Source organism: Polyodon spathula, chromosome 38, assembly GCF_017654505.1.
Source record: "Polyodon spathula isolate WHYD16114869_AA chromosome 38, ASM1765450v1, whole genome shotgun sequence".
Lineage (NCBI taxonomy): Eukaryota > Metazoa > Chordata > Actinopteri > Acipenseriformes > Polyodontidae > Polyodon > Polyodon spathula.
Window position 1 is genome coordinate 2,048,315 of NC_054571.1, and position 66,735 is coordinate 2,115,049.

Here is a 66,735-nt window from a genome sequence, read left to right on the forward strand (position 1 = left end):
CTGGTTCTGATGACCACACTGCACACACAGTGATGCTGGTTCTGATGATCTCGCTGCACACACAGTGATGCTGGTTCTGATGACCTCGCTGCACACACAGTGATGCTGGTTCTGATGACCCCGCTGCACACACAGTGATGCTGGTTCTGATGACCTCGCTGCACACACAGTGATGCTGGTTCTGATGATCTCGCTGCACACACAGTGATGCTGGTTCTGATGATCTCGCTGCACACACAGTGATGCTGGTTCTGATGATCTCGCTGCACACACAGTGATGCTGGTTCTGATGACCACGCTGCACACACAGTGATGCTGGTTCTGATGACCACACTGCACACACAGTGATGCTGGTTCTGATGATCTCGCTGCACACACAGTGATGCTGGTTCTGATGACCCCGCTGCACACACAGTGATGCTGGTTCTGATGATCTCGCTGCACACACAGTGATGCTGGTTCTGATGATCTCACTGCACACACAGTGATGCTGGTTCTGATGATCTCGCTGCACACACAGTGATGCTGGTTCTGATGATCCCACTGCACACACAGTGAAGCTGGTTATGATGATTTGCTGCACACACAGTGATCCTGGTTCTGATGAACCCGCTGCACACACACAGCGACACTGGTTCTGCACACACAGTGATGCTGGTTCTGATGACCCCGCTGCACACACAGTGATGCTGGTTCTGATGACCACACTACACACACAGTGATGCTGGTTCTGATGACCACGCTGCACACACAGTGATGCTGGTTCTGATGACCACACTGCACACACAGTGATGCTGGTTCTGATGACCTCGCTGCACACACAGTGATGCTGGTTCTGATGACCACGCTGCACACACAGTGATGCTGGTTCTGATGACCCCGCTGCACACACAGTGATGCTGGTTCTGATGATCTCGCTGCACACACAGTGATGCTGGTTCTGATGACCCCGCTGCACACACAGTGATGCTGGTTCTGATGACCTCGCTGCACACACAGTGATGCTGGTTCTGATGATCTCGCTGCACACACAGTGATGCTGGTTCTGATGACCACACTGCACACAGTGATGCTGGTTCTGATGACCCCGCTGCACACACAGTGATGCTGGTTCTGATGACCACGCTGCACACACAGTGATGCTGGTTCTGATGACCCCGCTGCACACACAGTGATGCTGGTTCTGATGATCTCGCTGCACACACAGTGATGCTGGTTCTGATGACCCTGGTTCTGATGCTGCACACACAGTGATGCTGGTTCTGATGACCCCGCTGCACACACAGTGATGCTGGTTCTGATAATCTTGCTGCACACAGTGATGCTGGTTCTGATGACCCCGCTGCACACACAGTGATGCTGGTTCTGATGACCCCGCTGCACACACAGTGATGCTGGTTCTGATGACCCCGCTGCACACACAGTGATGCTGGTTCTGATGATCTCGCTGCACACACAGTGATGCTGGTTCTGATGACACAGTGATGCTGGTTCGCTGCTGCACACACAGTGATGCTGGTTCTGATGACCCCGCTGCACACACAGTGATGCTGGTTCTGATGACCACACTGCACACACAGTGATGCTGGTTCTGATGACCACACTGCACACACAGTGATGCTGGTTCTGATGACCTCGCTGCACACACAGTGATGCTGGTTCTGATGACCACACTGCACACAGTGATGCTGGTTCTGATGACCCCGCTGCACACACAGTGATGCTGGTTCTGATGATCTCGCTGCACACACAGTGATGCTGGTTCTGATGACCCCGCTGCACACACAGTGATGCTGGTTCTGATGATCTCGCTGCACACACAGTGATGCTGGTTCTGATGATCTCGCTGCACACACAGTGATGCTGGTTCTGATGACCCCGCTGCACACACAGTGATGCTGGTTCTGATGACCCCGCTGCACACACAGTGATGCTGGTTCACACACAGTGATGCTGGTTCTGATGACCTCGCTGCACACACAGTGATGCTGGTTCTGATGACCCCGCTGCACACACAGTGATGCTGGTTCTGATGATCTCTGCTGCACACACAGTGATGCTGGTTCTGATGACCCCGCTGCACACACAGTGATGCTGGTTCTGATGACCACACTGCACACACAGTGATGCTGGTTCTGATGACCCCGCTGCACACACAGTGATGCTGGTTCTGATGACCTCGCTGCACACACAGTGATGCTGGTTCTGATGACCCCGCTGCACACACAGTGATGCTGGTTCTGATGACCTCGCTGCACACACAGTGATGCTGGTTCTGATGACCTCGCTGCACACACAGTGATGCTGGTTCTGATGACCCCGCTGCACACACAGTGATGCTGGTTCTGATGACCACGCTGCACACACAGTGATGCTGGTTCTGATGACCCCGCTGCACACACAGTGATGCTGGTTCTGATGACCTCGCTGCACACACAGTGATGCTGGTTCTGATGACCCCGCTGCACACACAGTGATGCTGGTTCTGATGACCAGTGATGCTGGTTCTGATGACCCCGCTGCACACACAGTGATGCTGGTTCTGATGACCACGCTGCACACACAGTGATGCTGGTTCTGATGACCCCGCTGCACACACAGTGATGCTGGTTCTGATGACCTCGCTGCACACACAGTGATGCTGGTTCTGCACCACACACAGTGATGCTGGTTCTGATGATCTCGCTGCACACACAGTGATGCTGGTTCTGATGACCCCGCTGCACACACAGTGATGCTGGTTCTGATGATCTCGCTGCTGATGCTGGTTCTGATGATCTCGCTGCACACACACACACAGTGATGCTGGTTCTGATGACCCCGCTGCACACACAGTGATGCTGGTTCTGATGACCTCGCTGCACACACAGTGATGCTGGTTCTGATGACCCCGCTGCACACACAGTGATGCTGGTTCTGAGACCTCGCTGCACACACAGTGATGCTGGTTCTGATGACCACGCTGCACACACAGTGATGCTGGTTCTGATGATCTCGCTGCACACACAGTGATGCTGGTTCTGCACACACAGTGATGCTGGTTCTGATGATCTCGCTGCACACACAGTGATGCTGGTTCTGATGACCCCGCTGCACACACAGTGATGCTGGTTCTGATGACCCCGCTGCACACACAGTGATGCTGGTTCTGATGACCTCGCTGCACACACAGTGATGCTGGTTCTGATGAAGGACTACAGGGCTACGTTTTGCTACCACCAAGACTACTGGTTTTGACGTGTGTCACTACCAACCAAGACTCCTGATGCAGCGTGTTGTCACTACAACCAAGACTACCTTAGCGCGACGTTGGTGTCACTACACCCAAGACTACTTGGGGCGACGGGTGGTTCACTACACTAAGACTACTAGCGTATGTTGGTTCACTACGCCAATACCTCCTGGGGCCGACTGGTGTGATACATCGACCAACCACTACTACGGTTGAGTGTGTGTTCCCAGGACCAGACTCTGGTGCTGCACAAACCCGCTGCACACACAGTGATGCTGGTTCTGATGACCTCGCTGCACACACAGTGATGCTGGTTCTGATGACCCACGCTGCACACACAGTGATGCTGGTTCTGATGATCTCGCTGCACACACAGTGATGCTGGTTCTGATGACCCTCGCTGCACACACAGTGATGCTGGTTCTGATGACCCCGCTGCACACACAGTGATGCTGGTTCTGATGACCTCGCTGCACACACAGTGATGCTGGTTCTGATGACCCCGCTGCACACACAGTGATGCTGGTTCTTCTGAGTGATGCTGGTTCACGCTGCACACACAGTGATGCTGGTTCTGATGACCCCGCTGCACACACAGTGATGCTGGTTCTGATGACCTCGCTGCACACACAGTGATGCTGGTTCTGATGACCCCGCTGCACACACAGTGATGCTGGTTCTGATGACCCCGCTGCACACACAGTGATGCTGGTTCTGATGACCTCGCTGCACACACAGTGATGCTGGTTCTGATGACCTCGCTGCACACACAGTGATGCTGGTTCTGATGACCCCGCTGCACACACAGTGATGCTGGTTCTGATGACCTCGCTGCACACACAGTGATGCTGGTTCTGATGACCCCGCTGCACACACAGTGATGCTGGTTCTGATGATCTCGCTGCACACACAGTGATGCTGGTTCTGATGACCCCGCTGCACACACAGTGATGCTGGTTCTGATGATTTCGCTGCACACACAGTGATGCTGGTTCTGATGACCCCGCTGCACACACAGTGATGCTGGTTCTGATGACCCCGCTGCACACACAGTGATGCTGGTTCTGATGACCACGCTGCACACACAGTGATGCTGGTTCTGATGACCCCGCTGCACACACAGTGATGCTGGTTCTGCACACACAGTGATGCTGGTTCTGATGACCCCGCTGCACACACAGTGATGCTGGTTCTGATGACCTCGCTGCACACACAGTGATGCTGGTTCTGATGACCCCGCTGCACACACAGTGATGCTGGTTCTGATGACCCCGCTGCACACACAGTGTGATGACCCCGCTGAACAAACAGTGATGCTGGTTCTGATGACCCCGCTGCACACACAGTGATGCTGGTTCTGATGATCTCGCTGCACACACAGTGATGCTGGTTCTGATGACCCCGCTGCACACACAGTGATGCTGGTTCTGATGACCTCGCTGCACACACAGTGATGCTGGTTCTGATGACCTCGCTGCACACACAGTGATGCTGGTTCTGATGACCCCGCTGCACACACAGTGATGCTGGTTCTGATGACCCCGCTGCACACACAGTGATGCTGGTTCTGATGACCCCGCTGCACACACAGTGATGCTGGTTCTGATGACCACACTGCACACACAGTGATGCTGGTTCTGATGATCTCGCTGCACACACAGTGATGCTGGTTCTGATGACCTCACTGCACACACAGTGATGCTGGTTCTGATGACCCCGCTGCACACACAGTGATGCTGGTTCTGATGATCCCGCTGCACCACAGTGATGCTGGTTCTGATCATCTCGCTGCACACACAGTGATGCTGGTTCTGATGATCTCGCTGCACACACATGCTGGTTCTGAGTGATGCTGATGTTCTGATGACCCCGCTGCACACACAGTGATGCTGGTTCTGATGACCCCGCTGCACACACAGTGATGCTGGTTCTGATGATCTCGCTGCACACACAGTGATGCTGGTTCTGATGATCTCACTGCACACACAGTGATGCTGGTTCTGATGACCCCGCTGCACACACAGTGATGCTGGTTCTGATGACCACGCTGTTCTGATGACCCCGCTGCACACACAGTGATGCTGGTTCTCATGACCACACTGCACACACAGTGATGTTGGTTCTGATGACTCCGCTGCACACACAGTGATGCTGGTTCTGATGATCTCGCTGCACACACAGTGATCGCTGCTGCACACACAGTGATGCTGGTTCTGATGCTGGTTCTGATGACCCCGCTGCTCACACAGTGATGTTGGTTCTGATGACCCCGCTGCTCACACAGTGATGCTGGTTCTGACGGCCCCGCTGCACACACAGTGATCACATGCTGGTTGTCTGTTTGCTCACCCTGGTTAAACACGCTGTCATGAGGGTTCTCCACCAATTCATCTCTAGGTTTGAAAAAGAACAAATAACTGCTTTTCCAGCTCCGTTTCCCAGCATGTGGCCGGGGCTAATTGACAATCAATCAATCAATTAACGCCTGCCAAATTCCACACTTGTTCCAATCTAACCCCGGCCCTGCCATATTCAGCACAAACCTTTTTCAATAAACTATTTACAAAAATAAAAATAAATACAAACAACCCTGTTTACATGTGAGGACCTCAGCCCTGCCACAACAGTGTTTAAACATTCTCTTCTTAATACAATGCACATACTGTGGCAGTCTAACATATATTGTACAACTTTAGGGCATTCTTTTAACGTTTTTAAATTCTGCTTGCTTTTTGTCATAGTAAAATATAAAATACTTACTGGAAATGACAGTAATTTAAGTGATTTCAGAATGTCTTTATTCTTTGTAAGCCTTTGTTGTATAACTTGCATGATGTACTGTATTCCGTGTATTCCGTGATTAAGGCTACCACGGTGTGTGTGTGTGTGTGTGTGTGTGTGTGTGTGTGTGTGTGTGTGTGTGTGTGTATATATATATTGTGGAAGGGTGGTGGGTAATTCACTGACACAGGAGACAGAACATTTGTACTTGGAACACCACCCAGGTGCCCAGTTTTATTTTTGGCACTTTCACTGTTTTTCCCAGCAGAGGGCACTGTTGTCCGTGGGCTGCCTATCAACAACGATAAACAACACCACGGTAATACCAAAGCTGGTAAGTTGAATTAACTGTGGGCGCACTCACAGGCGCTCAAAATAATACAGAGAACAGAAGGCGAAAAGAACAAGGAAAAATAAAACAGTAATAAAACTACAAATAAAAGGTGCTGCACTCGGCAGCGTTATCCCGGTCGCCGCTACCCGCACGACCCGGATCACTGTCCTACTCTAGCGGCTCCCTCCCTGCTCTAAACAATACTTCGGGGTTCTGTCCAAGGGTTCCCCGCTGTCACTCTCTGGCTTGTTTGCTGCTCCCAGCTGGTGTCTCCGTCCTCGACCAGCGCTTCTGCACACACAGCGCATCTACAAAGGCAGACCTGAGGAAACAGCAGAGCATTTTTTTATAGAGCTGGCAATTTCCCAAGACTCGCCTCTCAGCCATTCAGAGAGGGGGGAAGTCCACTCACCCACTTTCCCACCTCCCCGTGTCACTGCCATGACTCACAGGCAGTTGTTGGACGACTGCCGCCCTCTTCCTGCAGTACTGTGAACACACCATCAGAGTCAGCACAGATCTCCCCCTGCTATTAATATATATATATATATATAATATACTATATATATATATATATTATATTATATTTATTTATTTATTTATGGCAATCATCCTGTGCAAATGTTATGCTGGCCCATCCCTAGTCTGGGATACAGAGGCTAATGCAGTGCTGCTCACACAGACACTCTGCACACTGTGCAACTGTACAATCTGTTATATCTGTTACTTTGATTATCAGTGGCTCTGAATTCCTTTTACTGAAGAATCAAACACCTACTTCTTATTAAAAGAAAAGAGAATCATCAGCATCCCAAGTCATTTATCTGGTGCGCTGTGTGTGTGTGTGTGTGTGTGTGTGTGTGTGTGTGAGTGTCTATGTGTGTGTCTGTAGCTATGTGTGCATGTCTGTTTGTGTAGTCTGTTGCATGCCTGTCTGTATGTTCTACAATGTGTGTGTGTGTGCGTGCGTGTGTGTCTGTCTACGTCTCAGTGTGTGTGAGTGTCTGTGTGTGTGCGTGTGTCTGTGTTCCAGTGTGTGTTTCTCTGTGTGCGTGTCAGTGTGTTTTTCTGTGTCTGTGTCGCTGTGTGTGCATCTGACTGTGTCTGTGTCGCTGTGTGTGTAGTCTGTTGCGTGTCTGTCTGTATGTATGTTGCAGTGTGTGTTTCTTTGTGTGCGTGTGTCAGTGTATGTGTCTGTGTATGACTCAGCTTGTGTGTGACTGTTTGTGTGTATCTGTGTGTGTTTCTGTGTCAGTGTGTGTGTGTGAATGTCTGTGTGTGTCTGTGTTAGTGTGTTTCTGTGTGTGCGTGTCTGTATGTGCCTGTGTTGCAGTGTGTGTTTGTGTGTGTGTGTCAGTATGTGTCTGTGTTGCACAGTGAGTGTTTCTATGTCTGTGTTGCAGTGTGTGTTTCTGTGTGTGAGTGTCAGTGTACGTGTCTGTATATCTCAATGTGTGTGTGAGTTTGTGTCAGTGTGCGTCTGTTGCAGTGTGTTTCTGTGTTTGCTTGTGTCAGTGTTGCAGTGTGTTTCTGTGTGAATAGTGTAGTGCGTATGTCTCAGAGTGTGTGTGTCAGTGTTGTACAGTGTGTTTCTGTTTGTGCGTGTCAGTGTTGCTGTGTGTGTTTCTGTGTGTGCGTGTCAGTGTTGCATAATGTTTGTTTCTATGAGTGCGTGTGTGTGAGCGTCTGTGTTGCAGTGTGTGTTTCTGTGTGTGCGTGTCTATATTGCAGTGTGTTTCTGTGTGTGTGTGAGTAGTGTAATTCGTGTTTGCTCTGTGTATGTCTCAGTGTGTGAGTGTATGTGTATGTGTCTGTGTTGGAGTGCGTGTTTCTGTGAGTGCATGTGTCAGTGTTGCAGTGTGTTTCTGAGTGTGCGTGAGTCAGTGTTGCAGTGTATGTTTCTGTGGGTGTGTGAGTAGTGTAGAGTGTGTGTGCTCTGTGTATGTCTCAGTGTGTGTGAGTGTATGTGTGTGTGTGTGTTTGTGTTGGAGTGCGTGTTTCTGTGAGTGCGTGTGTCAGTGTTGCAGTGTGTGTTTCTGTGGGTGTGTCAGTAGTGTAGAGTGTGTGTGCTCTGTGTATGTCTCAGTGTGTGTGAGTGTATGTGTGTGTGTCTATGTTGGAGTGCGTGTTTCTGTGAGTGCGTGTGTCAGTGTTGCAGTGTGTGTTTCTGTGGGTGTGTGAGTCAGTGTTGCAGTGTGTTTCTCTGGGTGTGTGAGTAGTGAAGTGCGTGTGTGGTGCTCTGTTGCCGGTCTATGTGTGTGTCTGTCTGTGTGTGTCTGTAGCTATGTATGCATGTCTGTCTGTGTAGTCTGTTGCATGCCTGTCTGTATGAATGTTCTACAATGTGTGTGTGTGTGTGCGTGTGTGTGTCTATGTCTCAGTGTGTGTGAGTGTCTGTGTGTGCGTCAGTGTGTGTCTGTGTTCCAGTGTGTGTTTCTCTGTGTGCGTGTCAGTGTGTTTTTCTGTGTCTGTGTCGCTGTGTGTGTAGTCTGTTGCGTGTAGTGTAGTACGTGTGTGCTCTGGGTATGTCTCAGTGTGTGAGTGTATGTGTGTGTGTGTGTGTGTCTGTGTTGGAGTGCGTGTTTCTGTGAGTGCGCGTGTCAGTGTTGCACAGTGTGTTTCTGTCAGTGTTGCAGTGTTTCTGTGTGTGCATGAGTCAGTGTTGCAGTGTGTGTTTCTGTGGGTGTGTGAGTAGTGTAGTGTGTGTGTGAGTGTATGTGTGTGTTTGTGTTGGAGTGCGTGTTTCTGTAAGTGCGTGTGTCGGTGTTGCAGTGTGTGTTTCTCTGTGTGTGTGAGTCAGTGTTGCAGTGTGTGTTTCTGTGGGTGTGTGAGTCAGTGTTGCAGTGTGTTTCTCTGGGTGTGTGAGTAGTGAACTGCGTGTGTGGTGCTCTGTTGGCGGTCTGTGTGGCAAGCGGAAGTGAGTGCTGGAATCCCAGTTGCCGTGGAGACGGAGTGTTTGTTAGCAGCAGCGAGGGCCATGGCGTGCAAGTGTGAGTCAGAGTCAGGGGGAAACGAGCAGGGCTGGCACATAGCCATGCAGAGAGAGAATACTGTAGAATACACACTGCACTGTACAGTACACACAGCCAGACACAGTATCTATATCTCTATATAGCTACACACGAGGCATAGGCTTTTGCTATTGATTCCAGTCCACTCTGCTGCAAAATAAACTACACATTTGTACAGCTGAAAAGATAAGACAACAACAAATGCAAAGTTTCATTCATTTAGTTTCTAATACAAATGAGTGCGTGAAGTGCAGACAGAGCCATTGTGTGAGAGAGATTGTCTGAGTGGAAGGGTTTTTGTTTTTAAAGAGTTTGTTTTATTTCCGTACTTTCACAAAAAACTAAACAAAACAAACAAAAAAAAGCCAGCAGGAAGTGTGTGTTGCTAGGAGACCCAGATGTGGAAGGGAGGGGCAGCTGTTCTGGGAAAGGGATAATGCGGTGACTGAAATAACCAGAGATCCGCGCAAAATAACACATGCCGTCATGACTGGGAATGGGGGGGGGGGGGGGGGGGGGGGGGGGTGGAGAGAGAGAGTCTCTTAAGAGCAGGGTAAAGGGTAGAGGGGGAGACATTGCAACACCCCCATCTCGCCCCCTCAAACATTCGGTCAAGTGAACAGTTTGTAAAGTTCGGGTGTGACACATACCATTTAGTACATACTGTTTCGTATAAATAAGGTACCAATTTATTCCCATTTAAGGGTAAATGCACAGTACAGTGCCTAAAGAAAGTCTACACCCCCTTGAACTTTTTTGCACATTTTGTTGTGCTGCCACCGCCATGCTTCACAGTAGGGATGGTGTTCTTTGGGTGCTGCGCTGTGTTGGGTTTGCGCCAAACATAATGCTTGGAAGTTGTGGGGTACGATGTGTAAATAAATGAAAAAAAACTATTTTAATACATTTTAATTCCATGCTATAAGGCAACAAAGGTGAACATTTTGAAAGGGGGTTTAGACTTTCTATAGGCACTGTATAATCATGATGTGAAAAGCATGGGGGAGAACTGCTAAACTGCATTGGAAATTTACCAGGCTGAACTGCTGCATGTCTACAGTCTGAAACTGACCAGCAGTAATTAACATCTACACCAGCAGTGCACCCAGACACTCCCAGTACACTCCACTGCACAGATATAGAAACCCTAACACACAGAAACAGAGGAGCCCTCTGTCGATGCAATTTCAGACAGCAATACACAATTGTAAAAGGTTGCTCCAGTAGCTGTATTATTCCACTGAATTGTTGCTTTCCTGCTGGACAACCTGCCTCCATGCTGTGAGCTGGCTTTGCTTTTAGCGTGATTATGAACCAAGAAACTTTATATGAAAACGCCAATCCAACAGGGACAACCTTGTATCTTTTTTCTTGTTTTAGTTTCCCCCCAAAACAAAGTACTTGTTGTCCAGCCACACAGGAACACACACACACACACACACAAGCACACACACACACACACACACACACACACACACACACACACACACACACACACACACACACACACACACACACACACTCACATCTTTTTTAAATGCACTTTTGAAAGACAGGGATCTAAACATAACAACTTAACAATACGCTGCAGCATGTAATAATCATCCCAGCTCGTCTCCCCCTCTCTCCGTCTCCTCTCACGACAGCACAACCCTGCCCCGAGGCTGACAACCCAACATTACAGCCAAGGTGTTCACTCTGCTAAAGAAAAGCTGCAGTTTGTTTTTGAAACACGTCACAATTATCAGGGTCTGCGGCACAAAGAAAACAAATCCACATTTCCTGTTCTTAGAAGTTATTCAAAGAATGTCTGTATGAACAGACCCTGAAACTGTTCTCCACCACTCTTAGGACTGTTACAACAAAGAAAACAATTTTTCTAAAAAATAAATAAAAATGAAGATACCCCCCCCAAAAAAAACAAAGCTAAGTAATGGAAGTGTGGAGGTAGCACGCTAGCGCTCTTCTCAGGACACTGTGACTTTAAACAGCACAGCAACTCAACAGAAGAAAGCAGGGCAGCATGACCAGCACACCCTGACCACTTCCGGATATGGGAACGCCATTTAAACAGTTTCACAGCAATTAATATTATTATTATTATTATTATTATTATTAATATTAGCAGAAAACAGATTAGCAGAAACAGCTGCTCAATATTAGGGCTGTGCTGCTACTTGCTAAGTGCCTTTAAGAAGTATTAAATAAATCAATTCATTAATGTGTTGATTTCAAAACAAGAAAAACTCTCCTTCCTTCACCTTTACAACCGAGTACCAAATCAATGGTAATTAACTCCCGTGTTTAAAAGCCGACCGGAAGTGATTTCTCTCTCATCTGCTGCTCTGACACTTTTACTGCTGTCCTGCAGTTACTCAATTTTATATAAAGAGAGAGAGAGAGACCCTTATAAAAGTTTCCCATAGTAAAAGCAAAGTGTAATAAAGCAGAGTGAAAGCATGATAAAGCATAGGCAAGCATTATAAAGACCAGAGAGGTATGGTAAAGCATATTTTAAAACATGGCAATCCAGGGTAAACTATGGTAAATGCACAGTATAACCATGTGAAAAGCATGGGGGGAAACTGCAAAAATCCCGTGGTAAACTTTTCTAAGAACAGAGAGACGTGGGTTTTGCCTCAGGGAGTCTGTGCTCACTTAAGTCTTTCTTCCCACATTCGGGGAAGCCGCAGTGACGTGACGAGTCTCTCCTCACACCCTCACAGGGAGTGGGCGGGAGGACAGCGCGCTCGCTGCTTTAATCTGTTTGTATTCTCCGTCGCCCTGGCGACGATATCTCTGTGAAATAGAAAACGGAAGCAGAAGAGAGAAGAGGAGAGGAGAGGCGCGGCTGTGCTGTAATGAGGTGAAGCAGTGCATTGTGTAGTATTGCAAAAACAGGGCTGGGCAAACTGACTGAATGAGCAGGCGACATGGAGCCAGGATTAAGCCTCTCACGCCATCGAGATGAGATTAGCACCAGGCATGAACTGGACTGACTTCACACTCCTTTTCATTCACTCATTTTCAGTGCTTTAATAAAGAGACTGGACAGCTGTACTAGCCAGGCACACAGCACACAGACCTAAACATACCCCTTATAAGAGTGTCCCATAATAAAAGCACAGCAAAGTGTAATCAAGCACAGTGGAAGCATGGTAAAGCATAGGGAAGCATTGTAAAGCACAGAGAGGTCTGGTAAAGCATAGGGAAGCATTGTAAAGCACAGAGAGGTCTGGTAAAGCATCGGCAAGCATTGTAAAGCACAGAGAGGTCTGGTAAAGCATAGGAAAGCATTGTAAAGCACAGAGAGCTATGGTATAGGGAAGCATTGTAAAGCACAGAGAGGTCTGGTAAAGCATAGGGAAGCATTGTAAAGCACAGAGAGCTATGGTATAGGGAAGCATTGTAATGCATAGGGAAGCATTGTAAAGCACAGAGAGGTCTGGTAAAGCATAGGGAAGCATTGTAAAGCACAGAGAGGTCTGGTAAAGCATAGGGAAGCATTGTAAAGCACAGAGAGGTCTGGTAAAGCATAGGGAAGCATTGTAAAGCACAGAGAGGTCTGGTAAAGCATAGGGAAGCATTGTAAAGCACAGAGAGGTCTGGTAAAGCATAGGGAAGCATTGTAAAGCACAGAGAGGTCTGGTAAAGCATAGGGAAGCTTGTAAAGCACAGAGAGGTCTGGTAAAGCATAGGGAAGCATTGTAAAGCACAGAGATGGTAAAGCATAGGGAAGCATTGTAAAGCACAGAGAGGTCTGGTAAAGCATAGGGAAGCATTGTAAAGCACAGAGAGGTCTGGTAAAGCATAGGGAAGCATTGTAAAGCACAGAGAGGTCTGGTAAAGCATAGGGAAGCATTGTAAAGCACAGAGAAGCATGGTAAAGCATAGCACAGGGAAGCATTGTAAAGCACAGAGAAGCATGGTAAAGCATAGCATTGTAAAGTAAGAGAGAGTATGGTAAAGCATAGGGAAGCATTGTAAAGCATAGAGAAGCATGGTAAAGCACAGAGAGGTCTGGTAAAGCATAGGGAAGCATTGTAAAGCACAGAGAGGTCTGGTAAAGCATAGGGAAGCATTGTAAAGCACAGAGAGGTCTGGTAAAGCATAGGGAAGCATTGTAAAGCACAGAGAGGTCTGGTAAAGCATAGGGAAGCATTGTAAAGCACAGAGAGGTATGGTAAAGCATAGGGAAGCATTGTAAAGCACAGAGAGGTCTGGTAAAGCATAGGGAAGCATTGTAAAGCACAGAGAGCTATGGTATAGGGAAGCATTGTAATGCATAGAGAAGCATTGTAAAGCACAGAGAGGTCTGGTAAAGCATAGGGAAGCATTGTAAAGAACAGAGAGGTATGGTATAGGGAAGCATTGTAAAGCACAGAGAGGTCTGGTAAAGTATAGGGAAGCATTGTAAAGCACAGAGAGGTCTGGTAAAGCATAGGCATTGTAAAGCATTGAAGCATTGTAAAGCACAGAGAGGTCTGGTAAAGCATAGGGAAGCATTGAAGCACAGAGAGGTCTGGTAAAGCATAGGGAAGCATTGTAAAGAACAGAGAGCTATGGTATAGGGAAGCATTGTAAAGCACAGAGAGGTCTGGTAAAGCATAGGGAAGCATTGTGAAGCATTGTAAAAAAAAAAAAAAAAAGCAATTAAACAACAATTTTTAAAAAAAAGTTTAAATTCTTTAGTGAAAATGAGAATAGTGCACAATCATTAAGTTGTACTTTGTTTTTTTGGTTTATTTACATTTTTTAAATCTTTGCTGCACTTTGCAAATTCTTTTATGTAGAGCTGCTTCAGGGAAAACACGAGGCAGCATGGCTGGAGAGCACGTGGAGCGAGCAGAGAGGGAGAGGGGGGGGAGAGAGAGAGAGGGAGAGAGGGAGAGAGAGAGAGAGAGAGAGAGAGAGAGAGAGAGAGAGAGAGAGAAAGAGAGAGGGAGAGAGAGATGAGAGAGAGAGAGAGAGAGGAGAGAGAGGAGAGAGAGAGAGAGAGAGAGAGAGAGAGAGAGAGAGAGAGAGAGAGAGAGAGAGAGAGAGAGAGAGAGAGAGAGATGAGGAGGGAGAGAGAGAGAGGAAGGGAGCGTGAGGGGTCCCTCTCCCCCGCACTTCCACTGGGGGGAGGGGGGGGAGAGAGAGAGAGAGGGGGGGGGGGTGCGGGGAGGTGGAGGGGGGGATTCCCTGGGTTTCCCTGGGTTTCCCTCCTAATCATCTGCTCAAAAAGTTCTCTGTAGAAAAAAAACTCTCCCACACACAGCCAGACACAGAGAGAGGGGGGGCATCCTGTTATCCCTCCTCAGAGAGAAGACACCAAGCCAGGGCCATTCCCATTTCCTGTTTGGATTGGTTGTATAATTAGGTCTCAGCTGCCATGACAACCAAACCGTCTACATTTGTTTTCATATTGCAGCCTCATGCTTCCCCACATGTGAGCTCACATTACTAAAATAAGGTCTTCTTTGTTCTCTTAAATACGTCAATTCCTTTAAAAGAAAAAAGGAGCTCAACAGCAAGACAACTCAAAGCATCGGGTACAGGGGGACCACATTTCCAAAACTCACACCGGGACACATAGATTTAAAATAGTTTGAAAACTATACAATGCTTTTTTAAGAATGTTTCTTATATCGAAACTGTTTTCACATCTGACTACATTTTCAAACCGTATGTACTTCTATTTTACTCTTAATTTCTATTGTTTTGCATATTTTTGTATTAGTACAGTAAGCTAAATGAAAAATATGACTCTGGAACCACACCTGAATCTGATTGCTGATTGTTTAAGGTCGGGGACAGTTAATGGGTAAAGGGGACTGTCTCGGTCAAGCCGGGACGCTTGGTCCCCTACGTGGACACAGCAGGGGAGAACAACTACTGACTTGACAAATCGTCAAGGGGAAAACCGTCAGTCAGCCAGTCGCCACTGTGAACATACTGTGAGGATGGGGGAGAGGTTAGAGCCAAGGGGAATTCTGTTAAAAAAAAAAAATCTATATATATTTAGAAAATGATCAAGTGCGAATAGCCAATCAGCTCCAGCTTCTCTTTTGTATAGATGCCCGTTGGAACGTTGAAGTGCTTAACTATGAATTTTAAATCAATCCGTGCATAAGACAGTCTAATCGACAACTAATCTGATAACATAAAAAGCTATTTAAACATACTTTCTGACACTGGTCTAGAGACAAGGGAAATCATGTCTGTGACATGACACCGGAATGAAGGGTCAATTTGCAGCTACTGGACAGCAAATCAACAGGGAAGACACGACTGGTCCACAATTCTGTCATCGGATCGATCCAAACAACACCCTCCATCCAAACCAGCCAGTCAAACTGCCAATCCTGTTTCAGTTCCTTACGCACTAGCCAATCCGCTCCCTGCCTGCTTGAATGATGCCCCGCCTCCAACAACAAGTTTCGAGTTAGTCTCAATACTACACGGACTATTCAACTATTGTACATGTCCAGATAAATTATAATAAGAAAGAGTAAATAAATATGTTAGCAATAATAATAATAATTTTAATAATAATAATAATGTTTTCTCATACAAGATGAGACTTTTTGAGTAATGGCTTCTTTCTAGCCACCCGTCCATACAGGCCAGCTTTCTGTAGGGACCGGCTTATTGCTGATCTGTGAACACTGACTCCCATCTCAGACACAGAACTTTGCAGATCTCTCAAGGTCATTGTTGGCTTCAGAGTGACATCCCGAACCAGTTTCTCAGTTTGGGAGGGCAACTTGATCTTCCATTTCTCAATGATGGACTTCACTGTGCTGAGAGGGATAATCAGTGCCTTTGAAATGTTCTTATATCCTTCTCCTGCTCTGTGCCTCTTCATCCCTGACTTGTTTTGAAAGGTCCTTGGTCTTCATGGTTGCTCTGTTGGATCTCTATGTGAGTTGCAGCTTGAAAGTCTTTATATACCTGAGGCAAATTATCTACACGTTAAACCACTTTGAGTACACACAGGCTGAAACCATTTCACTAATTTTGATTGAAGTGATTGAAGGTGATGGAAGAACATCATATGTTGACCTGATGAGGAAACTGATCCTGCTCTGTTCCACTGTCCATAGGTCTTGCCAGCCGATGTTGCATTGCTCCACACTTTCCTGTCTCATCCAGTCTTCCTGCTTGGCCTGGGAAACTGCCTTTATGCCCCTCATCCTCTCCTCCTGCTTTTGCACCTCGTTGCAACTTTGGCAGCAATTACAGCTGTGAGTCTGTTGGGATAGGTCTCTACCAACTTTGCACACCAAGATTTGACAATATTTGACCATTCTTCTTTACAAAACTGTTCAAGCTCTGTCAAGTTCCTTGGGGAGCGTTGATGGACAGCAAGCTTCAAGTCATGCCACACATTTCCTAAAACTGGATTTAGGTCGGGTCTCTGACTGGGCTACTCAAGGACATTTACCTTTTTGTTCCTTAGCCACTCCAGTGTAGCTTTGACTGTGTGCTTTGGGTCATTGTAATGCTGAAAGCTGAGTTTCAGCTTTCTTCCACATGGTCTCAGAGTCACCTACATGCCTTCTGGCAAACTCTAGCCAAGATTTGACGTGAGTTTTTTTCAACAATGGCTTTCTTTTTGCCACTCTCCCATAAAGCACAGTTTTGTGAAGCACCCGGGCTATTGTTGCCATATGCGCAGTGTCTTCCAGCTCAGCTCAGGAAGACTAACTCCTTTAGAGTTGCCATAGGCCTCTTGGTGGCCTCCCTGACTAGTGCCCTTCTACCCGGATACTCAGTTTTTGAGGACGGCCTGTTCTAGACAGATTCACAGTTGTAGAAACAGGTTCTCTCTGAATGCTCAGGCAGTGCTGTGGTTACTTCACACATGAAGACAGATATTCACAACCACTTCATGGAATGACTTCAGTGCTCTATGAAGGTTCATGCTGTATCCTCTATTTATAATACCATATAATACTGCTGTCTTCTCTCCACCCCCGTTTGAATTCACTTGCTGGGAAAGCATTTTGTTCATTAGTGTAATTACATGTTGCTGCAGGCAGACTGCCATAAAGATATTCCAAGGCAAGTTCAGGAGGTGTTCTTTACATGTGCCTGTCTGCAGCAGAAATGTTGGGTTGTGTGCTGATGCAGAGGTTTGTGTCTAATTGCTGTGTTGTGTTTATTGCAGACCTGTGTCTAGTTGCTGAGCTGTGTGTCTAGTTGTTGAGCTGTGTGTCTAGTTGTTGAGCTGTGTGTCTAGTTGCTGAGCTGTGTGTAGTTGTTGAGCTGTGTGTAGTTGTTGAGCTGTGTGTCTAGTTGCTGAGCTGTGTCTAGTTGCTGTGTGTAGTTGTTGAGCTGTGTGTCTAGTTGCTGAGCTGTGTGTAGTTGTTGAGCTGTGTGTCTAGTTGTTGAGCTGTGTGTAGTTGTTGAGCTGTGTGTCTAGTTGTTGAGCTGTGTGTAGTTGTTGAGCTGTGTGTAGTTGTTGAGCTGTGTGTCTAGTTGTTGAGCTGTGTTGTTGAGCTGTGTGTAGTGAGCTGTTAGTTGTTGAGCTGTGTGTAGTTGTTGAGCTGTGTCTAGTTGTTGAGCTGTGTGTAGTTGTTGAGCTGTGTGTCTAGTTGTTGAGCTGTGTGTCTAGTTGCTGAGCTGTGTTGAGCTGTGTGTAGTTGTTGAGCTGTGTGTAGTTGTTGAGCTGTGTGTCTAGTTGTTGAGCTGTGTGTAGTTGCTGAGCTGTGTCTAGTTGTTGAGCTGTGTGTAGTTGTTTGTGTTGTTGAGTTGTTGTTGTTGAGCTGTGTGTCTAGTTGTTGAGCTGTGTGTCTGAGCTGTGTTGTTGTTGAGCTGTGTGTAGTTGTTGAGCTGTGTGTCTAGTTTGTTGAGCTGTGTGTAGTTGTTGTCTAGTTGTTGAGCTGTGTGTGTGTAGTTGTTGTTGAGCTGAGCTGTGTGTAGTTTGTTGAGCTGTGTGTGTAGTTGTTGAGCTGTGTGTAGTTGTTGAGCTGTGTGTAGTTGTTGAGCTGTGTGTCTAGTTGTTGAGCTGTGTGTGTGTTAGTAGTTGTTGAGCTGTGTGTAGTTGTTGAGCTTGTGTGTGTAGTTTTTGAGCTGTGTCTAGTTGTTGAGCTGTGTGTCTAGTTGTTGAGCTGTGTGTTCTAGTTGTTGAGCTGTGCTAGTGTGCTGTGTGTAGTTTTTGAGCTGTGCTAGTTGTTGAGCTGTGTGTAGTTTGTTGAGCTGTGTGTAGTTGTTGAGCTGTGTAGTTGTTAGTTGTTGAGCTGTGTGTAGTTGTTGAGCTGTGTGTCTAGTTGTTGAGCTGTCTAGTTGTTGAGCTGTGTCTAGTTGTTGAGCTGTGTGTGTTGTTTGTTGAGCTGTGTGTCTAGTTGTTGAGCTGTGTGTAGTTGTTGAGCTGTGTCTAGTTGTTGAGCTGTGTGTAGTTGTTGAGCTGTGTGTCTAGTTGTTGAGCTGTGTGTTGCTGAGCTGTGTGTGTTCTTGTTGAGCTGTGTGTCTAGTTGTTGAGCTGTGTGTCTAGTTGTTGAGCTGTGTGTAGTTGTTGAGCTGTGTGTAGTTGTTGAGCTGTGCTAGTTGTTGAGCTGTGTGTAGTTGTTGAGCTGTGTGTCTAGTTGTTGAGCTGTGTGTAGTTGTTGAGCTGTGTGTGTAGTTGTTGAGCTGTGTGTAGTTGTTGAGCTGTGTGTCTAGTTGTTGAGCTGTGTGTGTGCTAGTTGTTGAGTTGTTTGAGTGTCTTTTGTGTGTCTAGTTGTTGAGCTGTGTGTCTAGTTGTTGAGCTGTGTGTGTAGTTGTTGAGCTGTGTGTCTAGTTGTTGAGCTGTGTGTAGTAGTTGTTGAGCTGTGTGTAGTAGTTGTTGAGCTGTGTGTGTAGTTGTTGAGCTGTGTGTGTCTAGTTGTTGAGCTGTGGTAGTTGTTGAGCTGTGTGTCTAGTTGTTGAGCTGTGTGTAGTTGTTGAGCTGTGTGTAGTTGTTGAGCTGTGTCTAGTTGTTGAGCTGTGTGTAGTTGTTGAGCTGTGTGTCTAGTTGTTGAGCTGTGTGTAGTTGTTGAGCTGTGTGTAGTTGTTGAGCTGTGTGTGTTGTTAGTTGTCTGTTGCTGAGCTGTGTGTAGTTGTTGAGCTGTGTGTCTAGTTGTTGAGCTGTGTGTAGTTGTTGAGCTGTGTGTCTAGTTGTTGAGCTGTGTGTAGTTGTTGTAGCTGTGTGTCTAGTTGTTGAGCTGCTGTGTCTAGTTGTTGAGCTGTGTGTAGTTGTTGAGCTGTGTGAGCTGTGTGTAGTTGTTGAGCTGTGTGTCTAGTTGCTGAGCTGTGTGTAGTTGTTGAGCTGTGTGTTGAGCTAGTTGCTGAGCTGTGTGTGTGCTAGTTGTTGAGCTGTGTGTCTAGTTGTTGAGCTGTGTGTAGTTGTTGAGCTGTGTGTAGTTGTTGTGTGAGCTGTGTGTCTAGTTGTTGAGCTGTGTGTAGTTGTTGAGCTGTGTTCTAGTTGCTGAGCTGTGTGTAGTTGTTGAGCTGTGTGTAGTTGTTGAGCTGTGTGTCTAGTTGTTGAGCTGTGTGTAGTTTTTGAGCTGTGTAGTTGTTGAGCTGTGTGTCTAGTTGTTGAGCTGTGTGTAGTTGCTGAGCTGTGTGTCTAGTTGTTGAGCTGTGTGTAGTTGTTGAGCTGTGTGTAGTTGTTGAGCTGTGTGTGAGCTGTGTAGTTGTGAGCTGTGTCTAGTTGTTGAGCTGTGTGTGTAGTTGCTGAGCTGTGTGTAGTTGTTGAGCTGTGTGTAGTTGTTGAGCTGTGTCTAGTTGTTGAGCTGTGTGTGTAGTTGCTGAGCTGTGTGTAGTTGTTGTTGAGCTGTGTGTAGTTGTTGAGCTGTGCTAGTTGTTGAGCTGTGTGTAGTTGTTGAGCTGTGTGTAGTTGTTGAGTGTGTCTAGTTGTTGAGCTGTGTGTAGTTGTTGAGCTGTGTGTAGTTTTTGAGCTGTGTGTAGTTGTTGAGCTGTGTGTCTAGTTGCTGAGCTGTGTGTAGTTGTTGAGCTGTGCTAGTTGTTGAGCTGTGTGTAGTTGTTGAGCTGTGTGTAGTTGTTGAGCTGTGTAGTTGTTGAGCTGTGTGTAGTTGTTGCTGTGTCTAGTTGTTGAGCTGTGTGTAGTTGTTGAGCTGTGTGTAGTTGTTGAGCTGTGTGTAGTTGTTGAGCTGTGTGTTGTTGAGTTGTTGAGCTGTGTTGTTTGAGCTGTGTGTCTAGTTGTTGAGCTATGTGTGTGTGAGCTAGTTGTTGAGCTGTGTGTAGTTGTTGAGCTGTGTGTAGTTGTTGAGCTGTGTGTGTAGTTGTTGAGCTGTGTGTCTAGTTGTTGAGCTGTGTGTAGTTGTTGAGCTGTGTGTCTAGTTGTTGAGCTGTGTTAGTTGTTGAGCTGTGTGTAGTTGTTGAGCTGTGTGTAGTTGTTGAGCTGTGTGTAGTTGTTGAGCTGTGTGTCTAGTTGTTGAGCTGTGTGTCTAGTTGTGTGAGCTGTGTGTAGTTTGTTGAGCTGTGTGTAGATGCTGAGCTGTGTGTAGTTTTTGAGCTGTCTAGTTGTTGAGCTGTGTGTGAGCTAGTTGTTGAGCTGTGTGTAGTTGTTGAGCTGTGTGCTGTTGTTGAGCTGTGTGTAGTTGTTGAGCTGTGTGTCTAGTTGTTGAGCTGTGTGTGTTGTTGAGCTGTGTGTAGTTGTTGAGCTGTGTGTAGCTGTGTGTAGTTGTTGAGCTGTGTGTGTCTAGTTGTTGAGCTGTGTGTAGTTGTTGAGCTGTGTGTGTAGTTGTTGAGCTGTGTGTCTAGTTGTTGAGCTGTGTGTAGTTGTTGAGCTGTGTGTCTAGTTGTTGAGCTGTGTGTCTAGTTGTTGAGCTGTGTGTAGTTGTTGAGCTGTGTGTCTAGTTGTTGAGCTGTGTGTAGTTGTTGAGCTGTGTGTCTAGTTGTTGAGCTGTGTGTCTAGTTGTTGAGCTGTGTGTAGTTGATTGTGTCCAGTTGTTGAGCTGTGTGTAGTTTTTGTGGACTGTGTGAACTAGTTGTTGAGCTGTGTGCTAGTTGACAGCTGTGTGTGTCACTGTAGTCTTTGTTGAGCTGTGTGTCTAGTTCTGAGCTGTTTGTTTTGCTGAGCTGTGTGGGAGTAGTTTGAGCTGTGTCTAGTTTTTTTGAGACTGTGTGTACACAGTTCAACAACTGACGCATCGTAGTTGTGGAGCTGTGTTGTTGTGTAAGTTGTTGAGCTGTGTGTAGTTGTTGAGCTGTGTGTCTAGTTGTTGAGCTGTGTGTAGTTGTTGAGCTGTGTGTCTAGTTGCTGAGCTGTGTGTAGTTGTTGAGCTGTGTGTCTAGTTGTTGAGCTGTGTGTCTAGTTGTTGAGCTGTGTGTAGTTGTTGAGTGTGTGTAGTTGCTGAGCTGTGTCTAGTTGTTGAGCTGTGTGTAGTTTTTGAGCTGTGTGTTGTTGAGCTGTGTGTCTAGTTGTTGAGCTGTGTGTCTAGTTGGTGAGCTGTGTGTAGTTGTTGAGCTGTGTGTCTAGTTGTTGAGCTGTGTGTAGTAGTTGAGCTGTTGAGTTGAGTGTGTCTAGTTGTTGAGCTGTGTGTCTAGTTGTTGAGCTGTGTGTAGTTGTTGAGCTGTGTGTAGTAGTTGTGTGAGCTGTGTGTCTAGTTGTTGAGCTGTGTGTCTAGTTGTTGAGCTGTGTGTAGTTGTTGAGCTGTGTGTAGTTGTTTGAGCTGTGTGTGTTGTCTAGTTGTGTGAGCTGTGTGTCTAGTTGTTGAGCTGTGTGTAGTTGTTGAGCTGTGTGTCTAGTTGTTGAGCTGTGTGTGTGTTGAGCTGTGTGTAGTTGCTGAGCTGTGTGTAGTTGTTGAGCTGTGCTAGTTGTTGAGCTGTGTGTAGTTGTTGAGCTGTGTGTCTAGTTGTTGAGCTGTGTGTAGTTGTTGAGCTGTGTGTAGTTGTTGAGCTGTGTGTCTAGTTTTTGAGCTGTGTGTAGTTGTTGAGCTGTGTGTCTAGTTGTTGAGCTGTCTAGTTGTTGAGCTGTGTGTAGTTGTTGAGCTGTGTGTAGTTGTTGAGCTTGTAGTTGTTGTGCTGTGTGTAGTTGTTGAGCTGTGTGTAGTTGTTGAGCTGTGTGTAGTTGTTGAGCTGTGTGTAGTTGTTGAGCTGTGTGTCTAGTTGTTGAGCTGTGTGTCTAGTTGTTGAGCTGTGTGTAGTTGTTGAGCTGTTGTGAGCTGTGTGTAGTTGTTGAGCTGTGTGTCTAGTTGTTGAGTGTGTCTAGTTGCTGAGCTGCTGTGTAGTTGTTGAGCTGTGTGTGTAGTTGCTGAGCTGTGTGTAGTTGTTGAGCTGTGTGCTAGTTGTTGAGCTGTGTGTAGTTGTTGAGCTGTGTGTAGTTGTTGAGCTGTGTGTCTAGTTGTTGAGCTGTGTGTGTTGTTGAGCTGTGTGTGCTAGTTGCTGAGCTGTGTGTAGTTGTTGAGCTGTGTGTAGTTGTTGAGCTGTGTGTAGTTGTTGAGCTGTGTGTGTTGTTGAGCTGTGTGTAGTTTTTGAGCTGTGTGTAGTTGTTGAGCTGTGTGTGTAGTTGTTGAGCTGTGTGTCTAGTTGCTGAGCTGTGTGTCTAGTTGTTGAGCTGTGTGTCTAGTTGTTGAGCTGTGTGTAGTTGTTGAGCTGTGTGTGAGCTAGTTGTTGAGCTGTGTAGTTGTTGAGCTGTGTGTAGTTGTTGAGCTGTGTATAGTTGTTGAGCTGTGTGTCTAGTTGTTGAGCTGTGTGTCTAGTTGTTGAGCTGTGTGTCTAGTTGTTGAGCTGTGTGTCTAGTTGTTGAGCTGTGTGTCTAGTTGCTGAGCTGTGTGTAGTTGTTGAGCTGTGTGTCTAGTTGTTGAGTGTGTGTGTAGTTGTTGAGCTGTGTGTAGTTGTTGAGCTGTGTGTGTAGTTGTTGAGCTGTGTGCTAGTTGTTGAGCTGTGTGTAGTTGTTGAGCTGTGTCTAGTTGTTGAGCTGTGTGTAGTTGTTGAGCTGTGTGTCTAGTTGTTGAGCTGTGTGTAGTTGTTGAGCTGTGTGTAGTTGTTGAGCTGTGTGTCTAGTTGTTGAGCTGTGCTAGTTGTTGAGCTGTGTGTCTAGTTGTTGAGCTGTGTGTAGTTGTTGAGCTGTGTGTAGTTGTTGAGCTGTGTGTCTAGTTGTTGAGCTGTGTGTCTAGTTGTTGAGCTGTGTGTAGTTGTTGAGCTGTGTGTGTAGTTGTTGAGCTGTGTGTAGTTGTTGAGCTGTGTGTGTTGTTGAGCTGTGTGTCTAGTTGTTGAGCTGTGTCTAGTTGTTGAGCTGTGTGTGTAGTTGTTGAGCTGTGTGTAGTTGTTGAGCTGTGTGTAGTTGTTGAGCTGTGTGTGTGTCTAGTTGTTGAGCTGTGTAGTTGTTGAGCTGTGTCTAGTTGTTGAGCTGTGTCTAGTTGTTGAGCTGTGTGTAGTTGTTGAGCTGTGTGTCTAGTTGTTGAGCTGTGAGCTAGTTGTTGAGCTGTGTGTCTAGTGTGTCTAGTTGTTGAGCTGTGTGTGTAGTTGCTGAGCTGTGTGTACTAGTTGTTGAGCTGTGTGTAGTTGTTGAGCTGTGTGTAGTTGTTGAGCTGTGTCTAGTTGTTGAGCTGTGTGTAGTTGTTGAGCTGTGTGTGTAGTTGTTGAGCTGTGTGTAGTTGTTGAGCTGTGTGTAGTTGTTGAGCTGTGTGTCTAGTTGTTGAGCTGTGTGTAGTTGTTGAGCTGTTGTTGTTGCTGTGTGTCTAGTTGTTGAGCTGTGTGTAGTTGTTGAGCTGTGTCTAGTTGTTGAGCTGTGTCTAGTTGTTGAGCTGTGTGTCTAGTTGAGCTGTGAGCTGTGTGTAGTTGTTGAGCTGTGTGTCTAGTTGTTGAGCTGTGTCTAGTTGTTGAGCTGAGCTGTGTGTAGTTGTTGAGCTGTGTGTAGTTTTTGAGCTGTGTCTAGTTGTTGAGCTGTGTGTCTAGTTGCTGAGCTGTGTCTAGTTGTTGAGCTGTGTGTGTGTAGTTGTTGAGCTGTGTGTAGTTGTTGAGCTGTGTGTAGTTGTTGAGCTGTGTGTAGTAGTTGTTGAGCTGTGTGTAGTTGTTGAGCTGTGTGTCTAGTTGTTGAGCTGTGTGTTCTAGTTGTTGAGCTGAGTGTGTCTAGTTGTTGAGCTGTGTGTAGTTGTTGAGCTGTGTGTCTAGTTGTTGAGCTGTTGTGTAGTTGTTGAGCTGTGTGTCTAGTTGGTGAGCTGTGCTTAGTTGTTGAGCTGTGTGTAGTTGTTGAGCTGTGTGTAGTTGTTGAGTGTGTGTGTTGAGCTGTGTGTAGTTGTTGAGCTGTGTGTAGTTGTTGAGCTGTGTGTAGTTGCTGAGCTGTGTAGTTGCTGAGCTGTGTGTCTAGTTGTTGAGCTGTGTGTGTAGTTGTTGAGCTGTGTCTAGTTGTTGAGCTGTGTGTCTAGTTGTTGAGCTGTGTGTAGTTGTTGAGCTGTGTGTGTAGTTGTTGAGCTGTGTGTGTAGTTGTTGAGCTGTGTGTAGTTGTTGAGCTGTGTCTAGTTGTTGAGCTCTGTGTCTAGTTGTTGAGCTGTGTGTCTAGTTGCTGAGTGTAGTTGTGTGTGTGTAGTTGTTGAGCTGTGTGTAGTTGTTGAGCTGTGTGTAGTTGCTGAGCTGTGTCTAGTTGTTGAGCTGTGTGTAGTTGCTGAGCTGTGTCTAGTTGTTGAGCTGTGTGTAGTTTTTGAGCTGTGTCTAGTTGTTGAGCTGTGTGTCTAGTTGTTGAGCTGTGTGTAGTTGTTGAGCTGTGTGTAGTTGTTGAGCTGTGTGTCTAGTTGTTGAGCTGTGTCTAGTTGTTGAGCTGTGTGTAGTTGTTGAGCTGTGTGTAGTTGTTGAGCTGTGTGTAGTTGTTGAGCTGTGTGTCTAGTTGTTGAGCTGTGTCTAGTTGTTGAGCTGTGTGTGTAGTTGTTGAGCTGTGTGTGTGTAGTTGTTGAGCTGTGTGTGTAGTTGTTGAGCTGTGTGTAGTTGTTGAGCTGTGTGTAGTTGTTGAGCTGTGTAGTTGTTGAGTAGTTGTTGAGCTGTGTGTAGTTGTTGAGCTGTGTGTAGTTGTTGAGCTGTGTGTAGTTGTTGAGCTGTGTGTAGTTGTTGAGCTGTGTGTAGTTGTTGAGCTGTGTGTGTAGTTGTTGAGCTGTGTGTAGTTGTTGAGCTGTGTGTGTAGTTGCTGAGCTGTGTGTAGTTGTTGAGCTGTGTGTAGTTGTTGAGCTGTGTGTGTAGTTGTTGAGCTGTGTGTCTAGTTGCTGAGCTGTGTGTAGTTGTTGAGCTGTGTTGTAGTTGTTGAGTAGTTGTTGTGTGTCTAGTTGTTGAGCTGTGTGTAGTTGTTGAGCTGTGTGTCTAGTTGTTGAGCTGTGTGTCTAGTTGTTGAGCTGTGTGTCTAGTTGCTGAGCTGTGTGTCTAGTTGTTGAGCTGTGTGTCTAGTTGTTGAGCTGTGTGTAGTTGCTGAGCTGTGTGTCTAGTTGTTGAGCTGTGTGTCTAGTTGTTGAGCTGTGTGTGTAGTTGCTGAGCTGTGTGTAGTTGTTGAGCTGTGTGTGTAGTTGCTGAGCTGTGTGTCTAGTTGTTGAGCTGTGTGTCTAGTTGTTGAGCTGTGTGTAGTTGCTGAGCTGTGTGTCTAGTTGTTGAGCTGTGTGTCTAGTTGCTGAGCTGTGTGTCTAGTTGCTGAGCTGTGTGTGTAGTTGCTGAGCTGTGTGCCGTCACTGTACAGCTCACAGCAGTGAAAGGGTTAGCTGTTGGAGTGTGTGTTTCCCCGTTGCCAGGCAACACTCCCGCTCTCAGTTCTTTGATGACTGTGAAGAATGCTGTGACGTTGGCTAGGCTGCCGTTGCAGTGGGGAGTGCCAGTCTGACTGCTGTGTTATAAGCTACTGTTTTGGTCTGGTTGTCTGTACACACTACCACGTCAGGACAAGCCACAAGGGGCCGGGGGGGAAGCCGAGCTGTCACGAAATTACCGTAAACCACCTGGAGCGAGGCACAACGGGTTTTGGTGTTTCTTAATTTTAACCTAAGTCTCTTTCAAACTGTTTTTTCAAGTACTTTATCAGATTGTCCTTAATATGAATTCATGTATTTCTTTATTTCACTCTGTGGTTAACTCTGACCATTGTGGTATTATAATGATCATTAAACGGCTTTCCGAGCTCATAACTCAAGTGCCTGTCAGTGAGTCGCACACCTCCAGCAGGCTTTCACTGACGAGCAGGGAATTACCTTCTGAGTTTAACCACAAATCCACAGGGACGTGACCGAGCACAGGTTTACAAGCAGAATTAGAAAGCGATGTTAATATAAGGTCAAAACTGCCAAAAAAAGGTAAGACCTGTATGTGTGTAGGTGTGTTCATTAGATAAAGAGCGATATAAAACTGCTGGCATTCAGGACCTCCAGTCTCTCTTCATCAGGTGAGTAAGCAAAAACATGAAGCCCTTTCAAAAATATTACACATACCAGAGTGTAATGGAATTGTTTGTGGAGCTAACATTTCCTCCAGTTCTTTCTTTCACTTGCCCTGTCCACAGTGTGTAAAGCAGCAGAATTAAGTTTATTTGTTCTGTCCATCAAATAAAGCGTAACAAGCGAACATGCAGCTCTACTCGGAGCTGTGTGGTTCCAGCCCCTCCGTCCCTCCCTGTCAGTAATTGCAGGGGCGGTGCCAGACGGCTCTGTAATTTCAAAGGGGGCGGTGGCCTTTGTTTTAAAAGGATATCCCTAGGCAGGGTGAGGGGATCTGCAGCATGCCACTGACACTGCGCTGCGTGCCAGCATCTCTGCTGAGAACAGGACAACTTGAGTCTCTCGGACTGTAATAACTCTAGGCAGCCTGGAGACAGGGGGTGAGGGGCAGCAAACTTATTTAACAAGCATGTTTAAAAAAAAAAACTAAAAAAGAGAGAAACCACAGCAAGTGGGAAAGAAAACTACTTCCCCACCAACATGCAACAGTTCCGGTAAGTTCAAACTAAATAACCTTATTTTATTTACCTAGAACTCTGCATTAAAACACACTAGAATCGGAATATTTCTTTTGTTGTTGTTTCAATGCGGTTGCTGGATTATCACCGCAGTGCTATCTGGTGCAGCTCTGCAACGTAACAGTGTTTCAAACTTTCCTCAGATTTGCTGCTTCATCACCTTCTCATTGTGTGCAAGAATAAGAAGAGCTCTCTTTGTGCTGATAAACTTGAAAAAATGAATCTCAGTTAATCTTGGAGTTACTCGCATACTGAATTGATACAATCACTGCATCCATCTCATTCAAGTTTGTTTTATTACTGATATTATTATTATTATTATTATTATTATTATTATTATTATTATTATTATTATTATTATTATTATTATTATTATTATTATTATTATCCAAAAAACAACCCACCATAAAAACCTTATTTTCCTATTTCTGGATTCTCTTTATAGTTTTAGATTTTTTTTTTAAAATCACGCATTTGTTGCTAAATTGTTTGAACCAACTGCTAAATCCCAGTTGAGTCAGTTTATTACTCCCCTTAATGCATTTACAATGATCACTTTCCTTTACTCATAAATTCAAAAACTCATTTTTCATTGCCGTTTAAATAATCATTTTAAATTCTCGTTTATTAATAACTTGAAATTGCCTAAATATAACAAAACATTCACTGAGTAATGATTATATCCTCCATAACTGTAAATGATATTATTTTAAATAAACGTGGTTATTGAAATAAAACAAAGCTGCAGTGTTAATGGCTGTGCAGTCAGTAGCTATGCACTTTGAAACAGCACGGGTTACAGGATCGTTCTGAGCTGGGTTCATGGGTTTGCAGAGATCCCGAATTTACGCTATAGAAACTGATGGGTTCCATGTGTTGTTGTGTTGCTGTGTCTGTAGCAGAAGAACTATTGGAAAGTGTATTTTGAGCTTGTTTCGCACGCAGGTGTTACAGCAGACTAATTGCACTTCTGTGATACTGGAACTCACTTTGACAGCAGATACAGGAGACCCTCTTTCTATCCAATGAACCATCAGAAAGTTTAAAAACAATAAACTTCCCATTCACAAGTCCTTCAGTTTGAGTGCTTTGCTGCATAATGTGGTTCCGTGACTAGTTTTATATTTAAAACGATGACTTCACTCATTCAGTTCTCGAGTGTATTAAAATGGTGGCGTGGGAAAAGAACCACGGTATGCTAAGAGGGACAAAACAGAGGAGTGTGTTTGACAGCCCTATTATATATATATATATATATATATATATATATATATATATATATATATATATATATATATACGCACACACACACACACACGCACGCACACACACACACACACACACACACACACACGCACGCACACAATGAATAAGAAAAGAAATTGATAAACTCAAGTAGCAACAATGCTTTGGCTTCTGCCTTCTTCAGATAGCATGGTAGAGATCGCCAGTCTGATGATCTTTAAACATTGCATTATGTCTTTCCCAGTGCACTCTGGGCCACCCTCGCCATGACACATACACACACACACACACGTAAATGCACAAGTACACCCACACACATGCGTGTGACTACACTTGATTTTAACAAGCTATCTAACTCAAACTGCCTTACACTAATTCTACCTGAGGCTGTGTTTACTTCTAGCTTTGTTACTTTACCATGAAGATTTTTTCTCTTTTGAGAAAAAGGTTTTGGAAAGCAGCAAACTCAGTAGACCTGTACTCTAGATTACAGCAGCGTGCAGTCATGGGCATGTCACTTCTTCAAAAAACAAACAAACAAACAAGGTGCAAGACCCCTATTCTCAGTGACAGCAGCGGTACCGTTCTCAGACTCGTCGCTACTCTGGGTACATCAATCCAGGCTCTTTGGCTGATTCTCACATTCCCTGAATAAAGTGTTCCACAGTAACAAGACAGCAAAGTGTAATAAAGCACAGTGAAAGCATGATAAAGCAGTGAGGTATGGTTACCCATATACAAAATAAAGAAAAACATGGTAACCCACAGAAAAAGCATTGCACAACCATGGGAAAAGCACAGTGAAAAACTGCAAGTGACTGTGCAGATTAACTTTTAAAGGGTTGCATTACAGTACAAAAAAAAAAAAGCTATAACCTGCACTTTTAAACACAATTATTTTGCTCTCAGTTTAAATCAGTCGAGACAAGAAGGGAAGGGAGACTCCATTTAATTACACTTCAATTTCAATTCATTTTAAATTCAGAAAGCATTTCAAGTCCAAGGCACTAGGTAGCTAACATTACATTCCCCATAATTACACTGGGCCTTATTTCAGGCTGTATCAAGCTCCTGCAGAGCGCTGCTTTGTCATTAACGAGCGAGATCACCCATGACTAAAACTAACCAGGAGCTACAATGGGACGTCCTGAAACTTTAATTTAGGGGCCGGGTAAAATGTATTAACGAGGCCCTGGGACGATCACGCCTTTGAGCAGAAAGAAAAAACATTTAAAAAAAGAAAACAAATGAAAAGATATTCCTGTAGTGGATCCAAGGAGTGGAACAATGGGATTAATTATGATATTCAAACTAAGACCATTTAATTTACAATTGCAGTAAAAACTAAAAACAGGCACACAGTGAAGTAACTCTTACTGTAAGAATCTCAGATAAAGAACATTTCTAACTTAACAACTTCTGATTGCTATTTTTCTTACTGGTTTTGAGATTTATATATATATATACTGTGTGTGTGTGTGTTGTTGTTTTATTAAAATAAAATGGGGGCATGCTTTGCTTTGGTTTTTTTTACATACATTAAAATGAAGCTTAAACTTTTCATATTTAACCAGGATTGTGAGTGATGGAGAGATGCAAGATTGCTTACAAACAGGCTGCTCACATTGTAAAAGACTTGATCAGTTTGGTAAATATCTTGCGTCTCTATAATCACATGAGCTTAATCCAGGATATCACAAGCCTGCAGTGTGTTACTCTTTACTGGTTATTACTGTACACTCACTTCTGATCACATGTGCTACATTTTGAAAGATTTCTTGTAAAGCACAAAACGTTTAAATTGTAGGGGCTTTAAACTTTTGCAAAACAAAAAATACTAAGTGGCCAATTTTACTCAGGAGAAGAATGCTTTGGTAATCGGCCTTTATGAATCATAATTAGGAAAACTATGAGTCAATTAAGAGAGCCGTTTTTGTGTGTTTCATGCATTTAAAACTAGGAGTCAGGTACAGAGCTGTATCTGTGTGTTTCATGCATTGAAAACTAGGAGTCAGGTACAGAGCTGTATCTGTGTGTTTCATGCATTGAAAACTAGGAGTCAGGTACAGAGCTGTATCTGTGTGTTTCATGCATTGAAAACTAGGAGTCAGGTACAGAGCTGTATCTGTGTGTTTCATGCATTGAAAACTAGGAGTCAGGTACAGAGCTGTATCTGTGTGTTTCATGCATTGAAAACTAGGAGTCAGGTACAGAGCTGTATCTGTGTGTTTCATGCATTGAAAACTAGGAGTCAGGTACAGAGCTGTATCTGTGTGTTTCATGCATTGAAAACTAGGAGTCAGGTACAGAGCTGTATCTGTGTGTTTCATGCATTGAAAACTAGGAGTCAGGTACAGAGCTGTATCTGTGTGTTTCATGCATTGAAAACTAGGAGTCAGGTACAGAGCTGTATCTGTGTGTTTCATGCAGTAGCACGCTTGAGGACTGATATATTTTAAACAATTTAAACAGTTTTCAATTACCTGACTGGGTCTCTTTTTACTACCCAGGTTCTGACTATTAATTTGAGAATTCAATGAAAATGTAGAAAATATGACAATGCAGTTGTAAGCGCGGGTCTCCGGCCTGGTGTAATAAAGACGACGTTGAGACAAGTTTTGAAAATTCGTTTGAACTCTGTCAGAGCCGGGCATTTAGTTATAATGCCCTTGTCTTTGAAACTTGCTCCCGATTCCTATCAGGGATGCAACACAACTGAATCTTTGAAATCCTGTTTGAAAGCGTATTTGTTTGGGTCTGTTTATTTGTAGCTGGCTTATATATTAGACACAGGATTTTATATATTTTTTTTTGTAAAGCACCCTGGAAGGCTTGCATGAAGGGCCCTATATAAGTGCAATTTGTATTATTATTATTATTATTATTATTATTATTATTATTATTATTATTATTATTATTATTATTATTATTATTATTATTATTATCATTTTATAAAAAATTGTAGTAGTCAATAGACAGATCATAGGCATTGCTCTGTTTCATTTTGTTGTGCTGGCTTGCTGGCATATTGTAGAACCCTTTCTTTGACAAATCCATAAATGTTTTATTTCAATCTGTAATCAATCTGTAGGTACGAGCATTCAGTGTTTTAATGTAATTTAAACCACGTTAAAAACTGTAAATATAAACACACCCACACGTGTGCATTTTGTTATTTCTTTTGTTGACACAGTATTTGTCAGCATTAGTATACCAAAAACGTTTTTATTCACAGACTTTTTGTATTTATATTTTAATTTCTTTTCTGCACACACTCCCCTTTGTTAGCAGGGAAAGTCAGGCAGCAATCGGAGAGGCGCGCACACATCCCAGATAAAAGCAAGAGTATTAATACAAAAACAAGGTTCAAAAAAGGAAACGTCAAGAAACAATGCAAATACTTCAATACAGGCTTCTGCAGTGTATTTCTATTGAAGCAGCGCGACGAGTTACGCGAGACGGCTGGTTTGATTATCTGCTGTCTGAAGCGCAGTAAGGGCAGGTCCAAAATAAGCTGTTTAGCATCTAAACTGGCAATTAGTCAGCTTGGCAACAGACAGAAATGGAATCTAGACACATTAAGGAACAAAATGATACCCAAAAACCTTGGTCTGATGGGGGTGCAGCCACTCAGAAACGAGGGCTTTCTGAGTCCGGGCTCCGGGACTAGAGCTTTCTATACTGTATATTAAATTAGTGCCATAGGGAATGAATGACGGAATGCTAAGACGGTCAAGACAGAGGAGTGCGATCAACGTGTGTTAAAAAATGAATCTCCAAGGAAATGAACGCATTAATCACAGAAGAAAACTGCAATTAATTGACAGCCCTAATAGATATATATATATATATATATATATATATATATATATATATATATATATATATATATATATATATATATACATATATACATACATACATATATATATATATATATATATATATATATATATATATATATATATATATATATATATATATATATATAAAAAGGGAAACAAAACTGAACCAGGTAACTACAGACCAGTAAGCCTGACTTCTATTATATGGAAACTTATGGAAACTATAATAAGATCCAAAATGGAAAATTATCTATATGGTAACAGGGTCCTGGGAGACAGTCAACATGATTTTAGGAAAGGGAGATCGTGCCTAACTAACTTGCTTGATTTTTTTGAGGATGCAACATCCATAATGGATAATTGCAAAGCATATGACATGGTTTATTTACATTTCCAGAAAGCTTTTGACAAAGTCCCGCACAAAAGATTAATTCTCAAACTGAACGCAGTAGGAATTCAAGGAAATGCATGCACATGGATTAGGGAGTGGTTAACATGTAGAAAACAGAAAGTACTGATTAGAGGAGAAACTTCAGAATGGAGTGTGGTAACCAGCGGTGTACCACAGGGATCAGTATTAGGTCCTCTGCTATTCCTAATCTACATTAATGATTTAGATTCTGGTATAGTAAGCAAACTTGTTAAATTGTCAGGCGACAATTGAATTTAAATCAAGGGAAGTAATATTAAAATTGTACAATGCATTAGTAAGACCTCATCTTGAATACTGTATTCAGTTCTGGTCACCTCGATACAAAAAGGATATTGCTGCTCTAGAAAGAGTGCAAAGAAGAGTGACCAGAATTATTCCGGTTTTAAAAGGCATGTCATATGCAGACAGGCTAAAATAATTGAATCTATTCAGTCTTGAACAAAGAAGACGACGCAGCGATCTGATTCAAGCATTCAAAATTCTAAAAGGTATTGACAATGTCAACCTAAGGGACCTTTTCTAACTGAAAAAAGAAACAAGGACCAAGGGTCACAAATGGAAATTAGACAAAGGGGCATTCAGAACAGAAAATAGGAGGCACTTTTTTACACAGAGAATTGTGGGAGTCCAGAACCAACTCCCCAGTAATGTTGTTGAAGCTGACACCCTAGGATCCTTCAAGAAGCTGCTTGATGAGATTCTGGGATCAATAAGCTACTAACAACCAAACGAACAAGATGGGCCGAATGGCCTCCTCTCGTTTGTAACCTTTCATATATTCTTATGTCCCAGCGCTATTTTAAAAGAACGGACCAAATCATATTGGCGTGCAGTGTTGCAGGTTACAAAGTGTTTGAAGGCTGACAGGAATTCCTCTGATCTGTAAGAAGTTTCACTGGCAGTGTTATTGTATTTGGCGCAGTGTGATCACTTTGGTAATTTAGCACAATGTTGTGCATTTCCCCCATGCTTCTCCTTGCAGTTTCCTATATTTTACCCTGGTTTTCCATGTTGTTAACATGCTTTACCACACCTATCTGTGCTTTGCAGTGCTTGTCTGTGTTGTACCATGCTGTCACTGTGCTTTATTACACTTTGCTGTGCTTTTATTACACGCGTTTTATTTATGGATTTTTTTTCCCCATAAATGAACTCCAGTTTGGTGTTTAGGAAACAGTTTCTATACCCGCTGGAATTTAATTCTCGTGTTGAAAACAATCCCCAATAACCCTTAAGGCCACACAGCTTGTTGCAATGTTATCTGGCAGCTTTGGGAAGAATTTATCGGAGATTATCCTTTTTTTGCACGTTCAAACACAGCAAAGATATCTGTCACCCAGATCGAGTTGCCATGAGGGAGAGGGAGAGGGAGAAAGGGGGGAAAAAGAGGTGGCATAAATCTGTGCAAAATATGTATCAGCTGCAGCCCCCTCATTTCAACACATATCTGTTCTTACTTGTATGTTTGATATCTATATAAATACACAAATATTTCTGTACATTTTCTGCATTAACTCTGGCAGGGCTTGTCATGAGACTTTTCACTCCCCCTCATCACAGTGCTGCAGGGACCTGTCCAGCACTCCCCCTCATCACAATGCTGCAGGGACCAGCCCAGCACTCCCCCTCATCACAGTGCTGCAGGGACCAGCCCAGCACTCCCCCTCATCACAGTGCTGCAGGGACCAGCCCAGCACTCCCCCTCATCACAGTGCTGCAGGGACCAGCCCAGCACTCCCCCTCATCACAGTGCTGCAGGGACCTGCCCAGCACTCCCCCTCATCACAGTGCTGCAGGGACCTGCCCAGCACTCCCCCTCATCACAGTGCTGCAGGGACCAGCCCAGCACTCCCCCTCATCACAGTGCTGCAGGGACCAGCCCAGCACTCCCCCTCATCACAGTGCTGCAGGGACCAGCCCAGCACTCCCCCTCATCACAGTGCTGCAGGGACCAGCCCAGCACTCCCCCTCATCACAGTGCTGCAGGGACCAGCCCAGCACTCCCCCTCATCACAGTGCTGCAGGGACCAGCCCAGCACTCCCCCTCATCACAGTGCTGCAGGGACCAGCCCAGCACTCCCCCTCATCACAGTGCTGCAGGGACCAGCCCAGCACTCCCCCTCATCACAGTGCTGCAGGGACCAGCCCAGCACTCCCCCTCATCACAGTGCTGCAGGGACCAGCCCAGCACTCCCCCTCATCACAGTGCTGCAGGGACCAGCCCAGCACTCCCCCTCATCACAGTGCTGCAGGGACCAGCCCAGCACTCCCCCTCATCACAGTGCTGCAGGGACCAGCCCAGCGCTCCCCCTCATCACAGTGCTGCAGGGACCAGCCCAGCGCTCCCCCTCATCACAGTGCTGCAGGGACCAGCCCAGCACTCCCCCTCATCACAGTGCTGCAGGGACCAGCCCAGCGCTCCCCCTCATCACAGTGCTGCAGGGACCAGCCCAGCGCTCCCCCTCATCACAGTGCTGCAGGGACCAGCCCAGCGCTCCCCCTCATCACAGTGCTGCAGGGACCAGCCCAGCACTCCCCCTCATCACAGTGCTGCAGGGACCAGCCCAGCACTCCCCCTCATCACAGTGCTGCAGGGACCAGCCCAGCACTCCCCCTCATCACAGTGCTGCAGGGACCAGCCCAGCACACCCCCTCATCACAGTGCTGCAGGGACCAGCCCAGCACTCCCCCTCATCACAGTGCTGCAGGGACCAGCCCAGCACTCCCCCTCATCACAGTGCTGCAGGGACCAGCCCAGCACTCCCCCTCATCACAGTGCTGCAGGGACCAGCCCAGCACTCCCCCTCATCACAGTGCTGCAGGGACCAGCCCAGCACTCCCCCTCATCACAGTGCTGCAGGGACCAGCCCAGCACTCCCCCTCATCACAGTGCTGCAGGGACCAGCCCAGCACTCCCCCTCATCACAGTGCTGCAGGGACCAGCCCAGCACTCCCCCTCATCACAGTGCTGCAGGGACCAGCCCAGCACTCCCCCTCATCACAGTGCTGCAGGGACCTGCCCAGCACTCCCCCTCATCACAGTGCTGCAGGGACCAGCCCAGCACTCCCCCTCATCACAGTGCTGCAGGGACCAGCCCAGCACTCCCCCTCATCACAGTGCTGCAGGGACCAGCCCAGCACTCCCCCTCATCACAGTGCTGCAGGGACCAGCCCAGCACTCCCCCTCATCACAGTGCTGCAGGGACCAGCCCAGCACTCCCCCTCATCACAGTGCTGCAGGGACCAGCCCAGCACTCCCCCTCATCACAGTGCTGCAGGGACCTGCCCAGCACTCCCCCTCATCACAGTGCTGCAGGGACCAGCCCAGCACTCCCCCTCATCACAGTGCTGCAGGGACCAGCCCAGCACTCCCCCTCATCACAGTGCTGCAGGGACCAGCCCAGCACACCCCCTCATCACAGTGCTGCAGGGACCAGCCCAGCACACCCCCTCATCACAGTGCTGCAGGGACCAGCCCAGCACTCCCCCTCATCACAGTGCTGCAGGGACCAGCCCAGCACTCCCCCCTCATGCTGCACAGTGCTGCAGGGACCAGCCCAGCACTCCCCCTCATCACAGTGCTGCAGGGACCAGCCCAGCACTCCCCCTCATCACAGTGCTGCAGGGACCAGCCCAGCACTCCCCCTCATCACAGTGCTGCAGGGACCAGCCCAGCACTCCCCCTCATCACAGTGCTGCAGGGACCAGCCCAGCGCTCCCCCTCATCACAGTGCTGCAGGGACCAGCCCAGCACTCCCCCTCATCACAGTGCTGCAGGGACCAGCCCAGCACTCCCCCTCATCACAGTGCTGCAGGGACCAGCCCAGCACTCCCCCTCATCACAGTGCTGCAGGGACCAGCCCAGCACTCCCCCTCATCACAGTGCTGCAGGGACCTGCCCAGCACTGCCCCTCACAGCCCTGCATTGTTCCAATGTTTTTGCATTACGTCTGCCCCTGTCTTCAAAGTCTTACAGCGTCTACAGAATCTGTCAACATGCCTTTCTATTAAACCCTTTAGGTTCAGACAGTAAATACTTGAAGGGAGCCGGGCGGTTTCAAACTAAACCAGTGTTTCTCAATCCTACGAGGGCTTGAAACTCACACTAGCCCTGCTGCACCCAGTCCTGGCATTCAGCAGCAACCCTCAATTAAGTCTATTACTGAAATCGTCAGGAGTTTAATAATGTTAAATACACGGTTCCTCCCTCACAGTAACCCTACAGACCACTCATGCGGTGATGACAAGTGTGCTCAGCTGAGAGCTTGTTTACTGTCAATGCTGGGGTACACACCTTCCGATAAAAGGAGGGGGCACTATTTATTTTAAAAACAACCCCCGCTGGACCACACAGTTTATTTGATTCCCTGTTTCCATTCACACCCAGTGATTTATATTGCTCCAAACTTCAGGGAATTCTAATTTATGTTAAGAAAATAAAAAAATAAATAAAAAACAACAATAATAATAATAATAACAATACCAGGGTCTAAATTGGTAAGAAAAAGGGAAAGGCCAAAATGGCCTTCAGTTCAATGCATTTGAGGAACCAAGCCACTAAACTTCAGTCAAGGCCAAAGTTATGAGGATTCATATATAAAGCTAATTATTGGCCACAGAAAAGAAAAACAGTTTAACATAATGATAATAAATATTTATTTATTCATAAAATGCGGGGGGCGGGGGGGGCGGTTTGTTAACCAGCAGTCTAGACAGGGCTCCAGACTCATTTAACTAGGAGCCAGTGGCTCCGGTCGCCAAATCCAGTTGCTGGAGCCTTCAGGAGCAAGCGGGTTTCTATCATATTCAACTGCTTAAAATACAACAACCTGCTCAGACAATGAAGTGATGCTAAAATGTCTGGTGGTCTGAGAGCATGCAACACATCTACATTTGTACTGTTCATGTACAGTAATTACTGACAGTTTCAGTGAGTTTCGTTGTGTTCTTTACAGTATTAAACACACTATCATATATCTGACATATTTCCAGACCATTCCTCTTCATTGCCAATCTGAAAGCTCACTTGAACGGCAGTGTTTCTACTGGAATAAGCTGCAGTGCATTTCATTCTGAATTCCCTAAATGGTTTGTTTTTTTCAGCACACTTCCTAATTACAGTCCCAAGTGTTTATGTGTTCTGCTGTCACATTTCTTAAAATGGTCACTGAGAAAAAAACTCAGTTTTTCCCTGACCCTTTTAGTATAAAACCCATTATGGTAACGCCTTAAATTAACCGTGCCTGCTTCCTTGGCTGAAGAGATATCGGGTGCAGACTCTGACCAATTTAGCCAATGGCCTTCTAAGAATGATCTCTGTGAAAGGACCCATTGGCTAAATTGGTCAGATTCTGATCTCCGTGAACGCACCCATTGTGATGAGCTCGTCGTGGAGAAAGACAATAGTTCATTGGACTTGATACAGTAACCTTTTCACTTCCGTTATTCATTTATTTTTAACAGTTGATCTTTTGCTGCGTTTCAGCCCTGAAGTTCATTATCACTATTTTCTTCATTTTAAGTTTTCAGGGCATTTTGTTAATGGCAACATAAAGATCTTAAGTATATTTGTAGTGATGTTTTTCGCTGTTATTGTTCTAAATTGCATGAATGCAGCATTTCATTGTAAGCAACACTTTTCTAAAAGTACTCAAACGTGTTTGTGACACACCTGCTGCAGGAGCCTGGAGCTGTCGTACTGTGCTGGTGTTAATACAGCTCCTTGCAGGCATTTGTGTTTGATCACACTGTTCACACACCTGACTTTAAAACATGTGATTTGACAGGTGTCACAGGAAATTTGGAGACCGAGGGTAAAAAAAATAGATATGGACTGTACTGAACATTGTCAAATTGTTTGTTTTTTTCAGCACACTTCCTAAGTTTATGTGGAATTATGTATTTGTTAAAATGTGTAATAACTTTATAAATATTGAACAGGAATTTGTAAGACCCCTTCTCAATACAGCTGAGAGGAAATGATCTCTATTATCTGTATTCATTTTTAATACAGTCCAGTGGCGATGAAAGCATTTTACGATTGGGGGGGTGGGTTCCCTCTGTGCTATTTTTAGCGTTCCCATCGAAACACAATTTGTCAGTTAATATTGAAAAATAATGAATGCCCTCCCTAAATCACAGTGAGATCTTAAACAAACGCAACTGAATTGCGACCAAAGCATGAAAATCACAGAAATGTAGCTCTGGTGCCTGAATTATGAAGCAATTAAAGCCACACAAGCAGCGTTTCGTTTTTTATTTCATAAAAATACCTGCCTGATGATGCAGACTGGTGAAATAACCAACATTATTTAATGGCAACTGTATGCATGTTGCATGTGTATGCAGACATGTTTTACAGTAACTCGCTTACAAAATAATCAAGCCCAGCAAAGTTTCTAGACTGACTGGGTACTTCACATAAAGCTGGAACACAAAAGCGAGTCTAGACGTACCTGTGTATTTACAGTTCACAGGCATAACATGTCAAACAAAAATGCGCTCGCCACGTTTCAGACACTGCCAAGCACGGCCAATAGCACTGCCAAACCTTTTTAACTGTTGCGTCTTTCTCTTTGCTTGAATTGCTGCTGTACTGTCTGTACAGCAGCAGGTGTGAGTCAGTGCTCTTCACTCCAGGTAGGTATCTCCCCTCTTAAAACAAATGTGAAACAGAATAAAAGTACCCGGAACTTTTTATTTTTGAATTAGGAGTTGAGTGAGCGTTTGTGTGTTTGTGTGAGTATTAAAAGCTGCCGACAGGTGCTAAAATGTATCAGCTAAAGTAAAATTAAAAAAAATAATAGTTTTAGCGATTATAAACATGCAGTGCCCTCCATGTGTTAGTGCTGATGGTGCTGTTTGTTCAGGAACTTGTATTCAGAGTAATCGCTCTGCACCCAGCTGTTTGATTGCTAGCTTGTCATTCAAGCCGGAGACGAGCTGCTCTTCCTGTTGTGCTGACAGCTCCTCCACGTATTTTTCAGGTTAAAGGGAATTTCCGATCAATTATTTTAATATACAGATATTAAATCTTACATGCCTTAGAGACTCAGAGTTGGCGAGGGCGGGGGGAGGCAAAAACATTTCTGTTGTGGCTGTTCTGCCACCTATTATTTAGACTATATATCAATATTGAAATAGTGTATTTATTATTATAAATATTATTATTGTTATGTGTACTACACGTGCACGACAACCAAATTAGCTTATTTGTTAACATGGCTTTAAAACAAACATGCACGCAAAAGAATACAGGTGTAGCGCTGCCTGCTGAATTCCTGTTTACTGATCACTAATCACAATAACAGCCCTTAGATACGCTCACCACAGACAAACACAAACGTGACTCTGCATACTGAAGCAGTGAGGTATGGCAGGAACGACATTTCTCAATCAAAAAGTATGGGTTTGTCAAAGAGTAATTTCAACCACACACACGTACACGTATAACTAAAAAAATGTTTTTTTTTTAATTCTATTTATTTTTTTGCTAAAAACATTTCAGTAAATATTCAAATACAGCCATTTGTTAAAGAATGAAAAAAAAAAAATCGCACATTACAATCGATCTCCTGAAGATAAAAATAAATTAAACATTTATTTACTTTACACCTAGATAGACAAGATGTAACATTAAAAAAACAGTAACTTGTACCTTTTAAATAACTAATGTTGTGCTTTGGTTCTGTACATTTATTCAATTTCTAACGAACCCTGCCTTAAGATCAGAAATTCGCGCATGAGCAGTATAAGCGAGATCTACTTTTTTTTCACAGTCTGCCAATTTCCTACGTCACCGGCTTTTTTTCCCCCTTTACAGAGTGACATCACAGCGTATTTGCAAACCCTGCAATCCTGTTATTGTTTGGACCCAAGCAACTCCTAATACAGGCATCCCGAGCTGCTGTAGTGAAAGGGCACCAGTCTGCGTGAACAGACAAACATTGTGAGGAGCATTGTAGCAATACGGGCACCCACACACACACACACACTGACACAAACACACCTATACTGTATAATAAAGATAATACACATTTCAACAACAACAACAACAAGAAGAATAAAATTAAATCAAAATATTCCGGTCTGGAAAAATGTAGTGAGTGGGAGGGAATCTGCAATGGAAATGTTTAACTAGTCTCAGTCTGGACTGAACTGTCTCATGTGCCTATTTGTGTGTGAGTACTGTAGGTCTGATGGTCTAAGGAAACTATGCGACAGATTTGCCATGGAAAAAGAGCCTGGGTAACATACTTCTATAGTTAACTCACTCCCCAAGCACTGTCTGCTGCACTGAACTTCCTGAACATTACAGCCTCACATATTGCTGGCGAGGCGGGACTCTGCTAATGCTATACTTGCACTGCTGCTTTTAACAAGGAACAAATGAACATCCATTATCAATCTAAGTGATGCATCCAATTCCCAACATCGCTTATTAGAATAGCACCTTAAATTCCCTTTAAGAGTGAAGGAAACGAACAGGATAGCAGTATCAACCAACGATCATTTGGGTGCGGTTTTGCAATGTTTAGTAAGGAATTTGTGAAAGAAGGGGGGAAGGGTGGAATGTTTCAGTGCACGATTAGGTTGGGTCAGATGTCCAGGGGCAGTGGGGGGGTGGTAGAAGAAGGGCAATGCCTGCTTGCTTGCTAGGTCATAAATTCCAGGTTAAAGTGAACATAACAACCGCAACAGGGGGGGCAATCATGCCCCACAGCTATCCTCTAGTATATGAGTTTAGGGGGTAGGGATGGATGAATTGTCTGCTGCGTGCCAAATCCTGATAGGAGCAGGGGATGTTATGTGGAAACTATATAACCCATGTATGTGCTTTACCCCGGTAGAATACACTAGTTACTGATGAAGTGACTGTTATTCTCCGGAGCGCTCTGTATTTTGATGACCACTGCAATAAACCTTTGATGCAACGATCGGTGTGATGGATTGTCTCTGATCATCTCTGCACTTCATTACTAGGAGTGTAATTCACTACAGGAGTGTCCCCTAGTAGAAGCACAGCAATGTGTAATAAAGCAATGGTAAGCATTGTAAGGCCCTGGGAGGTATGGTAAAGCACAGTAAGAAACATGGTTAATTATGGTAAAGAGTTAAAAAAATACAAATGACAGTATTAGACTTGGGAAATGTAATGTAAACAAACTGGACTGTCAGCGGGGCCCGGAGGGATATGTGGCTGGAGGGATGTTGCTGTGAACACACACCAAGGAAGTGAAGCTGAAGCTGACTGAGACACTGACTGCCTGCAGCTTTTAATGAAACTAGAACTATGGCAGAGTGCAGCAAACCGACACCAAGTAATCATACTGGAGAGTTCATTGAAAGCTGATCCTGCAGCCCTGCAACCCTGAAGAAGCTTGTCATGTTTACACACAGTGCTTGCCTCGGGTCGAATGAGAAAGAAAAATAAATACATAAAACACAGCAATAATAAGGGAGAACAAAAGACGTGATGGCTTCACTGAGCATTATTGAACTGGACTGCGTTGCTTCTGAGTCACTGCATCATGTGATGCCCCCACCCTCCCTCTCTCTCTCGTCTCTCTCTCTTAAATACAAAGACTGAAAGATAAAAAAAAAAAAAAAAAAAAAACCCTCAACCAAAAATAGCTGCCTGCTCTGAATGTGCTTCTCACGCACGGCGTACAGGCTCTGCCAGCTGGGAGGCAGGGAGGGAGGGAGAGTCTGTACAATGAAGGAAAAAGCAACAAACATGCCGTCAACATTTCATTAAACTATTCTGCTGTATACGTCTGTGTGTCGTGTTCTTGTTTACTTGAGCCAAACGTTAACTGTTTTGGCAAAACTCTGGAATAAAACTCTTGGCATGCCAAGAAACAGATTAAGCGAGAGAGCGCGAGAGAGCGAGAGAGAGAGAGAGAGAGAGAGAGAGAGAGAGAGAGAGAGAGAGAGAGAGAGAGAGAGCGAGAGAATGACAATGTCCCAGGGTTGTCTTTCACAATGGTTTTGGTTTTATATATATATATATATGTGTGTGTGTGTGTATTTCAAGTTTTACACAGAGAGTTTATTATTAATTTTACAAATGCAAATTATGTTTTAGTTATTTTTTGTTTTTAATTTCAGAGAGAAAATGCAATAAATGACAATTTGGAGTAAATAGCTTTCAGAATTTAGCCCACTGTTGAGACAACTTTATATAGTATCTCCACAGTCTCTTCATAATCCTACAATAATAACAAGAACAATGACGGCTGTCCTACTCTCTCTGTTTCTTTGCAGGCACCAAGCTGCACGGTTGCAGGGGTGGCCAGTCCTACTGGTTTTGAGCTGTACATACTGAGACAGCAAGGCAGGTAAAACCTGTAGCTTATCTGCAGTAAAGACAGCGCGTCTCTTTTAATTCAGTATTGTATCACAATGATATGTTGCAATAGCAGCCATCAGCAAAGGGCTTCAGAAGTCCTGCTTTTCATCACTCTTTTATTTGTACTTTTTGGTTTCTGTCTTTGTAACAGAGATTTTTCTGCTCTGACTAGTCCATAAACATTAGAGCTGCAGTCAGCAGGCAGCTTCCTGACAATAGCAATCAGTAATCAATGCATCGAGAACGGTCAGCACTCAAAAGCAAGGAGCACAACAATGAACACATGGGACTCAACTAAATACAACTAAAACATGCCTGTGCATATTATTATACACATGAATAAAACAAATACGCATTGACACAACTTTACTATTAAACAGCATGAAGCAATAACACAAAGAAAGCCTTCTAATTCAACTAAAAACACACGTGTGCTAGTAATATAATCCAAAGAGAGCCCCGGGGCATAAACCATCATTGAATATTCACCGATTAGCTGTGTTGATCAATAAGCCACTAGATCAATGAGTTGTTATGTCTCTACTAAACAATGCTACTCTGAGGGGTACAACACCTTGATAACATGGAACTGCAATTCTGCACAGACCACGGCCTTGGCATACTGTATTAACCAAAGCTAACGTAAAGGGTGGATCATCTGGCTTCACTAATGATCTGTACATTAACAGCTCGTGGGAGGGGGCGTCCCTTATAAAAGTGTCCCTGTAGTTAAAGTACAGCAAAGTGTAATAAAGCACAGCGGAAGCCTGGTAAAGCATCGGCAAGCTTTGTAAAGCACAGATGGTAAAGCGTATTAAAGTAACATGGTAAACTATGGTCAATTATAATTTGATCTTATTTTGTGTATGCATACTGTGACTTTAGTGTACCGTCACACGCCTAGATATCACACCTTTAAAATGTCAAGTTTGCACAGGTTTACGAAGGCAGGCATGCTTCAGAGTAGTGTCAGTGACAGAAACAATGCAAAGTGGTGCTGTGGAGCTCAGGTACAGTCACTGTGAAACTGGGCCAGGCGTTCTGCGGTTCACATCAGAGAGTGGAGAGCTGCGATGTACAGCGACTTCTAGGAAAACGGTTTGGGTTATTTCCTGGATAAGGCAACATCAAGGCAGACAAGATAGGCGGCTTAGAAAACTGCGGTCCTGTCACATTTGTTCTTAATATATAAAGATTATAATATTATACACAGTTTTAATATATGTAGCAACAGTAAGAGAACATTTTTGGTGAACATTCTGACTGGAAGTCTTTGTCAATGTTAGGTCAAATCAATTGAAGACATTGTGAAAGAATTCTAGTCGTTCTCAGACTTGTACAAGTTTATCTGGGGATTCAGCATAACAAGATGTTTAACGCAGAATTACAGTTTTTGTATTTTTATTTTAAAGTAGCAAACACAAAAATAGTTTTTGAACAAAATACCGAACTCCCTGGCAGCTCTCTCTAGCTCTCATTCTTTATCATCCAAAACTGTAAACACTCAGTGTTACATTTACTAATAAAAAACTAAACAAAATCAATTCAATGACAAACATTTCAACTAGGGGTCTTTCTTAAAAAGTAGCGGGGTTCCAAAAAATATAGCGTTACCCATCCCTGCGTGCTGCTACAACTGTTTAAATATAGCGTTACCCATCCCTGCATGCTGCTACAACTGTTTAAATATAGCGTTACCCATCCCTGCGTGCTGCTACAACTGTTTAAATATAGCGTTACCCATCCCTGCGTGCTGCTACAACTGTTTAAATATAGCGTTACCCATCCCTGCGTGCTGCTACAACTGTTTAAATATAGCGTTACCCATCCCTGCGTGCTGCTACAACTGTTTAAATATAGCGTTACCCATCCCTGCGTGCTGCTACAACTGTTTAAATATAGCGTTACCCATCCCTGCGTGCTGCTACAACTGTTTAAATATAGCGTTACCCATCCCTGCGTGCTGCTACAACTGTTTAAATATAGCGTTACCCATCCCTGCGTGCTGCTACAACTGTTTAAATATAGCGTTACACATCCCTGCGTGCTGCTACAACTGTTTAAATATAGCGTTACCCATCCCTGCGTGCTGCTACAACTGTTTAAATATAGCGTTACACATCCCTGCGTGCTGCTACAACTGTTTAAATATAGCGTTACACATCCCTGCGTGCTGCTACAACTGTTTAAATATAGCGTTACCCATCCCTGCGTGCTGCTACAACTGTTTAAATATAGCGTTACCCATCCCTGCGTGCTGCTACAACTGTTTAAATATAGCGTTACCCATCCCTGCGTGCTGCTACAACTGTTTAAATATAGCGTTACACATCCCCACGTGCTGCTACAACTGTTTAAATATAGCGTTACCCATCCCTGTGCTGCTACAACTGTTTAAATATAGCGTTACCCATCCCTGCGTGCTGCTACAACTGTTTAAATAATACAGCGTGCTGCTACAACTGTTTAAATATAGCGTTACCCATCCCTGCGTGCTGCTACAACTGTTTAAATATAGCGTTACCCATCCCTGCGTGCTGCTACAACTGTTTAAATATAGCGTTACCCATCCCTGCGTGCTGCTACAACTGTTTAAATATAGCGTTACAACTGTTTAAATATAGCGTTACCCATCCCTGCGTGCTGCTACAACTGTTTAAATATAGCGTTACCCATCCCTGCGTGCTGCTACAACTGTTTAAATATAGCGTTACACATCCCTGCGTGCTGCTACAACTGTTTAAATATAGCGTTACCCATCCCTGCGTGCTGCTACAACTGTTTAAATCCCTGCGTGCTGCTACAACTGTTTAAATATAGCGTTACCCATCCCTGCGTGCTGCTACAACTGTTTAAATATAGCGTTACCCATCCCTGCGTGCTGCTACAACTGTTTAAATATAGCGTTAGCGTTCCACATGCGTGCTGCTACAACATCCCTGCGTGCTGCTACAACTGTTTAAATATAGCGTTACCCATCCCTGCGTGCTGCTACAACTGTTTAAATATAGCGTTACACATCCCCGCGTGCTGCTACAACTGTTTAAATATAGCGTTACCCATCCCTGCGTGCTGCTACAACTGTTTAAATATAGCGTTACCCATCCCTGCGTGCTGCTACAACTGTTTAAATATAGCGTTACCCATCCCTGCGTGCTGCTACAACTGTTTAAATATAGCGTTACCCATCCCTGCGTGCTGCTACAACTGTTTAAATATAGCGTTACCCATCCCTGCGTGCTGCTACAACGTTACACATCCCTGCGTGCTGCTATTTAAATATAGCGTTACCCATCCCTGCGTGCTGCTACAACTGTTTAAATATAGCGTTACCCATCCCTGCGTGCTGCTACAACTGTTTAAATATCCCTGCGTGCTGCTAGCGTTACCCATCCCTGCGTGCTGCTACAACTGTTTAAATATAGCGTTACCCATCCCTGCGTGCTGCTACAACTGTTTAAATATAGCGTTACCCATCCCTGCGTGCTGCTACAACTGTTTAAATATAGCGTTACCCATCCCTGCGTGCTGCTACAACTGTTTAAATATAGCGTTACCCATCCCTGCGTGCTGCTACAACTGTTTAAATATAGCGTTACCCATCCCTGCGTGCTGCTACAACTGTTTAAATATAGCGTTACCACATCCCCTGCGTGCTGCTACAACTGTTTAAATATAGCGTTACCCATCCCCTGCGTGCTGCTACAACTGTTTAAATAGCGTTACACATCCCTGCGCTGCTACAACTGTTTAAATATAGCGTTACCCATCCCTGCGTGCTGCTACAACTGTTTAAATATAGCGTTACCCATCCCTGCGCTGCTGCTACAACTGTTTAAATATAGCGTTACCCATCCCTGCGTGCTGCTACAACTGTTTAAATATAGCGTTACCCATCCCTGCGTGCTGCTACAACTGTTTAAATATAGCGTTACCCATCCCTGCGTGCTGCTACAACTGTTTAAATAACATACCTGTAATTTTTTTTATTTAATTGTTAACATCCTGACAACTTTTTACACTTATAACTTTAAATTCTGTTTTAAGTTATTTTCAGAATGTCCGCTCTAGTGCTCTGATAGTGTCAGGTTTATTGCCCACACTGTCAAACAGGACACAGAACAGAAAAACCAGAGCACTTGTTATGGGTTTTTATTTTTTAAATCTGTCTTCCTGCAGTGATTTAGAGGACAGATCTCAAACCCCAGTGCACTAGAGCGGACATTTTGAAAAAAGCTTTGAAACAGACTTGTTGCAGTACGTGGGGTGTATGATGCTATATTTAAACAGCTGTAACAGTACGTGGGGTGTATGACGCTATATTTAAACAGTTGTAGCAGCACGTGGGGGTGTATGACACTGTTTTGGAACCTTGCTACTTACTCTTTAATTGGCTTTAATAGAAATACTAAAAGAAAGTTAATAAAGTAAATGAAAGTAATGCACGTCTCAATGCTGTCCTGTGCTTGATGCAGCTCAGCCCCCGTTCTTTGGCTTTTCGTTTTGTTTGCTTTTTCTCTGCCGTTTCTTCACTGAACAGCTGTTGTCGATGGGGATTCCCGGCAGCGTGATTTCAGAATAAACGGCAGAATCACATTGCCAGGGATTTCCAATCGCTGACAAGCAATAGATGATAGAGGCAGCAGACCTGCTAGCAGAGAGGCAGAGGGTGGAGGGGTTGAAAAGAAATAGCAAAGCTCCTGTTAAGGACGTGGTCTCTTTGATAAAAAGGTGAGGTAATAAGAGCATGGAGCACCGTGGTGCAGTGCTAATGTTCAAAATATAAATCACACAACTGTAACATCAAAATATTTATATTTATATATTTACATAACAGACTTAAACAGATATTTACATATGAGAAGCAATAACTGATTTTAACGTAGTGGTGCTTTGCTTCATAATATCCATGGAGAAAGACAGGGTCTTGTTATCTTGTACGATTCCATCCTCGAACTATTAAGTAGAGTGTCATGCCAAATTTTGCATTATTGTGAGATGTGTTTTGATGCAAACAAAGTACATCTTGTTTGTTATACCAGAAGTCCACATTTAAACCAGGGCGATGAATAGATGAGTAATAGTGTAAGCAATCACAGAGAAAAATGTCATGAAATGCTGACGCCTGCGCATGTCTCCAAATAATGCAAAATTCACAGGGTGCAAAATTCAACAATACACCGGCAACACTCTACTGACAGCCAACAGTGCCAGAGTTAACGCAGCCTGCAATGGAGTACGATGATTGAGTAACACTTGTGTGAGTGCTGTTTCTTTACCTAAGAGACTGACAGTGATTGGCATGAATAGTGTTTATTGTATCTTCATATAAAATAAACTTGTTATGTGTTTGTATTTTAGCAGTATTAGCAATAAAAGTATGTCTCGGCAAGCTTTCTGTACAAGAAAAGCATTTTAAATCCCACGATATTTCAATATGGAAATTATTGATAGAATTTCAAAATATGGATACTGGTGCCCAACACTAATATATTATATTATACACACAAACACTGTAAAGGGAGAGTTAAAGACAATATAAAACCCTCATTGATCAGAGCAGTGCTCTGTTATTTCGCAGTTGATAACAACACCTGTAAAATCTCCAGTGAGGATGTAAAGAGGTACAGGAGAATGGGGAGAGACTGGGAGGGAGGCTCTTGAGAGGCAGGGCTTAGTTCGCTGGTGAACAGAGTTATAAATCTCCCTGTGTTCACAGTGGCTAAGTTCCGCTGCTCTGAGCACTGGCACCTCTCCACACAGGCACTGCTGCACATTTAAACTGAAACTTTAACACACTGGGAATGTATACTGTACTAATGCAAAGGCAAAATATTACATAAGCATATCTATCTAGTTATCTATATATTTAGACTTTTGTTTTGTTTTTGTAATCTGTATGTTTTGGGTCTGCATGTGTGAGTGTGTCAGTCTGTGTGTCAGTCTGTATCTGCCTGTGTCAGTCTTTGTCTGTCTGTGTCAGTCTGTGTCTCTGCCTGTGTCAGTCTGTGTCTCTGCCTGTGTCAGTCCGTGTCTCTGCCTGTGTCAGTCCGTGTCTCTGCCTGTGTCAGTCCGTGTCTCTGTCTGTGTCAGTCTGTGTCTCTGCCTGTGTCAGTCTGTGTCTCTGCCTGTGTCAGTCCGTGTCTCTGCCTGTGTCAGTCCGTGTCTCTGTCTGTGTCAGTCCGTGTCTCTGTCTGTGTCAGTCCGTGTCTCTGCCTGTGTCAGTCCGTGTCTCATGTCTGTGTCAGTCCGTGTCTCTGTCTCTCTGTGTCAGTCCGTGTCTCTGCCTGTGTCAGTCCGTGTCTGTGTCAGTCCGTGTCTCTGTCTGTGTCAGTCCGTGTCTCTGCCTGTGTCAGTCCGTGTCTCTGCCTGTGTCTCTGTCTGTGTCTCTGTCTGTGTCAGTCTGTGTCTCTGTCTGTGTCAGTCCGTGTCTCTGCCTGTGTCTCTGTCTGTGTCAGTCTGTGTCTCTGCCTGTGTCTCTGTCTGTGTCAGTCTGTGTCTCTGCCTGTGTCAGTCTGTGTCTCTCCCTCTGCACGGGGCTCAATGATTTTAGCGCATTTTCTTTTTTTCACTGTAGCCTACTTGGCATACACTTTACAGAAATAATATATTTTTAAATTTACATAAAACAATTTGAGTGTACTTAATGCAGTTTTTTACTTTTGTGGTTGTCTTTTCCTGTCATTTTTGACATGCAGATTTGTGTTTCCTTTCATGATGGTTTAAAATCGTATAACTATAACAGGAGTTGAGGTGTAATGATAATTACAGATTATAATGCTAGTGAGGCTCAACAAAACGCTTGTCAAATGAAACTCTTGATTGTTGGAAAGTAAATGTGCCAATTATAGGATGTCTTTAATTGGCACATTTGTATAATGCAAGAAGAATGTCAAGATCAGCCAATATCATTAGCTTTACAAATACCAGGGGAGAACAGAAGCCAATAGGGAGTGAGAAGAGGCGGGACTAAGAACAGGACGCAAGCAGGAAAAGGAAAAAGGTGTGATCTGAAAAGTTTCACTGTGCTGCACACATACAGTTTAGTTTAGTGAAAATTAAACGGTTCTTGTCCTAAAGGCTGCTTGAGTAGGATAGCTGGCACAGTAATAGTACATTTGCTAGTATTTGAAATTGTATTTCTGCACGTGTGTGGGCCCCCCTGTGGCGTCTGTGTGTGTGACAGGTTCCAGGCTCCCCAGATCTTGCCTCCTGTGCCTACTGAGCTGATAATCAGTGCTTACAGTCTCACTGGCTCAGTTCAGCAGGAACAGGAGTCCTGCTCACACCAACCACTGCCTCCAAACTCCAGGGGCTGGTTGCACCAACTGTATTGAAAACAAGGAATAAACCAGATGGAAAATGTATGCCTGTTGCACCACCAGGACGGAAGTGTGTCTTTAAGATACACCTGTGCTTAAAAACTATGTCTTACAGGCGTATAAAATGAGTCTGAGGTGTATCTCCATGGACACGTCAGTTTAGAGTAAAGTGAAAAGTAGCAGAATGAGATGTGTTGTGGTACTCTGAAAGCAGCGGCGCTGCGGCGTGACCGTGTTGAGGGACAGGAGGAACGCCTCGGACATTTTCAACATGTCAAACAGAAACAGAGCCCTCTCACCAGCCAAACAGACACGCACCGCCTTGAGGTTTTTCATACAACTCACACTTTTAAAGTTAATACATTTAGAAAGTTTTTGATACAATTGCAAATATTTAAATATTTTTTCTTACAATTAACGCTACATTACCCATAAAATAATGTCATTATTAACTACCTGAAAATGAATGATCATTTTAGATAGCAATATATGACAGCTGACACAGAAATGTTTATTATTATTATTATTATTATTATTATTATTATTATTATTATTATTAAAAGCAAATAAACTTCTATTAGAAACATGTTAGAACATCAGAACAAACTGAACATTAGCTTCTAGCAGCCAGGAGCGGCTCTATAAATATGAGACCAGTATTTTGTTTTCTATGGACCGAATGGCCTCCTCGTTTATAAATTTTCCTATGTTCTTATGCAGTGCGCAGTCTCTTACAGGGAACCCATTCGTGACTGCCAGCGGCAGGTTACACACTGCAGTGCGCAGTCTCTTACAGGGAACCCATTCGTGACTGCCAGCGGCAGGTTACACACTGCGGTGCGCAGTCTCTTACAGGGAACCCATTCGTGACTGCCAGCGGCAGGTTACACACTGCGGTGCGCAGTCTCTTACAGGGAACCCATTCGTGACTGCCAGCGGCAGGTTACACACTGCGGTGCGCAGTCTCTTACAGGGAACTCATTCGTGACTGCCAGCGGCAGGTTACACACTGCGGTGCGCAGTCTCTTACAGGGAACTCATTCGTGACTGCCAGAGGCAGGTTACACACTGCGGTGCGCAGTCTCTTACAGGGAACTCATTCGTGACTGCCAGCGGCAGGTTACACACTGCGGTGCGCAGTCTCTTACAGGGAACCCATTCGTGACTGCCAGAGGCAGGTTACACACTGCAGTGCGCAGTCTCTTACAGGGAACTCATTCGTGACTGCCAGAGGCAGGTTACACACTGCGGTGCGCAGTCTCTTACAGGGAACCCATTCGTGACTGCCAGCGGCAGGTTACACACTGCGGTGCGCAGTCTCTTACAGGGAACTCATTCGTGACTGCCAGAGGCAGGTTACACACTGCGGTGCGCAGTCTCTTACAGGGAACTCATTCGTGACTGCCAGAGGCAGGTTACACACTGCGGTGCGCAGTCTCTTACAGGGAACTCATTCGTGACTGCCAGCGGCAGGTTACACACTGCGGTGCGCAGTCTCTTACAGGGAACTCATTCGTGACTGCCAGCGGCAGGTTACACACTGCAGTGCGCAGTCTCTTACAGGGAACTCATTCGTGACTGCCAGCGGCAGGTTACACACTGCGGTGCGCAGTCTCTTACAGGGAACTCATTCGTGACTGCCAGCGGCAGGTTACACACTGCGGTGCGCAGTCTCTTACAGGGAACTCATTCGTGACTGCCAGCGGCAGGTTACACACTGCAGTGCGCAGTCTCTTACAGGGAACTCATTCGTGACTGCCAGCGGCAGGTTACACACTGCGGTGCGCAGTCTCTTACAGGGAACTCATTCGTGACTGCCAGCGGCAGGTTACACACTGCAGTGCGCAGTCTCTTACAGGGAACTCATTCGTGACTGCCAGCGGCAGGTTACACACTGCAGTGCGCAGTCTCTTACAGGGAACTCATTCGTGACTGCCAGCGGCAGGTTACACACTGCAGTGCGCAGTCTCTTACAGGGAACTCATTCGTGACTGCCAGCGGCAGGTTACACACTGCAGTGCGCAGTCTCTTATTGTACAGGGAACTCACACAGGGATTTGCCAATATTTGCTTGAAAACAAGGCAAAAAGATTACAAACAACAAAACACGTTTAGAGTACGTATGCATTTTGCTGCTACAAGCACTGTACGATTAATTAGGGTTTTTCCATTTCATATGCAATCCTGTTCACATGAACGCGCATTCCTTATGCCAGGCGCAGATTATTAATGGTGGACGTATTTAAGCAGGTCTGTAGGCTGGTACAACCGGCACCATTACAATACTTAAGACCGACTTTTAAGACTTGGATTTACATCTGGCTGGTGCAACCCACCCAGGACTCCAACATCCAGTCACTCCACTCCCTGTAGAAAAGATCCCCACAATAAAATCAAAGCAGTGTGATTAAGACACAGTGCAGCATGGCAAAGCATAGGTCAAGATCTGGTGGTACTGTGTTAAACTATTACAGACTACTACAGTTTTGATAGACCAACGCTAACTGAAAAATACATCCAGGTTTGGTCTGTGGAAAAGGTGGCAATCCTAGTCAGTCCAGAGCACTCGGTAACGGTTACAGCGAACCGAAAAAAGAGTGGTAACTAAACAGGAAGTATGAGTAATCACCATGGCAACAGGGCAAACAAGGCAAAAACAAACCAATAGTGATCTCAGCTTCCTGGTATTAGCTGAAATCAATTTTACAGCAAACCACATTTTCCACATTTGAATCATATTTGAAATAAATCCTGTTTAAGCATCTTGGTTACAAACACACGCTAGACCTGCTGCTGCACCCAGTCCTGGGGTTCAGAACTCCCCTCAATGAAGTCTTATTATTGAAACAGATCAGGAGACAGGAGTTGGAGCAGGATTAGAAACTCACACTAGCCCTGCTGCTGCTGCTGCTGCACCCAGTCCTGGAGTTCAGTAAAGTCTTAGTGGAATTATCAGCACCCACAATACAGTGCTTTCTTAGAATTTTGCATTTATTTTTATTTAATGCACCCAACTTTATAACGTACTTCACAAACCTCAGCTTCCACAAAGAGCAGTTGCCATGGCAGCGCAGCAAAACAACACAGCAACACAGCAGGCAGCGGACAGGAAGTGGAACGTTCACCACCGCTTGAAAGTAACAGTGAAAGTACCAGAAACGCACACGCAGAGCGGGGAAATGATGTCACGCAGCCGTCAGCGTTTTCAGGTCTCTGTCTGACAGCTCTGCGGTAAAAGTCACACAGTAGCTAATCATGCTGGGTCAAATCACTCACTCACAGACATTCCTAATTTGTTAAAGCTTAAAATTTTCAATGTGTTTAAATCATGAAATTTAAACACTTCTGGACTGAAATTGAATATAACATCATTAGCAGACATTGTAGAAGACATTGTGCCATGTTCCCCACTGTGCTATAAGGCATGCCTTAAATCACTTACTAAACGAGGCTATAATCAAACGTTCTGTATTTCTGAATTACACCCGTTTCATATTGTTCTTTCAGTCTTAAGTAGCACTGATATTTTATATTGCATCTCTCTTAATGGGACACAACTTAAAATAAAGGGGGCATTTTCAACACAACTTGATAAAAAAAAAAAAAAAAAAAAAAAGTGTAAATTCTAGGCCATTATATTTAGGGTGCTGCGATATTGGGAGGTTGGGACCCCGGATCTACACGGTGCACCTCGAATATGTGGCAGGAGAGCGTACTCTAGCACTGCCCTCTGTGTTACTGGTCTGTGTTTATAAACCACAGGGGCACTGGGGTTCTTCCATAGTGATGTGGCTGCATGTGAACCCAAGATAATCTTAACATTGAAGACACTGAGAAAGACTTCTACTTGAAATGTTTGTCATTGAGTTTACATTGAAGACACTTAGAAAGACTTCTAGTGGAAACGTTTGTCTCTGAATTTATGAAGTTTCCTTCAGTATTTTCTGCTGAGTGTTTAATGGTTAGGTATGGCTGCAGATTAAGATTTACAAACACGTTCTTTAATGTTTCATCCACTAAACAGAGATTCATACTCAATAAATGAAAATTTTTTTTTTTTTTTTTTACACAGTACTTATTCCATGTCCTGATGTGGTAACAAGATCTGACCAAATAAAATGTTTACAATATTGTTTACATGTGTCGATTTTCTTTTTCCCTAAAGGTGATTTGCATGTAAGAAGGTATTACATTATCTTATATGTTATCAGAGACAGGGCGGTGGAGGCTGGATGACCTGATATGAACAGCAGCTCTGTATTAGAATACATATTACATGACAGACAGGGAGTTACTTATTAAACCCCTCTCTCAACTCGTTTATCACCCACATTTACAACTTTGGAGTGAAAAAGTCTCCACAGACCACCCACCCACAAAGTCAAACACACAGTCTCACACACACACACACATACAGTCACTCACACACACACGCAGAGATACACTAATACAACATGCAGGGAGACACAGCCAGGCAGTGTGCACTGTGCTCTCACACAGTCGCTCCTCAATCAGCAGATACACTAATCAGAGATACACTAATACAACATGCAGGGAGAGCAGCCAGGCAGTGTGCACTGTGCTCTCACACACACTCCTCACATCAGAGATACACTAATACAACATGCAGGGAGAGCAGCCAGGCAGTGTGCACTGTGCTCTCACACACACTCCTCAATCAGAGATACACTAATACAACATGCAGGGAGAGCAGCCAGGCAGTGTGCACTGTGCTCTCACACACACTCCTCAATCAGAGATACACTAATACAACATGCAGGGAGAGCAGCCAGGCAGTGTGCACTGTGCTCTCACACACACTCCTCAATCAGAGATACACTAATACAACATGCAGGGAGAGCAGCCAGGCAGTGTGCACTGTGCTCTCACACACACTCCTCAATCAGAGATACACTAATACAACATGCAGGGAGAGCAGCCAGGCAGTGTGCACTGTGCTCTCACACACACTCCTCAATCAGAGATACACTAATACAACATGCAGGGAGAGCAGCCAGGCAGTGTGCACTGTGCTCTCACACACACTCCTCAATCAGAGATACACTAATACAACATGCAGGGAGAGCAGCCAGGCAGTGTGCACTGTGCTCTCACACACACTCCTCAATCAGAGATACACTAATACAACATGCAGGGAGAGCAGCCAGGCAGTGTGCACTGTGCTCTCACACACACTCCTCAATCAGAGATACACTAATACAACATGCAGGGAGAGCAGCCAGGCAGTGTGCACTGTGCTCTCACACACACTCCTCAATCAGAGATACACTAATACAACATGCAGGGAGAGCAGCCAGGCAGTGTGCACTGTGCTCTCACACACACTCCTCAATCAGAGATACACTAATACAACATGCAGGGAGAGCAGCCAGGCAGTGTGCACTGTGCTCTCACACACACTCCTCAATCAGAGATACACTAATACAACATGCAGGGAGAGCAGCCAGGCAGTGTGCACTGTGCTCTCACACACACTCCTCAATCAGAGATACACTAATACAACATGCAGGGAGAGCAGCCAGGCAGTGTGCACTGTGCTCTCACACACACTCCTCAATCAGAGATACACTAATACAACATGCAGGGAGAGCAGCCAGGCAGTGTGCACTGTGCTCTCACACACACTCCTCAATCAGAGATACACTAATACAACATGCAGGGAGAGCAGCCAGGCAGTGTGCACTGTGCTCTCACACACACTCCTCAATCAGAGATACACTAATACAACATGCAGGGAGAGCAGCCAGGCAGTGTGCACTGTGCTCTCACACACACACTCCTCAATCAGAGATACACTAATACAACATGCAGGGAGAGCAGCCAGGCAGTGTGCACTGTGCTCTCACACACACTCCTCAATCAGAGATACACTAATACAACATGCAGGGAGAGCAGCCAGGCAGTGTGCACTGTGCTCTCACACACACTCCTCAATCAGAGATACACTAATACAACATGCAGGGAGAGCAGCCAGGCAGTGTGCACTGTGCTCTCACACACACTCCTCAATCAGAGATACACTAATACAACATGCAGGGAGAGCAGCCAGGCAGTGTGCACTGTGCTCTCACACACACTCCTCAATCAGAGATACACTAATACAACATGCAGGGAGAGCAGCCAGGCAGTGTGCACTGTGCTCTCACACACACTCCTCAATCAGAGATACACTAATACAACATGCAGGGAGAGCAGCCAGGCAGTGTGCACTGTGCTCTCACACACACTCCTCAATCAGAGATACACTAATACAACATGCAGGGAGAGCAGCCAGGCAGTGTGCACTGTGCTCTCACACACACTCCTCAATCAGAGATACACTAATACAACATGCAGGGAGAGCAGCCAGGCAGTGTGCACTGTGCTCTCACACACACTCCTCAATCAGAGATACACTAATACAACATGCAGGGAGAGCAGCCAGGCAGTGTGCACTGTGCTCTCACACACACTCCTCAATCAGAGATACACTAATACAACATGCAGGGAGAGCAGCCAGGCAGTGTGCACTGTGCTCTCACACACACTCCTCAATCAGAGATACACTAATACAACATGCAGGGAGAGCAGCCAGGCAGTGTGCACTGTGCTCTCACACACACTCCTCAATCAGAGATACACTAATACCACATGCAGGGAGAGCACCCAGGCAGTGTGCAGCCACTGTGCTCTACACTCCTCAATCAGATACACTAATACAACTGCAGGGAGAGCAGCCAGGCATGCAGTTTGAACCAGTCCAGTGCTCTCACACACACTCCTCAATCAGACTCCCCTTGCAGAGCAGTTTGAACCAGTGTCCAGTTTTACATTCATAATCAGACTCCCCTTGCAGAGCAGTTTGAACCAGTCCAGTTTTACATTCATAATCAGACTCCCCTTGCAGAGCAGTTTGAACCAGTCCAGTTTTACATTCATAATCATACTCCCCTTGCAGAGCAGTTTGAACCAGTCCAGTTTTACATTCATAATCATACTCCCCTTGCAGAGCAGTTTGAACCAGTCCAGTTTTACATTCATAATCAGACTCCCCTTGCAGAGCAGTTTGAACCAGTCCAGTTTTACATTCATAATCAGACTCCCCTTGCAGAGCAGTTTGAACCAGTCCAGTTTTACATTCATTCTGTGAGCCCAATAACAACACTTCAATTACTATAGGTATTTGGACAGACAACACTTTTCATATTATTATTACTGGATAAAGGCAGATGCCTTTATCCAGGGCGACTTACAAGTATTACAACAGAAAATACAATATTCCAAAATATTGTGTACAGGGCAGTACAGGGTTACAATGCAAAATTAATATTTAAATACAATATGAAATAATACTACTAAAATACAATATGAAATAGGATGCAACAAGTTAGGATTAGAACAAGTTATATCTAGAATGACATAAGAACATAAGAACATAAGAAAGTTTATCTAGAATGACATAAGAACATAAGAACATAAGAAAGTTTACAAAAGAGAGGAAGCCATTCGGCCCATCTTGCTCGTTTGGTTGTTAGTAGCTTATTGATCCCAGAATCTCATCAAGCAGCTTCTTGAAGGATCCCAGGGTGTTAGCTTCAACAACATTACATAATAGTAGTGCGAGGACAGTGCATCAGCAGAGGGTCCAGTAACGTGGTGCTGAGGGCAGGCGAGTCCAGTCACAAACTGGAGCAGATTTAAAATCCATATTTACTTTAACACTGGTATTCACATTGCTTGTGTTCTGCCATTATTTGCTCCCTGACACTTCCTATACTTCCTATACTGCGCATGCTCACCACTGTTTATTCTGTCAGAAACAGCTACCCAGGTTAGATCTCTTTCATTTATACAAATCGAGTAAGTACTCATGAAGTATGAAGACCCAGAATTGGTATCATTACTTCAATGATAATTTAATGCATATTAGATGATCGATAAAAAAACGATGTGATGCTGTAGTTTCTGCTTTTCCATTTACCCATTTAAAAGGTTAGCAAAATATATTTTATTTTGTGTGACAAGTTCTTTATTACTATCGTTATTTAGAATGGAAGAGAAGATCGCTGCTGTCTAATATGTGCAAGGGTGGCAATACGGCATGACAGAATTTATTACTGCCTTTTCCCTATAGCACAAACAAGGACGGCAATTTGTGACATTTTGACCCCTATAATTATCAGGAATTCTGACAGGGAGGCATATTCTGACAATGCAGTTGCACAATAAGCTACTAACAACCAAACGAGCAAGATGGGCCGAATGGCCTCCTCTCGTTTGTAAACTTTCTTATGTTCTTATGTTCTAATAAGTGTCAGTTAAGGTCTGAAAAGGGGGTTGTGCATTTCTTGAACAAGGGCGCCTTCCTGTGGCTGACCCAGTAAATGACAACAACCCCACCCCTCCCCCCCCGTCACACACACACACACACACACACACACACACACACACACACACACACACAGAGCCAAACTACAGGAGTTTATGATGTTGTTAAGACTGGCGGCTGATAGCCAACAAACACAGGGAGGCAGAACAGGCAGAGTTAGGGGCAGGGTGAGGGTTAGCAGCAGCAGAATCGTATTATTGTATTTGGACTTTTCATATTACTATTATTTGAATTAATATTATTTATTTATTTGGCAGACACCTATATCCAAGGCGACTTACAAGTGTTACAGAGCAGTACAGAGTTACTATGCAAACGGAATATTTAAATGCAAAATAATTTACAGTAAGTGCAAATAATAATACTAAAATACAATATGAAATAGGATGCAACAAGTTACAGCTACAATGACATACCAGTAATTTCAAAGCTGATTCTCACAGCGGGGGAACCCCTCATATTCATATTCAGTGCTTAGCTAGGGGGCTGATTTTAACCGTGTGTTACTAACCATCAGCACAAAATCTCCATCCACCCCCGAAACACTGACCAGTATTTATCCCGGTCCAAAAAACATTTTCATACAAAAACATCAACAACCATACAATAATCCAGGGTGTCATCATTTGCAAGACTATAACTCAGGAGTTTCCGTGCTCATTCAGTCTGCAGTAACGAGGTGTGAACTCAACACCTGTCATATAGTGCCCCGCCCCTTTCAGCTTAACAGCAGCGTACTTGGATGGACGGGTGTAATGCAGTGCTTCTTACCTCTCCAAGCCTGGGCTGAAAGTCCTGAGTTCAGTTTCCACAGGGGTTTGAAGATAAATATCTTCAGGACACGTCTACCACATGCCAGGGGCTGACTGACTACCTGAGAAAGTGCACGGTGCCCCTACCTGATGGTTGTGTGGACTAGGTAAGGCGCTGCAAAACCCCGGACAATAAAATACACACACACACACACACACACACACACACACATATATATATATGTGCTGTCTTCAATAATACAGAGACGACACATATAACATTTTACTAAACCAAACATGTTTACTACAGGTTAGGGGTTTTAAATAAAAATCTAATAACGTAACTAATTATTCTAATACTTTTAAGTGCCGCGTCACACAAATAGTTACTTGGTGGACAACAGCAGAGACACAAACAACTGCAGGACTGCAGCATAGATAATGCAGGGATAATATTATTAATATATAATAATAATTATAACACAAGTATAATAATATGCCACTGAAATAATGACGTGGTTGATAGGCAACCTATATAATACAATAAACGAAGAACATATATTATACTTATGCTAGAATATATATATACAAGATAGACAAAAATAACTACACGGTAACAGGCAATTTTAAACTATACCATTGGCCAATAGTACTAATCTCTGTAGGGGAGATAAATGAACTAACACCCGGGCAGACAGATAACTAAACAACACAATACATTAAGAACCAATAAATACATAAACTCTGCGGGGAAATAAATCCCCTTCAAGCAGGGTAGTACTGTCCACTACCTCCTGCCCAGAAAAAAACAACACTCCTACTGTACTCGCTAGCAGCCGTCTCAGCTGTACTCAGAGGCACAGTCAGTCCAGAGGAGATGCAGAGACGGAATAGAGGGCTCTCGGCAGTTTTTTCTTCCTCTAACCAGGTTGCTGTCAGTTGGTTTCGGAGGAACTCGGAGCTTGCCGGTCGCCCCGAGCGCTAATCGATACAGTTGGTTCTTCACAGACAACAAGACAACAAAAATAAATACTTTCTACTCTAAAACAAGGGCAATTGTAACAGGGCGAGGAGCCCTGTACAGTATTGTTTGTTTATTTTTAGAAGGGGTCTCCCCCTCCTCCCCTGTGTTATTTTGTATTTGTATTATGATTTAGTTTATTTATATTAATTTAAAGTGAAAACAAAGCTAAAACTTAGGAGGAACAGTGAAGGCACTTTGCCCAGCCTGACCTGGATCAGACCTGTGTTTTGTTTTTGTTTGAACTTTTATGTTTGTGCTCTGTGAGCAAGTGTTTTTGTTTGTTTAAATATTTTATTTATTTTTGTGTTTAAATAAATGGCACCGCAGTGCTTGGTTCCTGCAGTCTGGCCTCACGTCTCCACACACGGCCATCCTGTCACACGTGGTGTCCAGCGAGGGATTACAGCGCCTCCTGGACTCAGGCCAGAAAAGGTACTGCAGAAAGGGCAGTGCAGTTTTTCTGTTTTTTTTTTTACTATTTTGTGTGGAGTGAGGAAGAGGAGGATGGGATGGAAGTCGCAGCAGCAAGAGAGGTGAGAGGAGGTGGTGGTCATGGGACCCCACCCGACTGGGACCCCCATACTGGGAGGACGAGCAGGAGCAGTGGAGGGCTGAAGGGACCCCCCTGTGCGTCATGTGCAGGGAGTCTGGGCATGACCGAGAGGACTGCCCATACGAAGACCCCTGCTTCTGGAAGGCCTACTCAATGGGGACTGTGTCCTGTGCGTTCGGATGGTTTTGGCTGCTGGAGCAGCAGACCCCATCACCTCCACAGCCCAAGAGAGAGAGGAAGGTGAGGAGAAGTCGGCAGAGAGGGGACACGGACCTGGAGTGGGAGAAGTCGGTGCATCCACAGGTCAAGAGGGAGAAGCCTGAACGTCCTGCGCCTGAGCAGGAAGAGACCGGCCGGAGGGGGGAGGCCGAATGTCCACAGCCCAGGTGCCCACCAGCAAGGGAGAATACCTGCTGGTTCCACCTCAACCTCCATGGGAGGACTGCTTGCCGCTCCCCCCTCCACCAGCAGAGGGAGCATGCCTGCTGGTTCCCCCACTACAGCCAGAAGGGGAGGAGCCCCTGTCACCTTTGCAGCCAGAAGGGGAGGAGCAGGAGCTGCCTCTGTCTCCACCACCACCATAACCACCTGAGCAGAGCAGCAGGAGCTGCCTCTCCCTTCATCACTGGAGGGACCAGGACAGGATGCTGGCAGTACTCAGCAGCCCCTGCATAGGTTGCTGAGGGGAGCAGGAGGGAAAACCGCCAGGCCGCAGCGGCTGCAAAGAGGGCTAACCCCAGCACCACCGCTAATCCTGGCTCTCTTCCTACAGTCGCCTTTCAAGGGAACGCTGCTGCCCTATCACCCGGGGATGCCTGCCTTGCACTGCCCAGGGATGCCTGCCTCCGCATCGCCTGGGGTTGCCTGCTGCTCCGCATCGCCTGGGGCTGTCTATGTCTCCTTTTTATCCTATAGGGTTGCTGAGGGTCCCGCTTTGCCTGGGGTTGCTGAGGGTCCTGCTTTGCCTGGGGTTGCTGAGGGTCCCGCATTGCCTGGGGCTGCCTGCTGCTCCGCATCGCCTGGGGCTGTCTGCTGGTCCGCTTCGCCTGGGGTTGCTGAGGGTCCTGCTTTGCCTGGGGTTGCTGAGGGTTCTGCTTCGCCTGGGGTTGCTGAGGGCTCTGCTTCACCTGGGGTTGCTGAGGGCTCTGCTTCGCCTGGGGTCGCTGAGGGCTCTGCTTCGCCTGGGGTTGCTGAGGGCTCTGCTTCGCCTGGGGTTGCTGAGGGCTCTGCTTCGCCTGGGGTCGCTGAGGGCTCTGCTTCGCCTGGGGTCGCTGAGGGCTCTGCTTCGCCTGGGGTCGCTGAGGGCTCTGCTTCGCCTGGGGTTGCTGAGGGCTCTGCTTCGCCTGAGGTAGGATTAGAGGGAAAAAAAAAAAAACTCCAACAGGGAACACAATAATAACTCTTTCCAAGTCCAACGTAACAAAGTCTGGGCTCTCTCCAGAGCTTATTTTCTGTTTTTATTCAGAAATATTAAGGTATCCACATTCTCCGCTTTCAAAGAACGGAGTTTGTTCACAAGCATCCCTCCTGCTGCAGGGATACTTCAAATGCTCTTTGCCAAGGCTGCTAGGTTCGAGAAGCGGGAGACACCGTTGAAGAAGACGGTGTCTCCCCTTCATCAGGAACTTCAGTCAGTCTGTGTTTTATCCCTGTTGCAAGTGGGAACAAAGATCTAGCTGTAATGTTTTCCTCTGCTCTCAACAGTACCGTAGCCGGTTGGAATGGCTGTAGTAGAGGCAGCATCTCAGCCATTAGCTTCCACTGCTCAGGCGTGAGAGCTAAAGTAGCTGCGTCAGACTTTTTGGTCAAATCTGGGTTTGAGAAAACAGCAGCAACCAGCCATTTTAATTCAGAACACATTCAAACATGTAATAAACTGCGTTCCACCTTGTTTGTACATCCTGTATCAACTTGAGTGGTGCTTTGTCCCTAGGAAAGGCCAGGAATAAGAGTGTGCATTTACATTTTGCCGGTCCTATTAATGAACTGTTAGATGCGTTTTGTTTTTTTCAACCATCGATGGTTATTCCAACGATTCCATGCATCGATGCATTCTCCCAACCCTGATGAGAACCAATTACAGATCTGACGTACAAGAAAATCCAAATGCCTTGGCAATACTTCAGATGCTTTGCTGCCAGATGCACTTCACCAGGACTAAATGAGGAACCATTTCCTTTAGCAGGGTGTACACTGAATGGTTGCATCCTATCATTACACAGGCCATCTTCTTCCAGTGCAGTACACAGAGCGTGTACAAGGGAAGCTGATGCTGGTGCTCCCTCTGTGCTTGTCCTTCTTGAACTAACAGCTGCTTTTGACACCACAGATCATGGCATTCTTCTTGACTGCCTTCAGAAGTATGCTGGAATCTCTGGAACCAGTCTCTCCTGGATGTCCTCTTACCTATCTGGACGCATGCAGTCTGTTTTCTATGATGGGCACAGTGGTGTTGCAAACCCAGTCACTTGTGCTGTCCCCCAAGGATCTGTTCTTGGGCCTCTTCTCTTCAATATCTACATGCTTCCCTTGGGTCACCTCATCCGCCAACACAGCCTCATGTTTCACGCCTATGCTGACGACACCCAGCTCTACTTAAAACTCAACCCTGGTAGCCCCTCTGCCAGGGTCCAGCTCTCTGCCTGCATTCAAGACATCAAGGCCTGCATGTCTACCAATTTTCAACTGAACACTAACAAATCTGAACTCCTTATAGCAGGATCTAAAACTCAACTTAAGAATATCAAGTTGCTGCCCTGAACCTCAAAAACTGTCTGCTGCTGCCTTCCCCCACAGTATGAAGCCTTGGTGTACCTCTTGACAGCAACATCTCCTTTGATGCCCACATCTCCTCCGTGGTCAAATCTTACTTCTAGCATCTTAGAAACAGAAAGTCTGTCCTACCTTTCCCTCCCAGATGCGGAGATACCTTGTCATGCGTTTGTCTCGTCTCGACTTGACTACTGCAACTCTCTATATGGTGGACTCCCGGCACGCACCATAAACCGACTGCAGCTGGTTCAGAATGCTGCTGCCAGGATCCTTACCCCGTCTTGCCCAACTGCACTGGCTACCTGTAAAGTTCAAGATTATGTTCAAAACTCTCCTGGTCACCTACAATGCCCTTCATCACACAGGTCCCGAGTACCTCCTCAACCTGCTGACCCGCTACGTCCCTGCCCGCAAGCCGAGGTCCTCCGAGACTGGCCTGCTTCTTATCCCCAAGCAAAAGCGCACCACACTTGGACAACGCTCACTTAACTTCTCTGGAACTCTCTCCCAGCTTTGGTTCGTTATGCTCCAACCGTAGCTCGCTTTAAATCAACTCTCAAAACCCACCTGTTCTCTCTTGCTTTCCATGGTCCTTAAGCCTGATATCAGCTATTAGCTGCTGCTACTATTTCATGTATTGTTACTATCATGTATTCTGCACTTTCCACTGTATTGTACTATTTCATGTATTCTGTACTTTCCACTGTATTCAGTGTACTATGTATTTTGCTACTTGAATTATTATGGATTTTCTTGTTTTTACTGCATCTTGTAAAGCGCTTTGTGATGGTGTTCCACTATGAAAGGTGCTATATAAATTGATTGATTGATTGATTGATTGATTCTGCATCTGTCTCAACCACTGGAATTCATTTAAAGAAGTTTGACACAATCTTCTTTTTTGAAGAACTAGGCTATCTAATCACAACAGAAAGTGTCTGTGTGAATGTTGTATCGATGCTCTCATCAATGATAAGTGAATGAAAACGGTTACCAATATCTGCCAGCAGCTCTATGTGTAACTCAGGACCCAACATGCTAACAAGCAATGCATGTGTCTTCAGAACAGAAGACTGGGGATCTAAAGGTGGTAGCAGTTCTGATAAATGGTCATTTGTTTTAATGGAACAATGTTCTGCTGCGTAAAATGCTAGTTTTAATGCTGCTTCTTTGCTTGCTCTAGGAATGTTGACAGTAATCTATTGTAACTGGCTGAAGCTCACCTGTGTTTTTCATTCCGGGCATTTGAAAGATGCTTCTGAGAGTCTGAATGTGTGATAAGATCTTTCCAGTGAGCCTGCAGAGTGCAGAGACACACAGCACAGCGAGCCACAGTATCACTGCCTTGCACAGGCCCTATCCACCCTGTAAAACAGAAATATAAATAAGCCACAACAAAAAGTATGAAACTGTATTTCAAGAAAACATACTACAGCTAATATATATCTATATTAATAATAATAATAATAATAATAATAATAATAATAATAATAATAATAATAATAATAATAATAACTGCACTAATATTATTCAGGCATTAGCCTGCTGTTTAAGTAGGGTGATCAAACGTAATTTTAGATTACAACAAACAAAAAACTAAACAGGGTTATTATATGTAGTTTGTACCATACGTTAGGACATAGTGCCCAAAAATCTGTTTTAACACTATCACCGCCATAGACCCTTTTTGAAGGGCTTTTGCAATTTCAATATCTCCGCGGATGTGAATATCTTGTGCATGTCCGCTCTGAAGAGTTACTAAATACTTGAATTAAATACCCAAACGGTGTTTCAGCTGCAGAATCGTAAAAATGTGTAAGTTATAAGCACTTGCTTCTGCAACCGCCACACCCACAGTTTATAGAGCACATTGAAATCAATACAATATAGCTGGCAATTTAGTCTGGGCTTTGTAATAAAATCAGTCATTGTGAAAGAACGTATTATACACTCCTGCTGAGTGTTGAAACACTAATGAAAGCCATTCTACACCTCATATATTATTATTATTATTATTATTATTATTATTATTATTATTATTATTATTATTATTATTATTATTTATTTTATTAGAAGTTGTCTGAAAAATATACACATTAAATCACAACAGTGTGATATAGCTAGGCTACTTCTTTCTCGTCTGCCTGTCCTCTGAACAGAGTTACCAAGCCGTGCGACTCTGTGCCACTCTGAGTGTGTACAGGTGGAAAAAATAAAGTGCTTATTCTAAGCTCTGCACAAATCAGTGACCATCGGGTCTGATGCTAAAGGAAAGCTAGACACCGCAACAAAGTGCGCTGTGGATATAGTGGATCAAATGACACGGCTGTATTCTGTCACAGGCGGTACCCTCAGGTGGCCTGTGGCTGTTTTTTATAATGTTTTGGGCCTGGCTTTTGTTTTATACAAGGCGTTCACCGGGAACACACTCCCTGGGGGGAGCCTGTGAACCTGACAGGCCTCTTGCTTGCACACGTCATTGATGCTGTCGATGCTATAATAATGTTTTTGATTTTAGAAATGGAAATTCGGTTTTGTTTTAGGAAGCTGCCTGCAAAACAAACACAGCAACAGAGTGCAACAACTCGATGGTAGCAGTGAAAAACTGACAGAAGGTAGTGAGGTAGGATTTATTATTTATTTATTTATTTTATTTCTAAAATATAAGGGCTAATCTTACACACAAATCATTTTGGGAAACTTAACGAAGCTCGTTTACTGCAAACGCTTTGACATGAATATGTTTAAGGGGACGGGGTAAAAAAAGACATATTAAGGAGGCTGTGTGGTCTAGTGGTTAA

The 66,735-nt window shown here is 44.7% G+C and overlaps 1 long non-coding RNA gene across 1 annotated transcript; it reads left to right on the top strand.

Moving 5' to 3' along the window:
• Positions 1 to 26,978: 26,978 nt before the first annotated feature.
• Positions 26,979 to 54,574, top strand: LOC121304461. Its single transcript, XR_005947959.1, has 3 exons — positions 26,979 to 27,224; positions 43,038 to 43,111; positions 54,517 to 54,574. It is a non-coding gene; the product is annotated as an uncharacterized LOC121304461 (long non-coding RNA).
• The last annotated feature ends 12,161 nt before the right edge of the window (positions 54,575 to 66,735 follow it).